The sequence below is a fragment of the Achroia grisella genome, unplaced genomic scaffold (assembly GCF_030625045.1).
Source record: "Achroia grisella isolate CSIRO2021 unplaced genomic scaffold, CSIRO_AGI_Agris_v1 utg146, whole genome shotgun sequence".
Taxonomy (NCBI): domain Eukaryota; kingdom Metazoa; phylum Arthropoda; class Insecta; order Lepidoptera; family Pyralidae; genus Achroia; species Achroia grisella.
The window spans coordinates 991,244-1,063,332 of record NW_026712636.1 but is presented as its reverse complement, the minus strand read 5'-3'; the positions used below and the strand labels follow the sequence as shown (position 1 = coordinate 1,063,332).

The window sequence follows — 72,089 nt, the reverse complement described above, 5'->3', positions numbered from 1 at the left end:
TTCTATATATATTACATTGAGAGCCAACGCACAGGCTAAACCGATAGGTCTGGAAAAATGTAACTTTGCGTATAAATCACCAGTTTCAGTACAATAGTTTGACTACAATACCTGTTACCTGTATACCTAACGTATATAGTTACTATAAAAAGTAGAAATAGAAATAATCTTTATTCAAATAAACTTAATATAAGCACTTTTGAATAGTCAAATTTTTTTATTCTACCGCTTATTCGGAATGCAGATTCATCACAAGAAGAATAAGCAAGAAACTTGTGTGTTGTTCTTTTAAATAAATATTGATTTACTAATATTTAATTCACAAGGATTAGGCATGCGACAATCAACATAGAAACCGCTACGCACTTAATCTCTGTTCAATCATATAACATTGTCAGCGCTATGAATTTTAAGTTAGATAATTTTTACAAAAAGGATATGGGTGATACTCATCAGAATGATAGGCAAGACATTTAAGTGAATACATATTGGTTTATTGTTATTATCAATACTTATATAATATTTACTTAATACATATATCCTTATAGTATAAATTATTTGGAGATTATATAATGATCATCTGACAATCTCATAATAGTTTTTATTTTGATTTTGAAGCTTTTTTAAGGAATGATTATTTACTCCAGATAAAACTCTTATCGCTAGTTGTTGTTGAAGAAAATTAGCAAATTATAATTATTATTTTAATAATATAATAATTACGGTTAGGCATAGTTTGGACAATGATCATTCACGAACACATAATTTGCTCTTTTGCATTTGAAAGCATTTAAAAAAACTGTTTATATAAAATTACTGTATAACGTTTGTAATTACTTTGCATGATGTGTTTACATTTAAGTAATAATATGTTTATACCATAAATATCTCATATGGAGATATGTATTAATTTAACTGGTGTCGATCATTATAAATAAATACAAATAAAATTTTAGCTAATTTGAGTCAACAGTCTCTGTTAAAGCAACATTCAGAAATATACAAAATATATCATGTTATTTGAAATTATTTATGGAATAATTTATTCATAGAAATAATTTCACATTTCAATATTGTCACGAACGAAAGCTTAATTCAGTGAAATCGACTGAAATATATAGATATCTAATAATAGACCTACAAGAGTTCTCATAATATAGAAATTAAATATTTACACGATCAGGACAAGGGTCTTTACTATAAAAAGATGACCCTCCTTCCGTGTTAGTCTAGTATTGTACTTCTAGATCAAGCTATATCCTTCCTTATTTCAGGTATATTAATTATATAGCGAATTTTAGGTGATATTAAAATTAAGATGTCTAACAGCCGCCTGGTATAAGTAATTGTTATTTGGGGAATTTCTCCATGAATTTTTCATATTAAAAATAATTTTATTACTCGATATAATTATAAAAAGCCTTTATAATTATACTTCTACTCCTTTAAACATTATTAGTTATATATTATAATAATGTGTACTTATTTATTATTTACTGACTGCGTCACATTAGAGAGAAAGTAAACATTTCATTGATGGTCAGCTCCTGTTGGTCCTAACGTAATATTATATACACAGACTATCTCGAAATGTGCTGTCTAACACTAAAATAATCTTTTAATTCGAAAAAAATATTTTCCGAGATTTATTCATTCAACAAAAAAAATCTTTATAATTTAATTACATTTTATCAGCTATCATGTATATAATATTACATATGACATAAATCTTTTCTAAATGTTAGCGTCCAGAACGTATAAAATATATGTGCTAGTTATCTCAATTAAAATAGTTTCTATTCGTGTGTTTTAGACGTAATGTCTAAAACATTTAACCAACTAATCTCCCGGTCAACTCTAAGCTATATTTATGATAGTAGTCCGCCCACATTAGTCACAAAACTGATGGAGGCTTGAGTAAATGTGTTTGAGGTACTTGCATAGACCCTACATCTGTTTGATGAATTAAGGCTCTCAAAAAGGGTTGGCGTAACTGTAAAATGTGCGACATGTCATAAAAAGGTTTTCACATGCATACAAAGTTAAGATGGCAGTAAAAAAATATATAAATATTTTTTTTTATATAACTGGAATGGTACGTTGACGGTGCACCTGATGGAAAGTGGTAACCATTACTTATAAGGTATATAAGACACGGACCCACGGACATCACATTATTATTTGACGCCCGTGATACCACTACCCTAAATATCCTGTAATTTCTCTGACTAATCTCAAACTCTAACCGAAACACACTTTACAAAGCAAGTTACATGGTAGCTGAAATAAATAAGACAAAGCTGCTAGCATACTAAAGTGTTGGCAGAGATATTAAAATGTAATTGAACAGTTAATAAAACTTTGCACTGTTTTTCTTTTGTTATTACTATTTTATTACGATATTGATAAGTTTTAAACAAAAGAATAGCTATTAAAATTTATAAAATTATTAGAAAATGAAAATAAATTAATATAATATAGAAGAAAGAAGAAGAATATAATCTAGATATTCAAACGAATAAACACTTATTAAAATTAATAGAGTATTAAAATATTTTCTATAAATTTAAATAAGTGTCAGTCACCTTAAGTTCTGACTGAATCATCTGTTAAAAAAAGCTGCGACAGCCAATACAATTTATCTAAAAAACGATGGTAGAGTATTTGCTATGTTGTATTATATATAAAAAAATCAATTTTATCATAAATTATATTTCGGGTCAATATACCCCTTACTACTAATACATGATTTAGTGCGTGATAACGTACTGGGAAAAGCTAATTAAAATTCAAACAAAATAATCCTTCAGGGAACCAAAATAAATTGTTCTAAATAATTGTTTATTGTACAATACAATATTATCCTATCTATACCTATGCATATATTTAAAAGTTACTTATCGCTCTAGCTGAGCGATAAGTAACTTTTTAATATAATATAATAGATAGTCTGTACATAAACGAGAGAAAATATTATTAGATAGCGTTTATAAACCCAAATTAATGATAGAATTTCTATTCGTTTTTCAGTGCGTTTATACGCGCTAATGTCAGAAATAGTTTCATCGATTTGTTGCTTATAGTGCTTAATATTTACTGCCTGTTATTTTTATTTTATTTTGGTTACAAACAGTTTTACAACGTAGTAAGTACTTAAGTACATAAATAGTAAATAAAATAATAAAAACCAATGCAGATATTTACGGATTAATACTTGTGTTATGTTACTCTTATTATTATATATATACATTAATATTTACTGGTTTCTAACTACTACGTCTAATAGGGTTTTCTTAAATTTAAAGTATGACTAAAAAATATAACTATATCAGGAAAATTTGGTGTTAAATACATCAACAATATGGTGAAGTGGCGCTCGTGCATTGGGGTACTTCCCATAGATCGGGGTAAAGAATAGACACGTACCCTCATTGAACGGTGCTCGCTAGTAGGCACTAGGTAGCACAAGCTGTGCTTATTAGTCTCAAAATCGGTACAATCGCATTTGCACAAAATTTATACAGGGTCTATGACCCTATTAAGCTTCGTCGACGTTCCAAACACTGCAATTTGTATTTATCTAATAGTTGTTATAAACTATTTTTATTGCGAATACCACGACGCACAGATACAATGGGGCTTTAGTTAGTCAATACATAAAACTATTATCATTATTACATGATGAAAGGTTTGTTACTAAAGAAAGCTAACAACGTTTTTACGACCAAACTGACGATTACGATGTTGTATAAACTACTAAACACTTTGGAACTCTCATAAACGTCTTCGTGTATCGATACAAGGAACCATCAACTAACATCAAGTTAACTATTTGATACAAATCTTTATTCGCAGTTACATAGTAACTCTGCGAATAAAACTTGTATGTTAAATATGTTTCGCGATGAGTTGTTGGCCGACTTCAAAATAGGGACCCGTCCAATGATTCGATCGTATTTTGTGTGTTATATAAGGTAGGTTTTAACATATCATAAGAGTCTGTAATAGACCTACATAATTAGATTTTTTAATTTTGATTCAGTATTTCACAATCCGTAAAAGATTTTAAACTTTTTAAAGTAACTTCGTAGAATAGAATTTGGCACGTGATCAGTAAGTCGATTGTACTACAAATCTATAGTGGTCTGGCATTATTAGGTAATCGAAAATTACTCCACCATCATATTGAATTAATTTAAATACTCCAGTTATACTTCATATTTTTTAATTGACTTTAACATTTTATTATTATCTCATTAAGATATTCTGTCGTTGCCAATGTTTCTTTCCTATTCAGTTACAGTCACCATTTATATACACAAAAAATAAATTATTCATTTAGATTTAAATATATAAAAAATTAGATTAAATTAAGAAACTGGTGGTAAATAAACTGTACCTAGAAAATCTAAAAATAAAGTGGCTACAAATAAAAATTGTATCTATCTATCTATCCATAGAATATACAAAAAATGGTATTACATATAACAGTTTGAAAAATGTTTCTATTTCCATAAAAGCATTAATTTTAGAGAGTATAAAAAGAAAATCTATTTGTACATTTGACTCATTCAGGTATGAATAGATAACAAAATCATGAGCGGGATTTAAAATTTCACCAGGAGTTACCACTCCGCCCGCCACAGATAACACACAAATCCTTTTGAACGCTGCTGAATTGAATCATTAGAGCATGAGTGAGATAAATATGTACCTAGGTGCGTCTCACTCGATTACACTACGCACTCAGCAATTTTCTAAGAAAATCAAATAAATTCTGAATATTCCACGCCTTTTCACATTTGTAAACTTTTATTCTATATATTTGATGTGATCACCTTTTTTATATTATTACTACAGTGAACTGCAACACTGCTCTTCTTTTGTTTATACTGAGTTAGTCCTAAAAGCAGATAATTATAAAAACATTATTGGCGTTTAGTTTGGTATACCTTAAGACTAAACCCAAATTGTCTTTCTATTACTCTACGGGTATTTTCTTCGATTACCGTACATAAAAAAAAATACTTTACCAAAGTTAGCGGTTTTAGCAGAGATATGCTTTGTACAGAGTTGTGTGTATGGTTATCTCTATCTTACCTATTTCGTCCGCAAATTACTTCTTTGGAAACAGTGTTTCCGTTGGAGGATGAGATATGGCAGTGAAATTACGTGGTATGGAGGCATAACATTTTATTGGTTCTGAATGAAATTTCTAGAGTAGTAGTACCACCGGTATAACATAATGACGTGATAGGTCTTATTAATGTATTTATATAGGCGTTTGTATTCTACCAATTAGTGGACCATTTTTTTATAATATAAAATGTATGTATAATCCATTATATTATCATACAGTAGTTTGTTTATGTGTTAGTATGTGTATGTCATTCCAGATACAAAAAGAACTTTATAAATCAGCTTACCTCAGCCACCGACGCTACTAAAATTCTTACTACCTACTTATTCGTTTATTTACGATTTTCATTCATGACTTTCGATGGCCCTATATACAACTGAAAATAAAATGACTAGTCTTATCATGTATGTACTTCTACATTTTACCCTAAAGCTAGAGGGGTATTGGAAGGTCACATAACATTACCGGAACCTGTCGCCATTTCCTTAATCCATGAATAATCGAAACATTTTACCTATCCCCATACCATACCCTCTCCGTGCACATTTACCTACGCCCAATAAGTAAAATGGTGTAAACTAATGAAATTTATTTCGATACAAATAAAATAAATAACTAAAATACATTATATAGGATTATCATAGGTAAGATAATATTGCAGTGATTAACACTGTTAGCTCATAGTGTTAACATCTTGCATACTGCCATGACGTGCTAGTCATCCTACTGCATCTGCGCACTGTGCAACATTTGTGCATCTGTGGCGCATTGCGTTTGCGCGGGAAAAACTACTACAAAATGGCTTCTTCTGCAGACATTCTTATAATTGCTAATTATTTTATACATTTCTACATAACTATATATGTCTGCAATTTACTTTTATTACAATAAAATACTTATTTACAACAAAACCTGCATATAAATACAGCCCCTATAATCATACGCTAACACATAGTATTACCACAGATAACATATTACTAACCGTAACAGTTATTACTACTATGATAAGGGTTAATGACACTGTTTCATTGAATCATAATAGAGTTTTATATCATAGACTATGAAGATCTAGGACGAGAAGTAATTTTTAATTTTGGTAGCGGAATGATTTAGGATTTTGGTAGAAAATATATACAACACCCCGACTTCGCGCAGATACATTATAAATTTGAATTTCTCATTCATCAGTGCTATAATATGCATGTATCTATACTTATAAATAAAATTTGGAGTGTCTATTGTTAATATTGATATGAACTATTCTATTATCATTAATAATGAAACCGTTTTTTACTATGTACATGCATATGAAAATATGAATATAAATACGGTACATGCTCCAAAATAATTTTTTTTACAATTTTTGTCTGTCTGTCTGTACGTTCCGGCTAATCTCTGAAATGGCTGGACCGATTTTGACGGGATTTTTATTGGCAGGTAGCTGATGTAATAAGGAGTAACTTAGACTACTTTTATTTCAGAAAAATTATCTAATTAACTTTTTTGTTAAATTGCACGCGGACGAAATCGCGGGTACAGCTAGTAATAAATAAACCTGAACAACTTTCACCATCATCAGCGTCATCTGGACTTTGGGTCCAGACTAAGCAAAGCTTGTACTACGGTCATTAGACAATAGACAAACATAGTTAAAGATACGCTCAGTAAATAAGAATGTATGGAGACCGAATCTACAACTATTAAAAAAGAAGGCATTATGCCAAACAGCTACACCACCGAATTCATAATACCAGTATTCGTAAACGATTCATATAAAAATAAATAGTTTTTTTAATTAAATAAAGATATAAACAAGAAATGGGTGTCTACTATTTCTCATTATTATTGCGCTTCTTGTTGATTCTACTTAGAAGCTTTTAATTCGTATACTATTTTGAGGCAAAGCTCCCAAACAACTCGGCGAGGAGCCTTAATTGAATTATTGTTCGCGTCTCGACACTCGACGATACTGGTGTTATTTTACTCTTATATTAATGTATTATCACTACCATCTCAGTATTTATAATTAAAACAATATAAGCTATTTCATTTTATTTTAGAATACTATATAATAGAATTATACAGAATACATAACAATGCATATATATGTATAACATATATTTATTATTTATACTTTAATACACAATTGCATACATAAATGTACATTTGGCAAAGTCAACACCAAAAGATCTGATCTATCAGCCAAAACTTAAGCAAAAAAAATTACTAACATAAAAAAATAATTGAAATGGAAACATAAACAAATAGAAAAAATAAACAACAGTTATAACTATGTAATGCTTGGCTTTGCTCCATTAAATATGTCTAGGGCAGTGTTTCCCAAAGTAGGGCCCAAGCCCCACAAAGGGGCAATTTAATTGTTAATAATTCAAAAATTGACTCTTTATTAGAATTATATGGGATGTGATTTAAAATTTTCTTTATAGGCTTTGAAACAGCTACATAACTGATGATTAGAATTCGGGGGAGCCCATCACACTCCTAACAACCATTGCAAATATTAGATTGTCCGCTCCAAAGGCACTGAATATAGTTGCACTGATGTGGACCGGGATGCGGAGTTTTTTTTTTTTTTTTATTTTCGGACTACTCTAATGCTGTTGGCCGTAGCTGGCCTTTACAGCTTCACCGGACGTTATGGGGCGAGTGCAGATGGCACTCCAAACCCGCGGAAGGACTTATGGAGCGGCTGAAGGCCAACTCCTGCCCGACGGATACGACTTTAGTCTGAGGGCACCACTAGGGGTTCGAACCTCGGCTCAGGCCGTCGTAATTTCGATCCCCGTTTGAATTGGACGGGGGATCGATCGGAGGGGCGCCCGGGGGCGCCGGTGTGGAGCGCCCGGGCGCGCGCAGGCGCCCGGTTGAATGCGCGATATTGTGTGTTTGAGGTCGTCGTCTTCGCCGGCGAGGACGGTGTCGTGTGTGTGTGTAAAAGTGTGGTCGGGGTGGAACGGGTGGGCCCGTGGGGAGGTTACCTGCCGTTATGGGGTCGTCGGGGTCAATGAGAACGTGCCTCGGGCGACGTTGTCGCGTATGTCGGATATTACTCCTCGGTGCGTAGTCGACCGCACTGACTATAAGCGGATTAGGGTGGGATTGGGCAGAGTCGAAGTAGCGTCGAGACGCTTCCTTCATAAACTGCTTGATGGAGGGCAGATTAAGATCGCGGTGGAGATCTACGCTGCGAACGAACCACGGCGCACCGGTGGCTCGACGCAGAAACCTATTCTGAATGACCTGTAGTCTGTTGATTAAACAGTAGGGTATGTGGGCGAATACGGGACTAGCGTAGGTCATGATGGGGGATGCGGAGTGCTTCTAGACAGATATATAAACTAAGAGCATATCTCTATATATTACTAGCTGTCCCGACAAACGTTGTTTTACCATATACATTAAAATCGCTATTAAAAAATAGGGGTTGATGCTAGAAGGGTGAAAATTTAGGGTTGTATGTATTTTTCAATCCTAAATAATAATAAAATAAAAATAAAACAATATGTCGAAAAAATAAAAACAAATATTTTTAGCCGTGGATATCCCTTACCACTTATGGGTATGAAAAATAGATAGTAGCCGATTCTCAGACCTACCAAATATGCATATAAAATTTCATAAAAATCGATCAAGCCGTTTGGGAGGAATATGGTAGTTACCATTATGACATGTGTATGTGTGACATACATTGTGACATGAGAATTTTATATATAAGATAATTTACTAACATAGTTTTAGGTGGTTTACTAAAACAATATGGATATAATCCGAATTAAATAAATAATAATTAAAAAAAAAAAAATTTTACTTACTGTGTTATTAGTAATTTCCATTTACATTTTATTTCCACCTAAAACTTATTATTTATGTTTCTTAAGTGAACTATTACATTTTTAAATGTTATAAATTATGTACGTTACATTATGTACGAGACATAAGAATTTTAGCAAGGCTGAGGTGGAGCATGGTTATCAACTATACTATTACATTTAGTACGATATTTAGCCTCTGTCTACCTTACCTGAGATAATAGTGGAGTAATTACACTATTGTCGTATTACCGTAATGCTCTGTTAACACTGATTCCTTGCCGCAAGCTATCCCCTCGTAGTTTTCAAATAGACATGAAATATGGGTCTAACTGGGATATACCTTATTTATGATTCCCATGAGCCTTGGTTGTCCAATTTCTTCGTATTTCATCCCATTTGGTAGCCGTAAAATTTAATCCCATGGTATAGCTATAAAGGTTGATATTGTGATCTTCTTTTATTAAATACAGTGTTATGTTTTTCTTGTATGTACTTAAATCTTTAGCATAATGTATGGACTAAACGGCATAATGATTAAAATTAAGTGATTAGCTTGGAACTAGATGGCGCTATTTGAATTGCCCTGTTAATACTGTTAGTGAGACTCCCGAAAACTATCAAAAATTTAACTTATGCTAATATTATAATACGTAATTGTGCTTACCTGTCTATTTGTTTGTTATATTTATACCCCTATGACTACCAAATTACTACTTAAAGATAGACTATTGAAATAGGATATGAATTTTTAAAGAAAGTCGCAGGAATTGGCTAATCAACTGTAATAAAAAGAAATATTAAAGACCCAGTGTATTTTTAACTTGGTCACGTTCATTTCTTATTATTTAATAGTCTACGAAAGAAGCACAAACAAATTTTATTTCAACCCCTTGAATAAATCAGAACTTGTGTCAACACTTCAGTAACACCCACTTCAAAAATATCTCGATAGATTTACATTCTGTTCCTTTTTGATGATAGAAAAATAGTTATATTAAAAAGGTAATCCATTCAATCAACTGATACAATATTGTGAGGGTTGTAGACTGTCGTGAGAATACTTACCTAAAGCCGTCGTAATTCAATTTGATCGCCGTTGATCCAAACGAAGAAGTTTTCTTAAAGGAATTGAGACATGATCCTCATAATATTGTTTTATAATTTATACTTATAATATCGCTTATACTGCTAGCAATACTCAGAAAAAATGGCTTAGTTCAAAATGCTATTTGAAATATATATTTTTTCAAGAATGATAATAGAATAGTGCCTCGTATTACATATATAACTGACGAGGCATCTGTGGATGATAAGATTCGAGCATAGCCAAACCATGAATTTCCAAAGGTTTGCATTGCATTGCAAGAATTGCATTAATTTGCGTAGCTTAAAAGATCTAAGCAAACAAACAGCAGAAACGACCTCATTTTATACTATGTAAACTATCCGCTAAGAAAAAGCTCGACGTAAACTTTCTTTTTCGTGAATAGAAAAACTGATTGTTAATAACAAATACGATGGAAGTTGAAGTTTTTAATTTCCGTGTATTTTTATTGTGTCTTGTATGTTGCAATATCTGTGCAGTATACACGCACGCAGGCATCACGTATAGTCATTCTTTTCTTAGTCCATTGCTTAAGACTGAGGTTCGTGACCACTTGTTATGCACCTGCCAAATAGTACTCTTCAGGAATCTCTGTTTTGTGCGGGGTTAAGTATGTTACTGATGGTACAGTCATGTGATTATTAATGATTACAAATAAAAGATTTAAAAGCATACGACCAAATATAGACATTGTCAACACCAACCAATTACATAAATGAAATACCTTTTACCTTTAATGTAAACAAGCCGACGGTCCACTTGATGGAAAGTGACTCCTATGATGCCTCTCATTCATTGCCATCCTGGAAGATAACATTTTACTCTCCTTGCGTTGTATTTTCAAGTCATAATACTGCTTATCAAGCAAACTGCTTGGCAATAGAAATACATGAATAAGGATACAACGACGATTTGGCAAAAAAACAATTCCGGACGAAGCTACGACATTAAATATAATTTCTAGTACAAAACATCCATACAAGCGGTAAGCGTACTGTAAAATAAGAATAGGTACATCTGATTTGTCATTTCATAGTAGACCCCAGTTTAGAATAGGAGTGATGAGCGGAAAGGGCAGTGAACTTTGGAGGGTATAATAGCGCTTCCTACAAGGCGCCTTGAAGGCGACCGCCCCGGGTGTTGAGTTCCGTTCAGTGCCTATATAGATATTTATACTATACAGGCTGATTTAAATAGTGATATTGACTATCCGTTTGAGTATTTTAAAAAGTTCTTTGCATAATTAAAAGAAATAATGAAACAAGCTACATGTTTTGGCATCCCCTATTGCAATCAAAAATACAGACACATAATTTTTGAAAATCGCTTTCTAAATTATATCAATATATTTATTCAAAATAAATATGTCTATTACTGGTGCAACGAATAAGAAACATATAAATAAAAGTTATAATGAACAACGATTTTTATTGTTTATATTAATCAAAATCTATCGAAACATGTAGTGAACCGCTACTACATATAGGATATTGAAAAGCATGTTTTTTTTTTTATTTTATATTCTTTTACACGTTTTTCTTATTAAACAAACGTATTGATTTATTATATTGAATTTTTAAATCGGTCATTTAAGAACACCCTGTGTACAAATATATTCAAGTGTGTATACTCAGAGGCTGATGCGTTTGAGACCGTCTCGTGATAAAAAGAAAACACCAATAGAGTTTCTTTTGTAGATTTAATTGTTTGCTGTGGAAATTGTTGGCAGAAATAGGATTCCGAGTTTATTTTCTGGAAGCATTATAAACCATTACTTTTTCCTTTATTACACTTGACTTTACGGGTTTGAACTTTAAATTTGAATAATATTAAAGTCTTATAAAGTCTGAGTGAAGTTGTTAAATCTAATTTTCAATGTTGATTTTTCATTCTTTTTTTCTTAATTATATTAGTACTGATTTTTCCTACATAAATTGTAATATAAAGTATGTAATCAATTACAAATGCGGAAAAAATATTAAAACAATGTATTAATAAACTAGCTGTTACTCGCGACTTCGCCTAAATTTAATATGTACCTCTAAAATAAAAGTAGCGTCATTTACTCCTTATAATATTAGCTATCTGCGAGTGAAAGTCTCGTCAAAATGGGACTAATCGTTTTAAAGATTATCAAGAAGAAACAGACAGACGACTAGATTAGAGACAGAAGAGAGACTAGATTAGAAACAAACAGTTAGACAGACAGATAGAGATTTTTTTACATAAATTTTCTAATTATGTGCTGTATATACATTCATACGAATTTTGTGAAAAGCTGTTAATTCCAAGTTATGCTTGTATTGACGCTTCAATTTTATTTATTTGTGTAAAAAAAATTAAAAGTATTTCGAGACTTTATATAGTTGTTTAAAATAGGTATAAACCAATCTATTTTAAAATAGTACTTCATTTATGCGACATGAGTTTATGTTATTTTATTACAATAATATATTTTATTCTTATGTATATTTCTATATCCTGTGTGTAAATGAACAAATAAACAGTACCTAAGCCTATCTCACCGCAGCTTACCGCGCGTACACGCGTTATCGTCAGGTCCCATGAAAATTTCAAGAAATCCTGTCGCAATGGATGCCGCCTCGTAACAAAAGGAATGTATATTCCAAATTTCAAGTGTCTATCCCCAAGTGGTTGGGTATAGAGACGTGAATTGAGATATCTTTACACACTTATAACGCTGCTTAGTGAGACATCGTTATTGTAGAGTTGATATTTGGTTACAGTAATAGAAACTTAATATTATAATAATTAATATAATTCATACTCTATACACAATGTATATAAAAATAAACACCTATTTCGATGAACAATTAACGTCATAACTTTAGAAGGATTGAAGCGATTTCATTCGTGTTTTAATAAAATATTATACTTTCTATGAGGTTCTTACAGAACGAAAAATTAAGATAATTGCAATATTTAGAATGTTAATTTTAAGAATATTTAATATTTTTATGCATAATTAACAAATCTTTCCATACACTATCTAAATGTAATGTGATGTGAAATGGGAATCTATCATCCGCATTTAGCCTCTCATCTGAGCCGTAGAATAGTAGTAGAATACGCCATCTATTACTTATTTATTTGTATGTATTTACAAACAAAAACTAAAAAAAAAATCATTTGTAAAGTTTTAGATGGTGTCATATAGTTGTATTTTTAGTATGTATTTCCAAAAAAAAACAAAATTTACTTATTTCTAAAGTTTTGGATAGTGTCATATAATTGTATTTTTATCGTTATCACTTGCTTATTATCAGTATATGGTACCTACAGATGTACACTTGCACAAAGTCATGGAACGGGTATATATATTGAATAATATGTAATTTGGTAAATAAATAACAGAAAAAAGTTTTCAACAAATGAAAACGTTAAGGAATATTTACGGAAACTTTCCCGATTTGATCATGATATATCGTTCCTATAATAGATATTTCATAGTATCCCAAATTTTAAGATTCCAAGCCGGTCCTGATGGCTATACTAGATAGAATAGACCAGTCAGTCAACAAGTAATCGAGGAAATGGTATAACGGACAAAATGTATCCTTTAATGTGTAATATTTTCTTTTTCGCTTACAAATACAACCCTTCCTGCCTGTGAAACGTGTCTTATAAAAGAAAACTTGTGTATCGCGTGGAAGTTAATAAGTAATAACTATAATAATATATAAATAAATATAGCATAATTTTATTAAATTTTATAATAATAGATATTATATATAACAAAGAATGAATGATTGAATGAATTTTTCCCTTGGTCACGGAGCATCATGCGTGAACCGCTGACCGATTTCGCAAATTCTTTTTTGTTGTATTTTTTAGAAAAATTAAGAAATCTACGAGGAAATCTGTTTTTTTTTAAATAATTATATCAATTCAATATTCATAGTTCAGACAGGCAACATATGTCGGGTCAGCTAATTCTTAATAAAACCCTTAACATACGCTGTCTGTACTTAACTACATATAATACATAATACTGTAATAAATTAATACATATATACATAATTATATTTAATATATCAAGCAGTTGTATCATTTATAAAAGCAGTCGTAATTCGTTGCTACCACAGCACTCTGCCTTAAGTGATTACTCCGCAGTACGTAACAAGCCCTAATTATGCCATATATTGTTTACCATCGTCTACATTGACGTTTATTACCTATTAACCTAGTGAGATGGTGACAGGGTCTATTTGGTCCAGTATCAAGACGAGCTCGAACGTCAGAACTGTAATCGTTGTCTCGCATACTATAATGTTACAGGACATAACGTCTCCATCCGTTAACATAATCACGTACTGGAATTGTCAGATTAAGTTAATTATATAAGTCATTGGCCACACATTAATTTATCTCTAATTAATATTTTGTTAAGTATTATTAAAAATGTTAAATTAATTATAATGATTTAAACTTAGTATTCAACTCAAGGTGCTGCAAGTAAAGTATAAATCTAATTTAAAACAATCGGAAGAATTACGTTGAAGCACTTATTTAAGAATTGGCCTATCATTAAAATAAATTGTTATTAATTGATACTAATTGTGAATATGCAGATTCTGAATAGGACATTTTTTAAATTAAATCATTTAATTAATTTAAACTACAGTAGGGAGTTCCTTAAGTACTCAGATAACTCTGAGTGCGGCCGTCCACGTAAGACATTTTTGACACTTAAGAACGTCAGATTTTTACTATACTTTATTTAAAAGTGTTTATAGAACTTAATACTATCTGTTATGCTATAATTTCAAATTTAAGTTGATAAGTAACAGTTAATGTCAATTAACATTAAGTATTAGCCTTAATGCTAAACTAAGCACCTAATGATAGATTTTGATATTTGAATTGCTAATTAATGATTAAATATTGACTTTGTAAGTAACCGCTCATTAACAGATTTAATGATACTTAACTAAATATTTATTAACGATAATTTAAGGAAGGTCTCTGAGTACGGCCGCAAGTGTTACATTGTTTGACCAGGAAACCCTTATAATAGTATTGCAAACTTTGCAAAGTTTAAATTATTGTGTTGGCGTGTTTATACTCAGTAAAATTATTGTTGTGCAAAATTATATGGTATTCGTGTGACTTATTTTATAAATATGATAACAAAAACTGGTGGATATACACGAGTTTTTATTATTATATTTGATAAAACTACTACTTACTTTTAAATTTTATCCTAACATCTTCCGTTTTTTTTATTTATTACAGAAGAAAATATTATAATTATTGATTATTATTAGTTATATCAATAAATATAAAATTAGGAACAGAACTTGGTCTCGCTCAACTGCTAGGTGTCTACATAAGAACTAAAAATGATTCAACTGCAAAAAAAATTGTCCTAAACTAGTAATGAATTACATGCATTTAATTTAATTTTATATTAACAACAAATTTGAAATATTAATAATTAGGAATTAAAGAATTGTATATAGCTCTTAAACTGCAGTTAATTCAAGAATCTGCCATAAAACAGTAATAAACAATTTTCATCATAGTATAATCATTCATACTGTTGTATTGTTGTTTTTTTTGTGGTTTTGGTTTGCGGTATTGTGTTCTTCGTGTTATTATTTTTAAGTTACTCATGCTCGCACTTTGTCAGCTGTGATTTGTCACAAATAGACAGGACACAAGTCTCCAAATAAGGAAGCGGTGGTAACATAAATAAAAAAAATCGTTAAGGTCAGAAGCTATAACTGTTAAATAAGTCTTTTTGAATATATTCTTTTTTGTACTTTCTTAAATACATTACAAATACATGTCAGAAATTATTTTCACAAAGGAGAACTTTTCTCTAAAAGAGATCTCTTCCAGTCAACCCAAAACAGCGTGACACAGGAAGTGGTGTGTGTCACAGAAGTGCAGAAAAAGTAAGATTAGTAAAATAAAATAAATAATAAAAACTAAAACTATAGAATTAAAGTCTAAAGTTTTTAATTACAATTATAATTTATAAGTTCTAATTTATGAGTGTATTATTCTACTCTTCTTAAATATCTACGTAATAAAGACTAGTCATTCTCATAGCAACTACCATTCATAATTTTGAACTCCAAGAATGTTGACATATTATTATATAAACTACTACAGCAACGCGCCCTGAATTCACACGAACGCAAAGTAGATACTATACCTATATATAAACAGTCATCTTGCATTACTGACAACTGCATTAAAAACTGTTGCTCATTTAAAAAGACCAAAGCATGTTTTTATATTATAAATATATTAACAATTGCAAAGATATTTCCTAAAATAATTTCATGTTTTTAATATTTGAAATAATTTGGACCACTCACGATACATAATATATTTCAAAATAAAATAAAATATCGTTTATAAAATAAGTAAAAATATATGTACAGTGAATTAATAAATAAACAATCTTATTTCAAATCACAATCCATCATTAATGTAATTGAAACCAAACAACATTCATTATAAGAGTGACATCGCAAGAAACGGTCTTCAGCATTCAGCAACCGCCTACTTCTTTCTCCTTCCATATTTGCTAATCAATCAATCAACGTCACCAAAACCTCATTCAAGCTAGTAATACTCCAACACCTTGACCATCTATTTTTAACCGTAATCAATCAAACACCCGATGAACATTTAACAGTTTTGTCTAAATTAAAATGGCCAATCAAAACTAGCTTCCATTAATATTAAATTAGCTTATAGACGTACTGACATTAATAAAATTGCATTTTCATTCCAATAATGTAATAGCAGGAAAATGTGAATGCTCTGTGTAATTGCGTAACAGATTAATAAAATTGTTACCAAACAAAATTAAATAACCGAGTTACAAGTACGTTAGTAAACATGCAATTATTACGGAAATGATTTTAATTAAACCTCATATTTAACTTGATTATAGGACAAAATATAAAACAACGTATTTTTGGCTCATCATACATATTAGCTATAATAAGGAACTTTCTTATCTTTTAGTATTTGTAACTCGTCAAAAGATGAACATATTTTCTAATTTATTGGTTCAGAGTTATCTACCTATTCTAATAATTATGTTTTTTAAACACTAGAACATTTCTACATCCACCTTTATTTTTAATATAAAAATATCTGATAATAAAAATATAATTATCCATATTGTTTGAACACCTTCCTTTTGACATTGCACGTTGAGCGATTGAGAGGACACCCTACATAGGGTAGACATTTAATACTCACAATTAATTTTAATGCCTAAGGCATGCGACAACTGTTAATTATGAAATTAAAAGCAATAAGATTCAGACAACACCTTGATCTCGATTCTTCTCCAATTCAAATTATCGAATTTATCAAAGACAGATAAATCTGAAAATATGAAAAATCCCGGACACTATAAAAACCGGTGGATTCGGGAAAAATGTATTCAATATTGGACTAGCAAATGTGAATATTATTCAGCAAACAATTTGAGAAGGGATACAAATGTATACGTGCAGGGACAGTGGTGAATATTGCGTATGTTATATGAGTATGTGACCTGATTTCTGAAGGTGGACGCAACGGTTTCAACCGTTAATTCGCCATGATTATGTGTTTACATGATCCCAAGAACTGTAAACATACAACAATAGACATCCATATAATTAAAGAACTATACATACTCTACCTTTGCAAATGTATCTATAGTATAGCCATTTGACCATCAATTTTATTAAAAAATATTTAAAAATTTCCGTCGCATATTGAATACGGTCTGCTCTGTAATAGTAAATAACTATCACTAGTTTAATTCATTACTCAAGTAACTATTTATTTACTTATGTATGTCAATTTTGCTATTTGGCAGTTTGTTTTCATACAAAATCTTAAAAAAATAATGCTGGACAGCTTGAAACGAAAAATAACTTTTTAAAAAATACCATGACAGTTTCTTGCTCCCTTTTCTTAGGAAATTGGCGTTTGGAATAAGTCGTAATGTGACTATTCGAAAGTGCTCATATTAATATTTTATAAAATATAAATTAAACGTCGTTTGACTAGTCTTCAACCAATCTGATACATTTAAAACGATAATATCTAATAAATAAAAACTATATAAGCAATTAATTGCATGATAGGATTAAAATTATACAATCGATTTTTTTATGGGTAATTAAATAAAAATTATATTTAATATACTGAGTTTTTAATTATTTATTTTCTATTAATAAATAAATTATTTTTCCCGTTATTTTTTATTTATTAAAACATCAATGCATATATAGACAAATAAATGTGCACCTGGCGGACTTAACACCTACAGGTATTTTCTAACAGAGATTCATATAACCGATGCATTATCAAAATAAACTATGTAAAAATTGATACTTTCAAGCTGATTATATGTATACATGCGACCATACTTATATAGATATAATATATATACTAATAAATACACATATAATTAAATATATGATCATATTACAGTTATAAATATTATATTGTTCATATCTTTAATTATAATTGTAATGGGTTTTTTTGTGCAATAGAAAGTTAAATAAAGTTTCCTTAAATTTTCGCTTTAATGAATACAGATATCTGAAATGTGTAATAATTACCTGCAATGTAATTCCCATAGTGAATCACTGGTATACGAAATAACCTACAAACAATTCCGAGTATATTTAGGTGTTTGTATACATACAAAATAAATAGATTATTTCTGAGAGTGCGGACGTATGAATTTGTTAGCTGTTGGATCCAATGACGTCAACATCGGCTAACAAACGATCTCATCTTTTATATAGGGATGTGTCCAATAATCGGTGTAAATAATCGATTATTATTCAGTCAAAAACCGACATATCTAATCGATTTTAATATTAATGTAATAATACAGGATTTTTAATTATAAAAAATCCATTAATATAAATTCGATTTTGGACGATTATATTAATCCGTATTTTTTATCCATTGACCTAAATCAGATAAAACCGAGTAGTAACCTAAGCAAAAATAAAAACATCCACATGTCAAAAGGACTAAAACTAATTTTGTGCAATAATCTATTTTTTCACAATTTATCCACAATCGTATTTTAGGCTGACAATATTAATCGATTTTTTGTACAGTATTAAACAGCCCTACTTTTACAACCTAATAAAGTAGGCATTCGAATGGTAAACAATATTTCATTAACAGCCGAGCTCACGACCCAAAAAGGTGGATTCGGGTCGCCGGACAACCCTGCGAGTTGAAGCAACACAGCGAGCGATTTACCCCATGTAATTTACGGACTGTCAGAACTTTTCTCATATTTGATTCCAATCTGTCTATTCACATTTCTTACTTTATCTAACTATGGTAATAGTACCTTAGCAGTGGTAATACCAATTATCGTATATAGGATAACAGTGTACTTTTATTGTGTAGCTGATGGTGCACCCGACGGTAAGTGGCAACAGTCACAACAGTACATGCTTAAAAATCCTACAAACAGCACGTTATAATGTGAAGGACTGAAAGATTCTTTCTCCATATCTTTAATTTCTAGAAAGATGTGTAAATTGCAGGAAATAAAATACACTTTTAAGAAAGAAGCTTTTTTTTTTAATCTAGATTTATTTTGGGGTTTGTTTTAAAGTTAAATTATAAGTTATAATTATATATTAATAAAATAACTATTAATAAAATTGGTGATTTTAGAAAATCACCAATTTTATTACTAGGTTACTGTTTTGATAATTTACGTTTATTAATGAGATTTTCTCGAAAAATTAGTCCATTAATCATTTTACGCGATTAGATTATAATATCAAATAAAATTATTTATAATTTAATAATATTTTTTTATCATGATCATCATATTTATTAATATAATATTAAATCAAAGTTTAAGTAAACAGTTACATTCATTTATTAAAAAAAAGCATATTATAGAAGCACAAATCTTTATTGGTTTCAAGTGAACCATATTTTAACTATTCTACCCCTTCTACAATCCAAACAATTATGATTAGTCCGATAATTTATACAAAGTCATATGAAATTCGATTTGAGTTTCAACATCCGGATCCGTATTGTCAAAGTAATCCCCAATTTTCCGCCAAATTAGCTATATTAATCATATGAACTCAAAACCAAACTCATTTAATCGTGAGGAATATTCGGCCTATAATAGTAATAAAAAATAAGACGTGTAGACGTCTTATTTTTTATTACTATTCCTACATGCCAGTTCGACTAGATACTTCAGTTCTAAAGAATGTGATGTATATGAGAACATACTCATATTATAAAGCGATATAGAGCGGATTTTAATATGAGGAGAGTAAACTTCGGAACGTCTGCACCGAGTTGGAAATTCTTTTACTCTCTGAAACGTACATTATTTCAGAGTGATATAAGTTATATACCAAGTTATTATACAAATCTCTCTAAGTTTTCAGGATTAGGGTAAAGCTATCACGGGCCACTAGTATTAACAAAACAATAACATATGAAAGACAGCTTATTTTTTTTATACCATGTACCCAATTTGATACCTAAATCCTTAATTTGCTTGACGCTTCCTTAATTCACAAATCGCTAATATTATAGCCGTAGCAACTTGTCTTAGAAATAAGCGTAGGTAGTTTTTATTTACTTAGCACCCCTGACACCGATTTCATTCAGTGTTAATTAAAAACGTTAGATAAATGTTATGGATGCCATGTTCCATTTCTGTGATTATCACGTTCATTTTTATTTTTATGCTTTTTGATGCATGCTAATAGGTACTACAAAGAATTATTTGCATCTAATAATTCGTTGTTGTGACCTATAAAGCTATGTACTACGTATGGCATTCATACATCTACAATTAATGCACTCCTACATATTTACACATCTAAATCTTATCGAATATAACAAAATATTTATATCTGCATAGCTTTGGCCTCATCTCGCAATATTATACCAGTTTATCGAGTGTTTATAAATTTGTCTAATAATTTATGTCGTTACTCGCTAAGACCGTGATTTTGTTTGTAATCCGTTTGAAATAAAACAAACATTAAATATTAAGTGAAGTTTTATCTTACCATACTATATTAATGAAACCGTAAACATATGTAATATGTACAGAAACAGACGATTCCGTTTTTACTATATGTTTTACATATATGTACATAGATATTTTACTGGGTTACATTTTGTACAAAATTGTCTGCGTGAGCTTCTGTGTATCACCTATTTCTGCAGTCAAGTAGCATGCTTTGTCAGCTATGTTTGAGGTCCATCCACAAGTAGCAGTAAATAAAGCAGTAAAATTACAGAGTAACCAGTCATTAGACGGGATTAGTCTCGCACGAGGTACCTTGAACATTATGCGATGAAGTGATACCTATTTTTTTAATGTCAATGAGTGACGATTGTCACTTTACATAAAATCGATAACTTATTTCCGTTCTATTTGCAAATCATCAATCGAATGGAATTAAAATATTTACTCCATTTAAGCGAATTGCTAACATTACCTATTAATTAATGGATATTATTTGAAGATTAAAATATTCTATTCTATAAGTTGAAATTCGCCAAACGACTACATATCACATTTCACAGCAATAAGCGGTTAATTAATGGAACTAGTATTGACAATACGATCACATTAGCCGAAACCATTTGGTCATTCACTCATTCAAAATAACAGTGCGTTTCAAACTCTTGCTGTGGATATTTTGAATTTTCTAATCCTTTTGTAATATCTACTTTTTTATAGTATACAATTATGATTGTAACTGTTCGACTGCACGAATTATCGTTATCGATATCATCATCATATATCATCATTACCGATACCATTTCTTGTCTGTTGTTACGTCCCATACATAGTACACGCATCTTGGCTCATATTAATAGTTTGGAACGTTTGTTTGGTATGTTGGACTTCAAAATTCATAGCAGTAGTAGAGTTTGGACAACTCAAAATTGTAATCACCACAAAGTTAACAATTAATGATGACAATTAATAATGGGGCTACAACCATATCTACAGTTGTAAGAATAATATTTAATACAGAACAAAATATCTTACCAGTATTTGTCTTAACAAGTACTGGGGAATCGAGTTAGGTACGTGAATTAACGCCAATATTTGAGATCTCACGAATCTTGGGGACAAACGCGGCGGAGGATGTGTGTATAACTAATATTATGTTACTATTTACTCTCTAAATCGATTAACCGATCTCCCATATTCATTTCTCTTGTAGATATATATGTGTAGACTTTTGTATACATATACATACATAAAGAAATATGACATATAGATACATTAACAACTAATGTGTGATGCGGATTGTTAGCAATGCGGACCAGTAGCCTCATTGCTAACAATACATCATGTCCACATAGTCCCTCTGAAAACCAGTTCAATTCCTGATGTATTTGCCAAGATGAACTAACTGACCTGGAAGAGAAAGGGATTGTTAGATGTGGATGTAACCCTTGATCCCATTCTAGCAATGTACCATGTCAGGTAATCAGGTTGACCTCCACTTGGTTCCATCTGACGTTCTTATTTAATTATTCTCTAATTAGTACCCCGCTATCGTAACTGTATAGTTACTGCAGGTGAGTGTACTATTCTATTAACATGATACGGTAATTTAGTTCAGATATAACCTCCTGAATACAGACCTCAAATCTTGACTATTTGAAAATTAATTCGTGCTTTTATTTATATGACAAATTATTAGCTACTGAATCAAAATCCACATATGAATATTTCAATGCGACTAAAATCGATTACCTACTTACAATATTAATATTATCAACAAAGAAACCTCACTTTTCTCGATGTATAACAAAATATTTGATGCTTTACGTCTTACGACCTCTATAACCCGGAGAGGGTTCAATCCTTTATAGATCAAATTATTGAAATTTCTTGAGAGGTTGGGCTTATTATTCAGAACAAATTCTCATTAAGGTCATGGAAATATTAACGTTAAGATTTTTTATCTAAATGTTTATTTGCCAAGCGTGTCTAATGCGGAAACTCCGCTTGTCGTCTTAATGCAAAAACAGTAACAAAAAGCATGTTGCTATATGTTCTTTCTACTTTTTTTTATTAAAACGATTAATCTTACTAATATTATAAACGCGAAAGTTTTTTAGTATGGATGGATAGATGTTAGTAGCTCTTTTAAGCAAACACTACTGAATAGATTTTAATAAAACTTTACGATTATATAGTTTATACATCAGAATAACACATAGCTATAATTGACGCGGGTGAAACCGTGGGCACAGCTAGTAATCACTCACAAAGGATACAGGTCAGCTTGTGTAAACGAATAAATTTAGTAATTGTAAGAAAAACGCTAAATTTTTAACAAATTAAAAACATAAATCTTTTTATTTTATCATTTTCCGTTTAGTCTGATAGTCACTTAGAATATTTATTATTAACGCGTCCTTTAAGCAATCAACTACCTAACCCTGTAAATCCCAAATCATTTCTTAAATTCATTTCTGCACAACAAAGGTAAAGGAAATTGTGTGAAAATTAAATTTTATAAACCTCGTTAACGCCAGTCTCAAATTGTGTTCATTAAATCCTCAAAGAGCAATAATAACCCAGTAGTTATCACGTCGAATCTACATTTTTAATATACATACATATATATATAGGTACTGAACATGAATAAACAATAATGTTCATTAGTATACTGATGGCCCACCCCGGCTTCGCCCGAGTACACATGATTTTGTGCCTGTCATGCTGTCACTATGGAGGTTCAAGTGTTGAAAGAAATTTTCAAATCGGTCTAGTGATTGGAGCTGCAATGAAAAATGTAATAAATTAGTAGCGAGGATCGCTTATTACAATATGTAGTAACTGTATCCTTAACCTTCTTTCTGTTTTTGATGGTAGACATATAGTTAGTTCTTAAATTTTTATATTTTTTAATTCTAATCGACAATATCAAACAAACATATCAAAAATCCATTCAGTTTTAACTGAACACAGCTGGACATTACTTTCCGCGAAACTTTTCAGAGCATCAATCATTCACCCCACCATCTTCTGTCACGGGGAGGTGGGAAGTTGTTTTATAATATGAGCAACTTTTATAACTAGGTTACCCTTATTTTTCCTTCATCTACATTTGTGGATTGAATAATATCACGTCTATGGTAACTCTATATATATGTGCACATATCGTTTGCCGCTTTTAGCGCGAGTTGTAAAGGATTATGTATTTATTCTGGATTTCTGTTGTCACATTAATATTTAATTATTTGGTTAAAATAGTATAATATATTATATATATATATATATATATATATATGAATACATAGATATCAATATCTGTAAGTGTTCACAAAATTATAATAATTTTATGTATCTGAAAGTAAGTCTATCTATTTTTATTAATCATGACTAAACGATTAAACGGACATTAATAAAATTTGAGATGAAGATACATTGATAGATATAGAACTACCTAATAATTAATACGTATTCATAAAAATTACAGTATAGGAGGCAAAACATCTTAACTATTCGCAATGGCACGATTGGTATTGCTGATGTCACGTGATAATGTCCGTAGTGCCACTTACCACCAGGCGAGCCTTATAGGCCCTTACAATAACATAAAAAAAATACAATATAAACATAATTGGTGTTAAAACTCGGTATCGTTTTCAATGTACCGGCTTCATTCCCTTTTTCATTACCATACTTATTTTCTGAAAACGTATTGTTTTTTTAATCGTAATTAATAATTAATCAATATTATAACACTTTCATAGATAATCATTTCGGTACAAGAAAATCAATCAGTTCAGTAAATTCTGTTCAAATGATGCGGACCGACCGCCGAAGGGTGGGTTCCAAATTGAATCTGACGCTCGCCCGGAATTCCGCCTGACCCTACCGTTTAGGACCAGAGACCTCTAGACAGAGGCCAGTATTATTGACTTATCGTCGCCTCTTGATGTACTATGTAGCCAGTCCAGTTCTACATACTTGGGTACAATGTAGGAAATTAATTCCAACCTTATTTTTCCGGTCTAAAATTCTAACATTAGAATATCTATGACAGGTAACATTACAATATATAGGAGATCTCTGACATGAGATAGGAAAGAGGTTATGAGACTCTTATGTAAGGCTAGTGTTTGATGATAAAGTTCAAAAGTAGGTGATTTTTTTTAAAACGATTTTTTTATATTAAAAGTCGTTTTAAAAAAAATCACCTATTTACATTAGATAATTTTTTTGTTGGCGGAAGGGGGTTGTTAGTAATGTGGACTGTTAACTCCATTTCTAGTAATGTACCATGTCAGGTTGACATCCATGTGATTCCCCCATCATTACCTGACCTCATGTTCGTCTCATTCTCCCCTAGTACGACACCAGTGTAAACTGTTGGTGAAGGCGGGATAATTCGATTATGATCTATAAAAAATAAATATAGCTTGATGCAGAATGCCAATGTTGGCGTTAAAAAATCAAATTTGACAAGACTCAAGGATATTAAGTTGATTTTCGAGTTTGGAAATATCACGTACCTATATGTAAAGTCACATTGGGATTTTCACAGTTGGGATTTACACAGCGCTCTATAGATTTACGCTAAGCGGAGCTTGTGTTGGGGTACTAGACAACTAACATGTATATATATTTTGTAAATACATACGTAACATACATAGAATATACCCTGACCAATACAGACGATTATACTCATGAATACAAATATTTGTAACCTGCGAGGAAACGAACCCTCGGAAGTAAAGCGGTGAACAAAACCGCTAAACCACCGGTGCCGTCATAATAATAGTATAGAGGATAGTATATAGAATTATGACATCTCTTTTCACCATTAGTTAAAACAACGTCACGGTGTGTTTACATACTGTTACCGTAGTTTGCGGTAGGTAGCGCGTGGGTGATGTTGAATGGACACAGGCCTCGGGTCAACTCATTAATAACTGTCACTGACCTTAGGGGAGATTCGCAAAGTGCCCTTTTACTGCGTTCCCTAATTGAGCGCGCCCTAGTGGCCTAAAGAGTTTGAAATACTGTTAAATGTAACAGGTATTAAGAACGGGCACGTAAGACAAATACGGACTTTTAAAACATTGCTTCCACACCTGATATTTAATATTATAGCTTTACGATGTCCTTATGGAAACTGATGTCATTCTTCTCCTATTTAAATCTTCGACGTAGCTGATCACAGTTTAATAAACCAATCATAGATAAATCACAAACTTTTAATCTTATATCTTATAGATTTAATGGAAAGAATACAAATACTACTGTCTCAGCCTTCTCTATTAATGAGGAAGAAGATTTTAAAGAAAGGGACATAGTCATGCGATTGCTAGCAATGCACCGTATCGGTGTGCTTCCAACCGGTGTCCTCCTGGAAATAATCGTGATTAATTTTTGTTGAATTCACCACGATGGGATAACTGACCTGACCGCTACCGTACACCGTTAGTACAGGTGGATGCACCATTCCATTATCATCTATCAAAAAATATTATCTCTAATGGAATGGAAACTTGGACCCTAGAAAGTATATAATAGTTTTCAATTCAACGCCAAAGTTCAAAACCAATGTTGAATCTGAATCCAAATGTTTGCACTATACGAGGGATCGAAACTGCGACCATCGGAAGTAAAGCGGTATGCTAAACCGCTACGCCACTCAAATATCAATAGATATTTATAATTAAAATACAAACGATAAATATAACTATACTTACCCAACATTTCTCTCAAAGTTTGGCTTAGACTCTTAAGAAGTCGTAGAAACTCTAGTATGATTGAACCACAAGCGAATTATTAAGCCACTTGCCTGAACTGTCGAATATACGACAGACCGACAGTCGGAACTGACAATCAATTAGTCAATGTCAGCACAACCGCGGCTTTCAGATTACCTTCAGAGTGGTCGGCCCTTCAACCCAAATTACTTCTATCTGTCATCCATTTGCATTAAGACGTGACTGGAGCAAACATTTCAAACTTCTGAAACACTCATATGAGTAATAGTGTAGCTCTTACTATAAAGAGAGGTCATATTAGATAGATATGACTGTAATATATCTCATAATATTACGTATACTTTCAACGTATTATGACGGCCGCGAATGTTTAGTAATATATCACACCGCCGTAATTCTAATAATCGCGGGTTCGAAACTCACACACTACTAAGATTTGTATTCATATCTACGATTGCTTGTATTAGTCAGTAAATCCAGATTTTCCATATTCTGTTAGATACCTATTACCCTTAAATTATTACAAGAAAATACCCCTGACTACGATAGCATTATTAGTTCAGATTGAAGTAAATTAGCTCATCTAATCCTTCCGTGTTATGATTACATTGTGCAACTGCTCTTTACATTAAAACTAACGATCTCCGTTTATCTCAACAGATATCAACAACGAGAGCAACATGACGGAGATACGGACACTTCCTGAGCAGTTGGAAATGATAACCTCGTACATCGAAATAGCTTATCAAGGAACACACACTGTCATACTCGTGGTCGGACCCAAGTATCAGTCGCGAACGAAAGCGGACCGCGCGGCCACTTAAATGGGCCATATCCGTACATTCTGTTCAAATGATGTGCAATAAAGATTTAAAATGGGTGACTTGCTACCTAGTATACCTAAAAGCACGTTTGCTAGTGAACTAGACGTCCATAATTGGAGTGTTGTGGGCCTGGATGAATATACCACAGACCAGGCACTGGCAGATGTGGAGTTGTTCAAAGACTACCCTGAGGCTCTGTTGAGATTTGCCTCTGTGTGCTGCGTGCTGTTCATGTTGGTTGGTATTCCAGGGAATTTGATCACCATCGTCGCACTAGCACGCTGTAAAAAGGTAATATAGTCTTATTTTTGAATCGTTTGTTACTATTTAATAAAACAAAACTGTAGATATATTTTTATATACTTTCTAATATTATACTTTTATTTATTCTGTTTATTTTATATGCTATTTTCTCTCTTTCTTTTAACGTACCAAAAGATAAAATAATAGCATACTATTGGATAATGTATGTAAAGCAAACATGTTTATATCGCTGTCTTACTGCTAACGATAATAATTAAAATATTATAGCAAATGAATATGACTTATTATAGTAATAATCAAACATTATCATGTTAACAATATTAATAACAAGGACAATCGTAAATATAGTTAAAGGTACAGTCACATTCTAAATACTTTAAAAGAATCTTTTATGACTGAAATATAAAGAATCACGATTTGCACTTTTCGCGAATAGGACCATCCCTTTGAGAAGCAATTTTGGTTAAATTATACATTACTTTTTGCCCAGCGAGGCACGTCGCCGCCTAAACAGACGCAACCACAAATTTCTGCCAAGGAACACTAAGTTTATTTACATAAATTCAGAGCAATAGATCATTACTTCTTATCTCTTTTCCATTCGTAGAAATATCATGAGATTTATTTTTAATATAAGATATTTAGGATAAATTAGGATTATTTAGCATAAATTGTAGGATATGCTATTAAAATAAAACTTTTTAAGTAAATCAGATACAATTTCTAATAATCAACACGACTCTTGTCTTAGATGAGGTAGAGAAAGATATTTTCAACTGTTGTAGTCATGATAGTGAAAGGGACATTTGACAAGTCCACATTTACCAAGATAAAATTGCAATATTTTAAATACAAAAGATCTTATAAATAAATAAACCGAAATTGGAACGTGATCTAGAAATCTAAATCACACAATTCTAAACGTTTGCAACAATAATTCAAGTTCTACGGGCAGAATGGTGGGCAACAAATTGTAAAAGATATTTCAAAGGTTCAGTAAACAGTAACAAAGGCGAGTGGTACTTTGCTAACAACAGAAATCGCTGCTTGTCGCTGTAATGCTGAATACAGTCAATACAGTCATGCGCCAATTCACAAAGCTACGGATATTGATATTTATCACAATCGTAGCATTAATTTTGTAAGTATCTGTGATCATTGGCTGACTTTTATAAAATATACAGTACATGCAATATCTTCTTTACAGTATAAAAAATCTTATAATAGTGATGACTCACAGTTTGTTAGTATCATATGATTTTACTTTATAAAAGAAACTAGAGGAATTATTATTAATTTTTTAAAAGAATATCTTGTTAAATGTCAACACTATGCATTTAAATATGTAATCACAAAATATAAATAAAGCTATTACGTATATTTAATTCCTCAGATTACGTTTATAATGCAGTCACTACTATTTAAAGAAAGCATATTTCAAAATACTTCAGAAATTTTTAAGTTTACTCGAAACTTTATATAATAGAAATTATTAATACCTAGATAAGGTAGTAATGATTTCTAATGAAATAAATAATGAAATGCAATGACAGGACAATTGTAATTATTATGTTTTATAGAGTAATAAGTACATAGAATACTCGTTGCTACCAGCAACTTCGCTTGCAAAATCTTTCAACCCCGATTTCCCCAGCACCCAAATTTTTTGAGATAAAAGATAGCCTGTGTCCGTTCTCGTAATATGATCTATCTTCATTTTAAATTTCATTAAGATCTGTTCAGTCGTTGAGCCTTGAAAAGGTCAAAGGACACACTTTCGCTATTTAATATTGTATGTATAAAATATCAATACATATTGCTCGATAAAGACCCTTTATTCTTATGTTTCTTACTTTTAATGAGAATAATTTGTTTGAAAAATAAGTTTATTGTATTTTAAATAAGTATAACAACCTATTATTTGTTATTGTTTGTTTTAACATTTTTAAATTATCAAACAAAACTGTATGTATATGAGTTTGTTTGATAATTTAAAAATTGTATACAATAACAAATACTTCTAAGAGCATGAAAATAAACGTTATAGAATAACAAATGACCAATTTATGTTTTATCCCTTTTTTGCTTGTTATATGCAATATTGCAAAACAATCATGTCTAAAACAAAATACGAAGAGAGCTTATCGTTGAAAAATTTCGTTTAGCTTTTCATTCTTTTCAAAGGTATCTAAATAAATATTTATGAATTGAGAATTTCGTCATAGATTTTATTGAAAAACAGTAATCTTTGTCTGCGCAGTTTGAATTCTACATGTCATCTAGCAAAGTTTTGTTGTAGTCACTAGAATCTAATTTCCAAACGTTCACGTATGATAGGGTGAAAGGAATTCCTAGTAATGGGATTTGGTGACCCCATTTCGAGCAATATACGACGTCATGTCCCCTGGAAACATCGTGATTAATTCCTCGTGAATTCATCACGATGGGCGAACCGACCTGATGGCGTGGTCGTCCTGTCATCTTTTACTAATATTTGGTATTAGTAAAAGATGACAGGACGACCACGCCACGACAACATTTCTATTGTATCGTTTGCGAAGACAGGTACACCCTCTGTAATACATTCACTAAACTCTACAAAGCAATTGTTTTTGATAAAATATCCATTATAATTATTATATTAGTTTGATTCAATTTTCTCACTCCATTTGATAAGTATAATTGGTAAATAAACAATGCAGCTCACCATATTATTCTATAACATTGCTTTGGAGGTCAAATACATTCTTGCTTACAGTTTATATAGGGTTGGCATTATTGACTAAACGGATATTGTCTAATACTTTAAAAACCCTGAATATTTGAGCGTTAACTAGATTTTTCCCGCTCCAGTTGAAAAGAAAAGAAGAAAAATTAAAACCAACAATTTTATATGCTTGCCGAATTTGTAATATTTGCTATTCGGAGATTTAAACCCCATATAAATTTGATTGTAATTTATTAGAAATCGTTTCATTTTTAAAGTGCTTCTTCCGATTTACTTCTAATTGAAAAAAGGCCAGGTTGATGGCAACCCTAACTTCATAATTATGACCGTGTAGATTATATTATATGATAAAGTACGTTCGTAGAGATGTATAACATATCACAGATAAAAAGGATTAGCTGTAGGACAATTATTTTTATAGTGAATTAACTATATAAACAATATTTTCTGGCAAAACACAACGGCGTAAGATAATAACGTCAATCACAGTTGTATGTGTAGTAAAAAGATAATATACGGAAAATAATTATAGTTTGTGTAGCCTATTAAAGAAATATAAAGTACAATATAAATAATTTGAAATATTTAGTAAGTTAAGAAAATTTAACGTGTCTGACAAAAGATATAACAGATTTTTGTTTCTTTAATTAAAAAAATATAAATAATAGAGTATTGAGGGCACGAAAACCTCGCGTTCAATATTATTATTAAGAATAACTTAAAAACTACACGTTCAATACCAATCAAATTTCTAAAAAACGAACAATCTAAGAGGTTTTTTCGAGGATCAGCTTTCAAAAGAAACATTTTCAGTAATTAAGAAACTGGCCGACTTGAGAACTGTTTTTCATTAAAGTACGAGTAGGTTGAGAATAAACCAATTTAATATCGGTGTAAATCAATACTCTACTCATATGAAGTGAATGAACAAACACAGAAATTCTCGTTTCAACTTGTAATAGAATTATCTAATTCCTAACAAACGAATTTTGCCTTTAAGTTTATTAATTTATGCACATAACTATACAGACAAACATTAAATTTATGCATAAAATGAAAAGGCAAAGTTAACTTGAAATCATATAATCGCGCATACACCCGCCAGATAATTTAATTGGACTTGTTTCATATTCGGTTTATGATGTTCCACTCTTTAAACATAGGTGCAATATTTCGTCTTTTCGTCCCAAATTATATTCTTAACTAACACATTATATTATACGTTTATTCTTACTTTTCCTATACTACGTAAATTAACATAAAAAAGCATCTTACGTATCATTCTTGATATTATGTCATATTATTAAAGTATGTTCGACCATTTAATAATTATTGTGCAACAAACATTAAAACATGCAATTTTTAGGCTCACCTCCTACCACGTTGGATTTCCCATATGACTCTTTTTCGCATGAGTAAAGTTAGTTTTCAAGGCAAAAAGCAAAAGGTTATTCTTTCATACTATACACTGTACAATTTTTCGTGATAACTTGATTTTTTAACCATATCAGCAGGGAGAATTGCAATTACATAAAAACAATAAAGTCCAAAATTTTTTTTTATATAATTATTAATATTTCAACAGACGCACTAAACATGTGCATGTTATATATTCACTATAATAACGTTAATAGACCAGGCCGCTGAGTAAAATGTCAATAAAGATGGTAATAATTCAAAATCTTTAGTTAGATGTTAATTCATCTTCAACTAGAGGTATAAAAATGTTCAGAGATTAAAAAACAGTAAAAAATTAAGTATTTTGTATCTGATTCTGAAAGAATAATTGACTTGAAAATAAATGTAGGATATAAATGTTTGGGCGAAACTGATATTAAGAAACTGTAATAATGTTTGGGTACGTACGTAAACGTACAAATAATGAAAGAAAATAAATGAGAAGAGCAAAGATCAAACAAAGTAAATGCCATTCAAACATATAGTAGGTACATACTTTTAATTAATCAACTTTATAACTAGTTAAGTTTGCTGCGTCTCTTATCTACAATAGCCGGAAATCCGTTCAATTTTTATACGACCCAAAGGTCACTACTATCATATGTTAGAGGTTTCCAACTAAACACAGATAGGTCATCTGCAACTGATAACATAGTATTATTTATATTTAATGGACTATTACCCGTAATAATAATAATAATCATATTTATTTATATTAATATAAACTATTACAATTGCTGCTTATAACAAAGAAATCGAGACAAAACGGTCTATAACTCAGAGTAGTGTAGGGTAGTGATATACTCTCTGCTATTTTGTTATAGCCTTTATTAGTAAATGAATACAATAAAAAAACAACAACGATGATATCTCTTTCACATAATGAAACAATACTCAATTCATCCTAATATTTCCCTAATTCCTTAGTGTCGAAACTGTAACGAGACTTTATACAACGTCATTTGCGTGAATACCTCTTTATCGCCAATACTAATGAAATTGAAAAAAAAAAATGTGTACTCATCCTTAAGAGCTAGTTTAACGTACGAGTAGTTTTAGGATATAGATTGTAGTTCGATTTATCAATAACGGGATAGGAAACTTCTAGATAATTGTCCCAACTTGAAATGAGAAAACTTAGTTATTGTTTGTTAGTGATCGTTCAATCGCTATTCGGTACTCCGACAAACCTTTTGAAAGCAATACAACTCCAACAGCAATTTAGTAATTAATAAACTGACAAGGTATACTTGTAGACACTTCAAATCTATTAATTGTTAAGAGTTTCAATTTGTACACAAATTTTTAATCATACCTATTAACTAGAACTTACTACAACTTATAATCAAATATTGAAATTTAATTTCAAGTAATATTATGTATTATGTAGTTTAATACAACTATTGAAATCGTAACGGAAAATTTAGTAGTAATGTTATGTAGAGAATAATAATAATAAATAACATTGGAGAAATCACACAGCGCTATCTGATCCCAAGCTAAGCAGAGCATGTGTGATGAGTAACTAGACAACTGATAGAAATACTTAAATACTTTTTTTATATAATATACACAGAGAACATCCAATGCAAACAACAATCATACTTATGAATACTAATGCTTGCATTGTGCGAGGTATCGAATCCGCGTCCATCGGGAGTAGAGCGGTGTGCTAAACAATAGAACACAGAGGCCGGCAAAACTAGTACCAGTTTCGGAGTTTAATTGTTTTCTTTACTAATAATACTAATCATCATTACATTACATAGTATAAAACAAAGTCGCTGTTGCTGTCTGTCCGTCCTTATGTATGCTTAAATCTTTAAAACTACGCAACGGATTTTGAAGCGGTTTTTTTAATAGATAGAGTCATTCTAGAGGAAGGTTTATATATTTAGTACATGTACACCCGGACGAAGCCAGGGCGAGTAGCTAGTGATGTATAATTAGATTGTAATGATGTATACAAACATACAATAATTATTTATGACAATGAACAACAATAAGAACTTATTACTGCTCAAAAAGAGGTAATGGATTGACGGTCTGGGTAGCTTAGCTGTTTAGCACACCACCTTACTTCCAATAACAGCTTCAATTCTCGAATGATACATACATTTATATTCATGAGTATGATTTTGTTTTTGGTTAATCAATATTGTATGGTGTACCCGCCAACATACCGCTTTATTTCCAACAACCGCGGATTCGACTCTCTTATATTACAAATTCACGAGTATTACTTTGTTTTTGGTGGATGAATTTTGTATAAAACACCCGCCTCTGCTAACATTATACGCTGGTGGGGCACCAATGTGGGATAATAGGACGCCCCCTGGAAACCATCGTGATAAATTTATAGTGAATTTACCATGACGAGCTAAATGACCTGATCTCATGCTCATCTTATCAACCTCCACTGGTGCCCCGCCAAGGTAAAAAACAACTGTTAGCTCATACGGGTGGTGCACCATTCCATTATCATTCCCTAAAAAAATATATGATTGTTTGTATTGCTCTATTAAATGTATTGTGTCTGTTTAAAAAAAAACATTTATTTACTACAAGCTCTGCATAGTTTGGTACTAGATCATTCTATATAAATAGTCCTGGATTATTACTATTATTAAATGTAATGATATGTGTTAGAAAGTAAACACAATAGTCGATCTTATCAAAAAGCAATCTCTCTCAGAGAATCTAATTTGATTATTATACAAATAATAGTACACATTAAGTGGGAATAATATGTGCATAATATACCATTACAGCATGTACTATATGATAACTAATATACCTTGATGATGGTATTAATAATTTAAGTAACATCATAATATTCAACAAATTCGTAGAAATACATAACTACTTTAGTTTAACAAAAATGGATAGTGTTACTGTCAAATAATATTAATTTTAAATATTGTTTTGCTATATTATAAAAAACTGTTTACGTTAGTAAAATAAATAATGGTTTCTGTTAATATGATGTTATAACAGAAATCCAACGTTAATATCTCTAGGAAGAGCGGTCTCATCCTAATACAGGTTTATATAAACTTAAAAGGATACGGCTTACGCACTTTATGTAATCTTGTGTAGTAAAAAAACTGTTGTGTATTTTCTTTAAATAATTAGCAGGGAATATATATATTGAACATATAACACATTCGTCCTCTTTAGATCAATGATAAATTATAACAATTTCCATATATGTAGAATATCCATATCGCATAAAGTCTGGACCTGTCCCCACATTTTTCTTTTTGTGATTTATCAAAGTGCTTGTCATAAACACATGCATAATTTTTTTTTATTCGTGTCTATTACTAAAAATAATCTCTCTATGTTCTTTGTATAGTACACAACAAAGTAATCAAAAATGAGAATGTCAAAAATCACTTATTTTACATGTTAAGTGAATACAAAAACCACAGACCACCTTGCACTAGTGGTTTATTACTACAATTGGGACCTCGCTAGTAGCGAGTTCAAACCGTACCGACACTAAAGAAGCTTCGTGTGTTAATTCACATTTCTGACTTAGTTAGTCAGAAATGTGAAATATGACTGTTTCTAATGAAAACAAAGATAATAAACAGAATTACTCAGACAAACGGCAGTACATTCAAATATATATAAAATGTGGATATGTCAAGTGTCACGCTTACTACAAGACCACGTCATCTACAGCTGGCTGTAACTCTGAATAGAGCCTATGCGATAACAGTCGTGAAGTTATAATATAATTTTGTGTTCTTCAACAAAAAGTTCATTTCATATGTTTATCCTTATTTCATTTATGTTCATGTATTTGTCCTTATTATTATAATATCATAAAAAATGGCCTGATATGTGGAATATCCAATAACTATTGATCAACTTCTGTGTACCCTATTTGTTGCAAATAAATGTTAATGTTATTAAATGTATTGACAGAAGATTGTTTTTGCTATTTTAGAGTGACCGCCAGCGTACAATAACGATATGATGTTTTACAGGTCCGGAACGCAACCGCAGTGTTTATCATGAACTTGTCATGTTCTGACCTCCTCTTCTGCTGCTTTAACCTTCCACTGGCAGCGTCTACTTTCTGGAGGCGGTCTTGGGCCCACGGAAGGACTCTCTGTAGGATGTTTCCACTAGCCCGATACGCGCTAGTTGCAGTATCATTATTCACTGTCCTTGCCATCACAATAAATAGATACGTGATGATTTCACATCCAAGAATTTATCCAAAGTAGGTATAATATAACATTTTTGTATAACTGAAATAATATAATAATATCTCAGGACCTGTGGGTGGTCCTGAGATATTATTATATTATTTAGCGCCATATAGTCACAAGCTATGCAGAGCTGTGCAGAGCAGTGTTATGGGTACTAGACAACTGATAGAAATACATGGATACTTTTTTTTTAAATATACACATAATAATATACGTAGAAAACACCCAGATCGATAAAAACATTTATACTCATGAATATAAGTGTTTGGGCAGTGCAAGGAATCGAACCCGCGACCATAGGAAGTAAGTCGGTGTGCTCAAACCACCGAGGTCGTGAAATGATAAACAAGCTGTCAGTCAACTTGAAGGAAAAAGCAACCATCGTCTATATAAATGACTACCATTGACATCGGTATGTGACAACCTTTCATGCATTTTAGGTGTTATATCCCCGTACCTTGTAATTTCACTGCTATATCTCATGCTATAAACCGAAACATAGCTTACGAGTACGCTCTATGGCGGCGGAAATTAAGGCGTTGAGGTCTTAGTATAGTATATACAAAGTTTGCTTTATTAGCAGTAGAGAACTTTGTATATACTTTACCTCCGGAAATATATACGTCACTTTAAATTTTCAAATGTGACTATATATTTTATTTAAATCAAGAATTTATATTTCAATCTGTGTTAAAATTCAGAATCTTTAATGAAAGATTTGTTGAATTAAATCTAACTCTATGTAACAGTTAACAAACCGTATCTTTTGTTTAACTGGCCAAGAACAAGTAACTCATGTACAATATTCCAATATTGTAATTAAGTATTAAACTTAATCAAATATTAAACACATCATATATTATGTATATCTAATAAAAAAAACAATTGTATTGAATAAAGGGATTTTTAAATGTACCTAATGCGATGAACAAAAAGTAATCTATACCTTACAGCCTATTTATTTATTTTAATTTAGTTATTAAATTACTACAATATAGTTAATTGCCCACACGGTTATATCTCAAAAATATGTACGTAAAGTATTATTAACATAAAGTTTTTTTTAAAATATTTTGTTTTTCAGGTTATATAAAAGACACTATCTTGCAGTAATGGTTGCTAGTACGTGGATCTTCTCATTTGGTGCACTAATAGCAACATGGCTAGAGAAATGGGGTCGATTCGGATTAGATCCCACTATCGGATCTTGCTCTATACTCCCGGACCAAAATAAAAGATCACCGAAAGAATTTCTCTTCGTCGGCGCCTTCATGCTTCCCTGCTTAGCTATAGTGATATGTTACGCTCGAATATTTTGTATAGTGCGAGAGGCAGCTAGAAAATCTCGAGCTCCAGCTCGCGGGCGACCTCGAGGAATATTAGAAGACTCGGCAGTCGGATCAGCGTCAACCGCTTTAGAAAGATCACCTTGTCCTGAAAATGGAGTAAACCATGTGGCTCCTCCTAAAAGAGCTTTACTTGCACCACCTGTATTACATTGTCCACCAACACCAGCACCTGAACGGTCATCATCTTCTGGTGTAGACACATTGGACGGGCATGATGAAGAATGTGCCCTAGATGCAAAACCTCGAACGCCAAGCGGCGGCGAGACAACGAAGCGACTTCGACAAGCCGCAGTAGCATTGAAACGATCCCCAGCATCGGTTAGACCACCTCGTCTCACTCACAAAGATAGAAAGCTACTGAAAATGATAATGGCCATTATGCTTTCGTTTTGGGTGTGCTACCTGCCTATCACTCTGACGAAGATTTTTCGGGAGTTCACCTCTCACCCCGCGGCGAACATCGCCGGGTACATCTTAATATATTTGACTACGTGTATAAACCCCATAATATATGTAGTGATGTCGAGCGAATACCGGCAGGCCTACAAGAACCTGCTGATGTGCAGGCGATGGGCGTGACGTTCGTCCGGCGATGGCGCATCAGAGAAGCGCCCGCCGTGACTAGTCATTACCGACCGCACCACTTCAGAACATGGTGACAACAAACACGCATTCGTCAGATTGTAGACTGTAGAACTTTAAAGTTGCATCGAGTGCTGCGTGTATCGAACTCTGTAGTTAAAGAAAGTGAGCCGTCCGAGACTGTGCTAATAGAGGGTGTTTAAAAAGTTTCAGATATATATTACTGATTAGTTTATAAGTATAGACGATACATCGATACCTAATGTTTAAGCCATCAAGATATACCATGTAAACTTATAAGTGTTTTAGTTATCGTAATTTATTTATTATAGGTACGGTATGATTATATATAAATGTTAAATGAGATAGATGTACTAAATGCATTAATTTATCAGCCTGTATATTTTTGTTTGTAAAAATAGTATTTACCAGAGACTAGCAATAAATTGTGGCAAAGGCCAAAGAGAATGGTACAATAATGTTGGAAAGCAATAATGTTATGTATTTAAAAAAAATAAAGTGAGCTCGGCAGACGTAAGTCTGAGCGCTTATCAACCGCAGGCGCGTCCATGTCGGTCCACCTCACTTGACTCATAACCAGTTAGGGAAAAATCGTGTAAACAATAATCATCGTAATGCCAGAAGCGAACGTTTTGTGTAAATTGTAATCCACTCATAGTGCGATGTTTGTGGACATGTGACGCGCGATTGATGAGCGTTTATTGAGTTATAATGGCTGCAGTAATGAGCTTTGCAAACGGTTCGATAGTGAATTCCACCAACTGTAGCAGTGTACTTGGTCTTGACGAGTATGGCTCTGATGAAGAGCTAGCGGCTGTGGAACTGTTCAAGAACTATCCTGAGGGCTTGCTGAAGTTTGCTACGGTGTGCTGCGCGTTGTTCATGTTGATCGGAATACCTGGGAATATAATCACCATCATTGCATTGGCTCGTTGTAAAAAGGTAAATTTTAAAATATAATAACTCTTTACACGCTTCTAAATAAGCTTTATTTTAAGCGCTATGCAATAGTTTTTTTTTGTTCTACCGCTCAGTTGCCATACAAATTCAACCTAAACGATTGAGCAAAAACTTATCCTACAATAGGAAATTAATTGACACAGCATTAAGGCTGCGTTCCGGACATTATCCATTAAATTCATTTGCCTTTTTAATGCATAAATCGAATTCCCCCAACTGCGAAACATGCAATACTATAGAAGATCTGCATCACATATTAATGGAGTGTGTCCGAGACGCTGTTAAAAGGGAATTGTTTTTGAAAAAATTTGGACTGAATCGGCTTGATGTTGGTATGTACCACGGTATACTATCTGATCCTGTATCATCGCCAGCAAAATTTTTATTTTCATTGTGCAGTAGAAGATAAGATTAGTAATAAGATACGATGGGACTGGCATTATCATATTATGATAAAAGTCCCTAAATAAATGTAAGAATAAAAAATAAAAAAAACTTATCCGTTGCTTTTAAAATTATATTTTTGAGTTAAAATGAACGTGAAACTAAGCTTATTGATTAAAATTTAAACAATATAAAAAAAATTAATTAGATTAATATTTTCTATTTATTTCTACAATTGAAATGTAATAATATTAACCTGTGTTAAATATTGTCTGTGGTATAGCGCAATATATCTAAAAACGTTGAACTTCATCAAAAGCCCTCAATAAGGGTCATCGATCTTTGTGCAATAATTGCTTTGATTATAATTATACTGATGCAAATTGAACATAAATGAGCTTTGAATCTACTTTTTCAGAAATTTTAAATTTATATATCTTTTTCATTTAAAATGTTCACCACATAATAGTATATATACTTATTATATTGTAGTAGAATATCGTCAGAATTGACTATAGTTCTCCTATGTCTACGCAATGGTTACAAATTTATCGAATGAGCACTGGACGAAAAGTTTTCACTCTGTGTATTGTTCAGATGTTTTCGCGACGGTGACGATATATGCCAATAATATATGTCATATTGTTCCACTCTAATAATTTGATTGGCTTTACCTTAGGGGTTTACAGGACAAAGTTCATAGAATACACAGCAAAAGAAGGGCATCTGTCAGAATAACGCTCTGAACGAATATATACCAACTGTTTTTATCGTAACGCTCATTTTCGTTTGATTTGAAATATTTGTTTATAATATTAAAATTGAATGTGTAGTTACATTTTATCTACATAATAATGTGTCTACATGAATTCATATAACATTTTAATATGTTTTTCGCAAGAAAACCACAACAATGTTCATTTTTTACAAGTAGTTATCTTATTTAGAAGATACAACAAATATCGTAAACTACGCATAGATTAATAAATAGATTTAATTAAACAAATCGCCTTGTAATTCCAAACTAAATGGTGCTTCTTATATATTTTCTTAATATACAAAGAAATATACCAAGTTTATATAAATACAGTTTTTGGCTTGGATTGTAGGTACTATGGTTATAAGTCTTATTTATATATATATATATATTATTTTTATTAAACATAAACGTGTTGAGAGACATGTTTGTTTGCTTAATATCACAACAAATGTTTCTACTGAAATATATTTCGGTGCAAACGTGTAAATATCAATGTACACATTAAATTCTCTGACGTAAATTTTTGCACGAATGTATATATATTTACAGATTGATTTCAAAAGGGTTTACTGTTACTCTAACGGTCATTGATAGGACTAGTGCGAACCGACCGGCATGATGAACACAAAAATGTGTTTTTATCTTTGATTGGGAGTAATTGTAACTTACTATTTGTTGTCAGCAAATTACAGCTTATTACAGTACAGTTTTTACAGTATTGACAAATTTTCAGTACGACGATTAAAGTTATCTGAATATAATAAATAATCATGAAGTTACTTACTCAAATAAGTCATATAGCACCATTGATTTCCATACTAAGTAGAGCTTATGCAATGAGTACTAAACCAGTGATAAACATACATTTGTTCAAATATATATACATAATATACATAAACAAACACTCAGACGAACAGAAGCAAATATACTCATGAATACAAATGTTTGTATTGTCCGGTAACACAGACACTATCATAAAGTAAGACAGTACTAAATCACCAAGCCACTTTTTTTTTTAAATTGAGGTATTACATATGTTATTACATATACTTGAAGTTTATCCACGTCAACATATTATTGTGAACACTATATTTACCGTTTAGATTTCTCGTAAGGTTGTTTATTTATTTATTTATTTATTTTTAAGGATTACCAACATAAGATACAGCAATAAAAAAATTGTTATCATTCTATACAATTCTAATGTTCTTAAACTAACTGTTCTACTCATAATTATAGGTAACCACAGCATGCTTTACGTTACAAGATTATATCACTACTATTACAATGTCAATAAAATTAATTAATAAATTAAATTTAAACTTGAATGCTACTAACAATAATACAATAAAACATATGTGACAAGGAACGTCAACTTTTGAGCTTAGTTATGAACTCGGAGTGATTGTCAAAAAGAATATCAATTTCAGGTTTTTCCTCTGCAAGATCGTTGTTGGTTAACTATCAGCGATATTCTACTATAGTGGCAGAATTTGAGAAACATATTTACTTTTTTATTTATGTTTTGTAATGGTTGCCTTTAATACAGAATCGTCAATTGTAAACCTTATATCACTAAATTCGGAAGCTAATCAATCATTGTAAACTATCGATAAATTATGAACGCTCTTACATATCTACTAGATTCACAATCTAACAATTGTATTACTTATAAAATTGTAAACCATGACAGGCAAGTCTTAATAGTTATATATCTATAGCCAGTATACAATTTAACGGTTTCGCATGAATAGATAAAGTATCCAAAATTAACATGTTGTATTTAAGCTATTTAGTTCAATTTCTTGACAATTTACAATTTTTCGAGTCAGATTATAAACTAACAGTGTATCATACAAAGTGACGTCAATATAGAATAATACAAAACTAATAAACCTTTACCTAATAAAATCGTATGAATACAATAAAACATGACAATTTACAATAGGTTTTCCTAGATGACCATTTACTTGCGTACATCAGAAAAAGGAGAATGACGTAAATGAATGTTTTTTCCCTTATTACAGGTGCGCAACGCGACCGCTCTGTTCATTATAAATTTGTCTATTTCCGATCTACTGTTCTGCTGTTTCAATCTACCACTGGCTGGATCTACTTTCTGGATAGAATATTGGATACATGGAAGAACATTATGCCGCCTGTTTCCGATGGTGAGATATGCGCTCGTTGCCGTATCACTGTTCACCATTTTGGCCATCACAATTAATAGATATATAATGATTTCTCATCCTCTACTTTATCCTAGGTAAGATTATAATTAAATTTTTCGTAATTTATAATTAAAATTTTATTTTATTTATATATAAGTGCCAGAGAGATCCCTTTTGATAGAGTACGAGTACCATTGGCTTCTACCCTTTCTATGAACTTTTGCTTGATTGACATTCATAATTAAAAATCATTATCATAATAATTTTTATATCTGTACTAGGTCATTACTAATATATTAAAAAATATTTTATCACTTTTTTTTAATCCGCTCTTTGAACGACTAATTTTTCTATAGAACCTACATACACTACTAAAAGTAACAAAGTTCTAACGTAAACATATCTCGGTTCCCATTAACACAATAGAGTACACTACTGATTGTGTAGTATCTAATGTTCTTTGTCTTGTGTTTATTAGCAAATATTATATTGGTATATGAATACAGTAATATACTAATATTTTCTAATTAAACTGTATATTGTAACTGTTTTGGCATCAAACGTTTAAATATTCAGTAAACTTTAAATATTCAATTGTTGTGTTTTTCTCTCATACTGTTTTCTTTATTTGAAGTTAGACAGCCAAAATGATTAAGTGGGAATGTGAAATTAGGATACTACATAACGAAAGAAGCAATAGTCCAATAGATACTCTATTGTAACATTTCTTTATGCTATTTATCAGTCCAAGTTATCCCTACCAAAAAAAATACATCTATGCAATAGCTTCTCTCTCTCTTGCTTATGATCAAATTTTATCGAATGTCATTTCTTTCTTCACTTTTTTTAATATTTATTATTGTCAGTTTTTATTCATTATGGCAATACCACTACCACCACCAGGCCACTGCTTGAAATCTTGTATATTTAATTATACTAATCGCAAAAGCCGCAGAATAATAGTATTACCTACGGGGAGTTACTGATCTGACGGAAATTCCTTCAAGTAGGTTAATGTATAATTGAAGTTAGGCCTTAGACGGCGCTGAATATTAATAATAATAGAGACTTGAGGAAAGCAAGAAGTTCGCGAAATTATACCTGCGAATCAAGTTGCTAATTTACAAGATTTGAAATTTGTGAAATTAAATTGTTAAATGGCTTTGATTAAACGTTAGAACAACGTTTAAATATTCAACTTTAAGGTTCTTACGTTTTATATATAATTTAACACTAATCTATATTATTTGTTTCAACAGGCTATACACAAAACGGAATTTGATACTGATGGTGGCAGTAATATGGATATTTTCATTCGGTGCATTAGTAGCAACGTGGTTTGAAGCTTGGGGCCGCTTCAGTTTGGAGCCAAGCATCGGATCGTGTACCATAGTACCCGACCAGCATGGCAGATCCCCAAAGAAAATTCTATTCATCGGCGCCTTTTTACTTCCCGGTTTGGCCATTATCATATGCTACGCTCGCATATTTTGGATAGTCAAAAAGGTAGGCAAAAGATCACGTCCATCTTTGCGCTTACGCCCCAGACCCACGACGGAAATTATATCATCAGACTCAAAATCAAGAGATTCCGTATTAGACAATAGGCCTACAAGTATAAACGCTTCACAGAGGATATATTCTCAACGTATGAACTGCCTGTGCTCTCCAACATTGGAGAATTCTTCGTGTTCTGGTGCAGAAAGTTGCACACAAGACGACGATGATAGAAAAATGCCTGCAGGCCAACGATCAGTAAGTAGTAATGAAACAATTAGAAAGATTAAGTTTGCATTTACAAACACGACACGAACAGAACCAAAGCCGCTTTTACCAACTAGAAAAGACAAAAAACTGCGTACAATGATAATGGCTATTATGCTTGCGTTTTGTATATGCCATTTACCAATATCTGTTACAAAGATCTTCCTCGAGTTCACACCACATCCAGTATTAAAAATTATTAGTTATATTTTATTGTATCTAACGACGTGCATCAATCCTATAATTTACGTGGTAATGTCTAATGAATATAGGCAGGCATATAAAAATTTAGTCACCTGTAGTCCACAGGTTAGAGAAATGACAGAGGTTACAGGAATGAGGATAAAGAACAGTTTTAATAAATCATTTAGGAGATCTGAAAAAAAAGTGAAATGGAAAAATACTCAAGAAGATGTATGAATACTCGATAGTGTTTTGTTGTATGTGAAATGGATTTTGTAGTATTTGAAATTAGAGAAAAAGAAAGTGAGAGCCGTCCGCTATTTGTGCTAAATTGGAAAAGAAAGAGTAAGATAAAATGTGGAACTAGACTTGTAGCATAATGACGAAGAAGTATTATCTTCATAAGATGTATCTTCAAATGTATATAGACTTGTATATAGACATAGTATTATAATAATAAGGAAAAAGATACTTTGTAGGCATATTATTGGAAAGATATTAAATTTCGCCATTTAATAAGATACTCGTATACATTTAGATAATGTCTCAATAGGATTCGCACATAAAGGGTATTAAAACCGGGTAAATGTGTTTTGTAATATAAGGAGGTTATAAAGGAAAAAGTACTCAAATATTTAACTGTATTAAAATAATATAATCAAAATTAATGATAAATAACATTACGACATTCGACCAATGACAAGCAGCAATCAACAAACAAAAACAATGCATTTGTCTTCCGGAGAAATTAGTAAGTTAGTGCAATTTCTATTTATTTTCGTGACTTTTGATATTGATAGTTTCTTTATTATTTTTAGTAGTTAATTTGTATTTTTAAAAATTTTTACTTACAATATGTGTTATATATATAATGTGCTTCCCTTTTGTGATCTAATAACATATTCATATTAATTACTTTAAAAAAAACTATCGTCATTTGTTTAGCCGCAATTATTTTGGAAATTTACTGTTATATACTACGTTTATGTGATTCAATAATGGAAAATTTCTCTATTTGGTCGCATTCAAAATTGAGATTAATACTTTATGAGAATAATAATTGGAAATTTATGAGATCCTTATATATTTAAGTTATATGTTCAAATTATAACCGCCATGTAATATGAATTATTCAGTGACGTAATAATACTACGGCTACTGTACACTTGTATTAATTCTACGAATTGTATTTTAAATGAACTGATTTTGAGAAGCTTTATTATTAATTACCTCTTTATGACATACTCATAGTTATATTATATTAAGATATTACCTAGTACGTAATTAAATATATGGTAACTAATTAATAATAGATGCAGTCATAAAAGTATCTGTAAATAATTTTACGGAAATTTAAAGACGTTAGAATTTCATTTAAAAAATAAAATAATTTTTTTTAATATATTAATAGTTTTTTTTTTGTTCATTCGATATTATGAAATTATTTTTGTAATAAGTAATAAATGTATTTAAGCAATATTCGGCGATTAGGATTTTTTCGCTATGCACTACAATAACTCAATTGTTTTATTTATATATTGAGCGGTTATGACGAATTTTACGGGTAAGATTTGTGAATGATTTTCTTCTTTTATCAGTTCTTTTTTTAATTATTGCAAAGTACCTGACTTTAATGAAGCACTGTGAATAACATAGACGACGCTTCATGAACTTATTATTGCTAAAAACATAGTAAAGTAGTCAACAGATAATTTAAGGAACCAGTTTTGTCTATTTCGTTAATGGGTCATGCGTATGATTGGTTCTCATTGCATTTCAAAATTATTCTTATGTTTTTTTTAAACAATGTTGGCTTATCCTAATATGTGTTTTTATTGATTTCAAAGAACAATCTTATCGACATTTCGATATGGATGTACGATCGATAATTTGTTACCATTACTTCTATTGTATTCAAATCAACCTTTAACCATTTATTAATTACGAATGTGTAGCCTTTACAATATTAATTGGGAATATTATTATACATTATTTATCTGTTTAGTTAGAAGTTCCAAAAAATTAATAAAATATTTGTCGTATACCAAAAATAAGTCACCAACTCACCATCTGACAATAATTTTAATTTTGTGAGATGACAATGCTTTTAGTCAACAAAATTATAAGAAAATACAACACAATATTCGCACTCATATTACCAACTACAAAGTGACATACTACATACAAAGGAATTACTTAGATAACGTTTTCCCTATGAACTCGTTATGTACTTGACACATTATTTTATTAACGTCAGTAGATTTCCGTAAATCTGTTGTTTTCTAACTTGCTCGCATACTCGATGTTTCCGCGCAATCTTTCCGCAACTAAGAAAGTGTATTGACTTATACTTCGGAAAAAATAAGAAGTTTGCGGAAAAAAATATGTTGCAATGCGTATTAACAGTAAGACAGATGTTTGGTACAATATGTACAATATCAATGTGTGATATTATTGTAAATAAGATGGATGTCAAAGACATAGTGTTTCGATATGATATTATTGAATCGAAGAAGGTGCTGATAAACGCGTTAATATAGAAAATAAATACAATGATAAATGATCACGTTTTCAGGAAATAGAATTAATGGAACGAATTCAATTTATATTTTTTTATTGGTGTAATAAAGTAAACACAGGAAGTCGTAAGTGCTGATATCTACTATTGAAAATCAAATTTTATCAAGAGATTGGAAAAAAGAGGTTATTTTTTGTATTACGCGATACCTTTGCCGATTCTTTAACGATATTGATATTTCATTTTGCAATTGAGTGGGTTTACTTCCGTATTAGTTTAATCCTTATTTTGTAATAATAGCAGTTTGTTTTTTATCGACTTTAATTAATATTTTTTGTATTTTGCAATAATATTTTATATCGTTAAAATAGGTTTGTAAATTAAAATCAAAAGGACATCTGGATATTTCTTAATTTTAGGCAGTCTTACTATATAAAATTGAAATCTAAGGACGACGTTAAGCACGAGTAAAATAGGAGTTACTTTGTATAATCGTCCGATTCCGATCTACAAGTAAGTTCTTTAAGAGCGAGAGGTCCATTAAATTTGGCGGATTTTATTACAAAGTAAATACCTACATTATTTATATATAGTGACATTATTAGACTCCCTTATCTTACTGAGTAACTTTATGTGTAAAGGAATAATAACATAAATTGTGATTTTCTATATACGAAATAGATCATTGCGAAATAGTTTTACTTATTGTTATATCTAAGGGAATGTTAACTTTAAAATTTCGAATAACATAAGTCTAATAATGTAGCAATCATTCCAGAATACATTTTGGATATATTATAGTTTACGGCTATTAGCAATTAACTTATTATATAATAGATATGATAGGTATGTTGAAATAAATGTTTTGTACGTAATGTAATATTGTATAGTAATAAACGTGTTACTAATGTTCCCAAAGATATTTATATGTAAAAATCAGAATATTTTCCATGGATATTTTGATTTTAATAGTTGTTATTATAAGTAAGTATACATTTGGGCATGCAATACAAATTAGTTTACTATTTTTACAAACCATATGGACGATATTTTTATCCTATCTTATGGTAAAGTTATTTTTGGTTATAGCGTATGTATTTTTTTATATTATTTCATATCAGTGTATATGATTTCCTGTAGTAAACGTTTCAGAACCTCATCAGGCTGTATGAAATTTCGGTTAAAGCATATTTTCATAATATATTTTTATTAATTAGCCATTTGTTACATATATTGTGAATGTGAATTGATGTATATCGACATCGTTCTTCAAGTATAATTTGGATCACAATTCGAAATATTAAATTAATAATCTAATCTACCATGTGGCAGTCAAAAAATATATTATTATTACTATTGTTAGAAATGTTTACTCAAAAAAGTAATTTATGTAAACTCATTTGATTCATGTTATATTATCATTTATGTTGAAATATTATTACTAAAAAAAACATACCAATTTAGAAACACCAATGTACTTATATATTATATGAGTACTTTATTAAATAGTGATAATAAAATATCTAGGAATTGCACGTAATGCGTCATATTTTTTGTAGAACTCAATATGACTCGATCTTGGTCATTGAAGTATTTATTTATTACATATTTATACCTACTAGAGTATAGAGGAGACAATGATTTATTTCTCCTTAAATGAGGGTTTTTGGAGATCTCGAAACTAACGATACTATACGGTAAACTTACTTTTTATTAATTGTACCTTTACAACACAAAACTAGTGTTTTGCGAGTAGCTGAACAAATTGCAGTGCTGATGCCGCATTCAATCGAGGCAGCATCAAGTACGGTGTTTACTATAATATATAATATTTCAATGATTATGGTATAATTGCAATAGTTATATGTAATTCTAATTCTATCAAGGAACGAAATGTTTACTTTTTATTATGTTTGTATTATTTATCAATGGTACTCGATGATTTGAAATACTTGTTCTGATAAATAAAAAATTGATAGGAACTTACTTTTATAACATGGTGAGATGTGGTAAAATTAATTATCAGGCGCTCTTTTTATTTATAAAAATCAAAACGAAGTTGTAACTATAAAAATTTCAATCAAGTGGAAATACTATGAACCTTTTTGTGTTTAAGTATATATTTTTTTATCTTCCATATTCTTATTTATTTCTTAATTTCACAGTTTCGAGTAATTATTTTGAGAAGAATTATAATATTCATACATAAATCACATGTAAGTAATGATTTTTCAAAAGTGTAGTTTGTTTTACACCTATGTATTGGAATTTCCCTTATTTAATATGTAAGTTCTATAAATGCATACTACCAATGCTATTCAATACACGAACAATTGTATTATTAATCGTATACTTAATTATATGTGTAAAATATTGACACATGTCGTTGATATTGTAAGCTGAACACCAAGAAGTAGGTACCAAAGAACCAAACGCCGGGGCCACGGAAACCCTTAAGCCATTGTACTTACCAAAGATGTAATTGTAATAAAATGAAATGTTTAAATTTTACATGTTTTTCATTTGATATAAGTATACGGAACTGTATGAATTCAAAGGAGATCAAGAACAAAAATACAAAAGATACAGTGATAGACACCGATAGTCGCAAAATTGTTACTAACTGAATGTCAAATGTGATAAGTACATATTATACAAAAAGCTTAGACAAAAAACCAATATAAAACAGTTTGTAACAATTACTGATCCCTAATTCTACTATGAAATTCATCAGTTTCTCAATAATCATTATAGTATAAGTGTACGTAGAAGAGAATTTCTCCATACCATCCGTTGGGCCATCTGCTTGTTTGCCATTCTAAGTAAGTATATAAAAAATAATAAATAAGAATGACAGTGTATTGCAGAATTATTTTTTTATAGCAAAAATAATTTTTAGTAAAACAATTAGAAGCATACCTAGATATTATTAAAGTGAAACTCACACAGTCTTAAGGGAAATACAGTCGCTAAACTTTCAACAAATTTAATCAGAGAAAGTAATAGTTAGTTAGTTAGAGTACCTACCAAAGTTTAAGTGATTGCATTATAAATGTATCTACATATATTTGTATAAATATGTAGTTTATTTATACCTATAGAGAAAAAGTTTTATCGTGACATTCTACAAGTTCTTTAATATTGGATAAACAATTTGCAAAGGGAAAACTTAACTACTACCTTGTCACTATCAGGAAATACCTTTCTCGGAAAAAGGAAATTAGTAATGGAGGCTATTGACTCTATGTAGCTTGTCAAATCTAACTTTTATAGCATAGGGGACAAACGAGGTTGAGGCTCACCTGATGATAAGAAATTACCGCCGCCCATGAGCACCAGGGAAATTACAAGTACGTTGCCGACCTTCTAAGTATGAATAAGCTCTCTTGAAGGTTTCAAAATCGTAACGGTTCAGAAACACCATTGCTAGATCTCTTCATCTTTCATAAAAAGCATGATATTCTTTTACTGGTGCCTGTTCAGGATTACATTGTTAATGAAGACGAACTGCTTCTTTCCTTGAGAACATTATTTATAATAAAATAAATTAGTTATTGTAAATAATGTTTAGTTATTAGTTTTTTAATAATGTATGTTTGTTAATAGTATGTTTAATAATTAGTTATTAGTTGACGACTTCGGTGGTCTAGCGGTCTGGCACACCGCTTTACGACCGATGGTCGCGGGTTCGATTCCTCGCACGGCACAAACATTTATATTCATGAGTATGATTGTTTGTATCGGTCTGGGTGTTTTATAGGTGTAATATTTATGTATTTATAAAATAAAAAATATCTATGTATTTGTATCAGTTATCTAGTACCCATTACACAAGCTTTAGCTAACTTAACTTGGGTCTAGATGGCTCTATGTGAATTGTCCTGAGATTATTATTATTATTATTATTAGTAAAGTCCCAAATAATGGGTAAGAAACTGTTAAGATTTATGGATATAGATTATACTTTTATATTACAACCAGTATTCATAATTTGACTCATGATCTGACGGCGTATTTCATTTTAGGTTATAACCGTCTGCTATAAACATGACTAATACTAATTACCTCTGTACTTGGTCATTCCTTCATTCCTCCAAATTAAGATAATAGTGCAATAATTATGACATCCTTCGAAAATTCACACAGCTCCTTCTAGACTACTGGTAGGAATACCTTATATTTTTTCGCAAATATTTACTTAACATACATAGAAAACACTCAGACCTATACAAACAATCGTAATCACGAATACAAATAACACCCGGAACGGGTGAGGAACCGAACCCGCGAACATCGAAACTGAAGTTGTGTGGTAAACCGCTCGACCATCGAGACTCTCGATGCTATACCACTATACCCAGTACGAAAAGTGTTCTCTAAAATGCATGAATGAAGCTACAGGAAATAGTTCCTTGTATGGTTCCAAATCCTAAACGATAATTCTTGGCGCCGGTCTTATCTGATTAAATCAGTTTTTAATAGACATAGTAATTAGTGGCTATTTAGTTATCACACAATTAAATAATAAATACTATATTATTACTGTTTCGTCATTTCTTTTATTAATTACTTAACGTAGGTATGTGTCCTACACTCTTCTAAAAGAAGAGAATAGTTAGTTAGAAATAGTTAATTTGAACCAAAATAGCAATGGTTGTAAGACAAAATTTGACAAATTATTATTTTGACACCACAAAGACTCATTAGAATATTATACAATTATTATGTTTTGTAGTTTGTGCGCAAAATCTAATATTACTAATAATACATAATAATAAAATTAATATAATTACCGTCATAATTTACGACATTTAGGAAATAAATATAAAGCATATTTAAACTGAAATTACAGTACAAAATGTTTTAGCTTAAATTGATTCATTCTCTGAGTGATTTCTTAATTACTTACTTTTTATTACTACAACATTATTAACACAGTCTATTTGGAATCTATCTTAAAAATCTATCGTAAAATACGCATATCCACAAAATACAGATTACATATCAATTAAAAAATAGAAAAATGACTGATGAGAAAATGATAATGAAACCAATGCAAAAGAAAACTTTTCGCTACGGTATCATTTATTTTACACATAATATACTAAATTACAGTAATCCAATGATTACATAGTTAACTTTTTTAACCAGAGCCCCAGTCTATATTCTGATTACTTTTTACTGCGATTAAAAACTTTACTTTTTATTACCTAACGTGTAACCTATTTGCACCATATACTATTATTTGTTGTGACAGTTTATATCCCGAGAAGACATTAAACCTTCCTAAACTATTAAATACTTAGTATAAAAATTGTATCACAATATTCGACAGACGGCGGCAATAACAAAGTCAAGCCGTATTTCCCAGTATTATTTGCATTACCAAGTTTTACTTCTTGGCTTTTTGACTCAGCAACATAAGCGCTGAGCCCAAATTAAGTACAAACCTAATATCATTAAAGAAAATTAAACAAGTTTCTTTTTGATATTAAAAGAGGCTTGTACAATTTCTTTGCATTGACAAATAAAATTTAGAAGAAACAAGTGGGCATTAAAGAAGATCCACAATCCACAAAGTAGATACTTGTAGGAACCAAGTTGAGTTATTTTTAATTACTTACTAAAGGTCACCCGCGACTTGCGTCCATGTAGAATTATTTTTTTATTATTATATTAAACTAGCTAGCCCTTGGCTTCGCACGGGTGTACATGTTTATATATATAGGGTTGATGATTAAGAAAAGGGGTCGAGTTGTAACAAAATTTAAAAAGAATTGTTAAAAAATATTTATATTGTATATTTCAAAATTCATATTGTTTTAGTATAATTTTAACTCGTAATCTGCGTATATGTTATATAGAATAACCCATATGCAGAAAACGCGAAAGTACACTCTACCGTAAAATCAATAAATAGAATATTAACTTTAAAACACCCTTTTCAATACTATCTAATGGTAAGTAATATAACAGTATCGATCAAGTAGCGGTACATTAAAAAAAAAGTATAACTATTCATAAGTATTTAAAGTTAAGTTTATTTGAATAAAGAATTTTCTATCTAGCAATAGGTACAATAGGAATCTGGTACGAAATTAGTAGTAAGAACAATAGTTTGATGTTATTAAAGAGGAATTAGCCTTTACTAGTTACACCTATAAATATCTTATTTAAACTATTATTGTAGTATGTAATCGCATTACTAGGATACTAAGAATGGATTAAAGGCTCAGTCTACTGAAGTGTGAATTTGGGATTATACCAAATTGATATACTCTAGCGTATATTGGACACTTCCGCGAAAGGTTTCTTAATTTGTATGAAACTACAGTTTCTAAGAAAATAAGAGACCACAGATTACTACATTTCTTAACTAATCCGTTACTTAGTATACAATGGTAGATAGCTTTTTATACAATCACATTTTGAGCTTAAAATAAATTGAGATTAATGTGGATTTATATACATTTGAAGAGTAAAGGTTTCAAATCTCTGTAGTTTAGTCTAGACTTTTATTCAATTGCTCGTATGTATGTATTAATACTGTTACTGTTAAATTAGAGACAATGTAAATGACAATGACAAATCCATCCTATAGGAGTATTTTATAAAGAGAGATAGCGACTTTTGAAAGAAAGGTACCCCTTATTCTAAAATACAGCGATCATATTATATAGATATAATGAAATTATACTTCGGAAACAATGTACCGTTTTTTTATTACCTTTTTCACTATTTTAAAGGTAAATTATTGCTCATATAATGTATTAATAAATACAAAACTTATAAAACTAGTTATAATTACAGAAATTTATCGTTTATTTCTTAATTTAACTTAACGAGACAGCTGTTATTAAACGCCATATAGACGTCATAATAAAGAATACTTTAAATGAAAGTTGAGTTATGAAGATGGCACAAACGATATACATTTATCATAAGCCGTAACTTGTAATTACAGCAAAAGTTAGATGTAATTAACCCCAAAGTCAGTACAAAAACGCGTCGTTAGTGACTGTAGTCAACGTCCCTTGCCTTCCACAGTCCCTTCCATGATGATATCGGTCTTCAAAGTTACTGAACATTTTTGAATATTTGTCTGTTATCTAACAGATAAATATTTGTATCTATCTAGATACAATTTTTATTTACGTTAAAGACACACACACTAGGCATAGTAATATTAAGGACAAGAATAAAAAAGTAGATACACAATTACATTGGTCAGTCAATAAAATACAATACAGATATATAGATAAAGTATAATCCAGGTACAATAAAAAGTGTGAGTAACGTAGTGTTTGTGCATACCTCATACGCAAAAAGGCAGCACCTCAGTGTATTGTTTGCAGCATACAAGCGGCAAACCACTGTTCATGACTTTTAGTCTTAACAGGGTAGTCATAGTAGTAATGTATGTCATTACAGAATACACTTCGCGTGTAAATGTTTTACCCTTAATTAGGCATTAAACCTTTACCAAAGGGATCTGTAGGAAGTCGTCTACGTGGGTACCTTTGTTTTAACTCTGCCGCTAACAGTTTACTGTACGAACTATATTTCTGTTTAAAGGGCAGTCAAAGTACATGGTGTAGAGTATAAGTTTAAATGAGATTAACACAAAGCCTGATTTCTGTAGTTACGAGTTCAATTCCTCACATTATATAAATATTTGTATTCATGAGTATGATGGTCTGTATCTGATATCTGATGGTCTTCGGTCTTTCGACATGAAAAGAACTGACAAGAAACTCAGCTCGTATTCTTTTCAAATATGGTTGTACATGTTTACAATAATACAGATTCATTTTTTGTAGTAGTAGGTATCAATTGTCTAGTACGCATAACACAAAACGTAAACATACAACACATACAAACAATAAAATCGTTTAATCCTTGTTATTCTTGTTATTGTTTCTCCTTGATTTCATCGTAACAATTTCAAATATATTTCATCGTTTCCTTTGCAGTTCTCATTTTATTTGCTCTTTCTGTTCCGATAAGTAGATCCGTTATCTATCCGTTATTGGAACGTCCCGTTTTTTTAGAAGTAATTCTGTTTTATATAGCATCAGAATATTCTTTTGTATTCAAATTAAATATTTGTAACTAATTCACCTACATGTTATGTCTATTTAAAGTAAAGATTTATAGTTTTGAATTAAAGTACTTATAAGTCACTTTACTTTTAATAAAGGTAGGTAAATTTGGTAGTTTATTTTCACATGAAATGTAATATATTCGTTTAAAAAACACATCAGTCTTTTCGGTAAGAACCAGGCCATCTTAGTTAAAACTACAGTTGGAATATAGCAGAACATTCCTATTTCTAAGGGTGGATGCCCGTAAGTTTATTTGAATTTATTTGAATAAAGATTATTTGAAAGCTAAGCTGTCACCATTTGTGCACATTATATAAACGACATATTTGCCATGATAACATTGTTAATAAGTAGTGTACGCACTAAAATACTAAGAAAGTAGATAGATCGATTTGTCTGCTCGTAATAATCTTTTACATACACCGCCATCTTCAGTAGACCCCTGACCAAGATGTTTATACAGGGTAGAAATATCGGGAGCTTATAATAATAATAATAATGTCTTTGACCGATTCACACAGCGTCATCTAGTTTCTCTATTTAAGGAGCTCATTATTATAATAAAATCCTTGGACAATTCACACAATTAACACAGTCAATTAATCTAGTCCCAAGTTAAGTTGAGCTTGTGTTTCTTTTTTTGTATACATATACGTAATATACATAGAAAACACCGAGATCAATATAAACAATCATACTCATAAACCACAAAGGTTTATACTATGCGAGAATCGAACCCGCGATCATCGGACGTAAAGCACTGTGCTAAACAACTAGACCACCGAGGCCGTCAGTTATGATCAATATTATCATGGAAAATATCTCGTTTATATTATTTGTGCAAATGTAAATAACCGCGAAATATGTTAAGAACAGTATCTATCACCAGTTTTGTATCAGGTTATTCACAGTGCGAAGCAAAACACAATAAGACCGATTACCCGAACAATATTTACAAGCCAAGCCATTTTATTTTCATATATCACAATAGAGACAGACAAAGTAAAGCTGAACAATACCGCTTCCTTCGATACGATCGCTCAACCGATTTGTAAATTGCTCTATTAATTTGCAGTCCCTAAAGATGATATCGCTATAAAATATCCCCCAAGCTGACGCCACCTACCGCACGATCTAATCTATTTATTTATAACCCTTTATCTTAACTCTATTAATAGTCTCACTATTATAATCTATTCCACGTAGTCAGTATAGAACGGACTCGTATAAACTTAATGCAATTCCTCACAAAACCTTAACTAGGAAATTGTTTAAGGTCATTGTATTAATTTTGTGTTATCTATAACATCATACAAATATATTTGTATGATTTTGTTTATTTAAATATATAATTTTCTATTCTTTACGAAAAGACTTTATTGTAGTTATGTTGAATTTATGTTAAAACCTTTTTAACTTATTGCCTGAAAAAATATTAACTACATTTTGTTTCCCAAAATGTAATCGTTTCTACATCGAAAAAAAACCAACCCACAAATACTGTAAGTAACGCTGTACTCTCAGTAACATTGTAAATGAGAGTTTACAGTGTTTCTGGTACGTAATAAGGTACTAAGCGGTCATTAAACCATTCATATGATCAGAAATTACTGTTTTCATAAATCACGTAAAAAACTGTATACAAAAACAAACTGAATTTTAAAGCTCTTTCTTCATGAAGTCGGTTGAATACTAGGAAAGCTTCTATTATTAAATAATACACTAGAATGCGATTACGACAACTTACATCAAACTGTCACATAATACTGATTCACGTTCGCACTAACCTTAATATCAAAAGATTAAAGAGCATATAAAAAAAGAATTATTACAAGCAACATGTTTCCTTTATATAACCTCTAACATTCCCGAATTAATATTTGCAAAGGGTAGGTGGAACTTTTTAAAATCGATTATTAAACAAGTATTACATACAAATTCAGCTGATATTGATGATAAAAGATTGTCTTAAAAAATATTCATAAATGATAATAACAGATACTTTTATATATTTTGTTACTCAACATTTTTATATATTTTTAAATTAGTATACTGAACAAACTGACGGCAACCGAAAAATAAACAGCACAAGATTACGTCGTTATAAGGCATCCGTATTTTCCCTTATTAATTACTATTCTTGAGGACTATCATCATATCTACCACGTAATTGCACTTTCATATTCAAACAGAGACACAATTTACAAAGCAAGCAACTTAGCGGCTGAAATAGGTGTGACAGAGTAACCCCAACTTTGAGCAAAGTCTACTTTGGTAATGCAAATATTATTGAACTTTATTTTTACCAAATATTGAATATTTTCAAAGAAATATTTAAGTAAAAAAAATTACCACGTCATTCAAATTTGCGCCCAAAAACGAGTTTTCTGAACAAAAATTTATTGAAGAATTATACAAAACTCTCTTCGGAAAAATACTAATCCAAATTTATTTTTGCCACTTCATCAGTTTCCCGCTCTTTTAATTTACGCTAAAAAGGAAATGGAATGAATAAAATATTTGATCAAATATTTGTGTACATAATAAATTGAGTTCAATTGTAATAATAAGATTTACTTTCCAAATAACTTCCAAAAAGAGATTCTCAATTCGACTATATAATATATACCTGTACTTCTTTTTATATAGTATTTTATTTGACGAGTATGTGGTTATATTTATAAATGGTAACATGTTGCAAATATATATTATATTTCACTCACTGTTATGCGCCTAAATTTATGTATTATTATAATTATATATATTTATGTTAATATGTACAAAAATATTCGTAGAACACCAGCGTCGTGGCACCCGTCATAGCATATGCAGAGCGGAGACTTATTGGTACCACAATGATAATGTTATGTCAATGGTAATTCAAACTGTATTTAATAAATAAATTGTGTCATTTTGTTGTATACTATATGTGTATCAAATAAACTATTTTCCTTCTTTCTTTATTATTCATTAATGTATGCATTATTTATTATTGGGTACAATATTTATTTATATGTAATCTGATTCACAATGTTTTTTAAATTGTTTTTTTTTTTAAAGAACTTTTCACACACTGAAAAGAAGAAGAAAGTCTCTGTTTGCACTTTGGTTGATTGGAAGAAAATGCCTCGAGGCTATAATATAAATATTAAGAAAACATTTTTTTAGATCTAGTGGATATAAAAATAATATTCCTTGCTATCTAAAAAAAATAATTTTTCCCTACCTGCGTGACCTATTAACACAAATAAAAAATAAATTATGTACTCTACAACAGATATATATATATATATATATATATATATATATATATATTTATCCCAAATTTGATAATGATTAGTTAAAAACACATTTATAAACCTTACGTTTACATTTATAAAATTAATTATAATAGAAAATGTTTGTCCCTCTGCCCTATTGTTATAGAGTCGTCATGACCTAGTGGTTTACTACCCTTATACTAACTTATAAGAGCTCATAGATCGTCAGTTTGAATGACACAATAAATTACTGTCCTCAGTGATAATACAGAAACCACAACTAAAAACAATCCGACAGAGAGCGAAATAGAATATTTTTCCAATAAAACCCTTTATGAAACGAACATGAATTGAACATATAAGGAGAGGAATATGACATACGATACAGAGACATAATATCGTAGTCCAACAGAGTGACACCTATAAGTATATATAGGCGACTACTCATGCATATAGAGTACTGCTTACCATCAAGAGGCCTAACAGCTTGTTTCCCATTCTAAATTTAAAAAAAATCTATAAGAAAAAATGTTCAAATGGAATACTAAAACCATTACCTATTTATATTTTTACTATACATGATATTAATAATAATAAGTATGTTAGTCTATGACTATAACATGTATATATAATATGGGTCATTGTTATCCTGAAATAAATAAAAAAATATGCCTGCATACCCTACAAGATTACAGAATACACAGTCATAGCTCACGCTTCTGAAATCACGCTAACTGAAACACAGCTTCCAAAATGTTCACCAAATTACTCTTTGAAACAATACCTAATTTAAAGCTAATAATGCCCTGTCATTCACTGTTTAAAATATTTTGTGATTAGTGTGAACAGAGGACCAAGTTACGAGAAATGTCACATGAAATAGGGTTGTCGAATTTATGTATCGATAAAACATTAATAATGAAATAGTATCACAGAACTATCTCTGATCAAGTACTATAATCAATACACTGGTTTTCAATGTACAATATTTTATAAAAAAACGTAACATAAATATTTATATTTGGTAACAGTGCAAATTCATCTTACGTATAAAATCTCGTGTCAATGTTAGTTACCATACTTCTCCGAAACGGCTTGACTGATTTTTTTACAATTTTATATGCATATTCAGTAGATCTGAGAATTGACTACCATCTATTTTTCATACTTTTAAGTGATTTAAGTTATATAAGTGATAAGTTTTTCCACCCCTAACATTTTTTTTAATATTTGGTAAAATTTTCTAATATAAATTTTCACCCTTCTATCCCCCAATCCCTATTTTTTTATTGCGACCTTATTTTATACGGCAAAACAACGTTTACGGGGTCAGCTAGTATTTTTATATACTGTATGTAAACATATACGATATTACTACCTATACTGCAATAACAAAATAACATTAGAAAACACTGAAAAATGGTAGGAATAAATATAACAACTAATTTTCAGGAATATGGAGAATTGGTTTATTTTTTTATTTGTTTATTACTAATATTATATTTATATTATTACATTTTTTATATTAAATCGATATCCTGGCTATATATTATTGCTATTATGTACCTATATGTTATAAACGGTCTGTGTGGAGTCCTCTCACACTCTACTGCTACACCATTCTCAGCCACAGGACTGTTTTGTGGTCTTACCTATCTAAATTGCCAAGCAGCTTGATTTATAAGCTGTGTTTCAGTTGTTTCATGAACAAATACGGAGAAATTACAATAAAAGAGGGATGATATCTGAGTCAGCTGGAATGCCAACACAGTAACATGATGAGGTGATGCTTCATGTATGTAAACGACGCCTACCACATACCATCAGGTGTGTGCTTGTTTGCCATTTCATTTATATAAATAATAAAATATGTATGTATAGTAGACAATAGATTAAGAATCTATTACGTGAAGCTAAGGAAAAGTTTTGATGTGTTTAACGCTAGGCCATACAAGCATAATACCAGGCTTGTATTTATTTCGCTCTCTTTAACATACTGCAGTATTGATAAAAATCACACGAAATAAGGTTCGATCCCAATGGCCTAAATCCACAAATATATTTTTACATTCCGAAACTGGAACATAAATAATTTGCCAATTCTAAAAACAGACAAAGTATGTTCAAGTATAAAGGTCGTGTGATCTCAACCCTTAAAATCAAAAAAGCCGCGTTCACGCCGAGCCTTTTGTTATTTCAAATGTCCATAAAGTACTTCAAAAGAGGGGGTGTTTGATACGTTTGTTTCTGATGCGAGTGCCTTTGATCGTTCTCTCTCGGCCTACTGAATTGGTGTAAAGGTGGATAACTTAATATTATCTTTATATTACAAACCCGAATGTTTACGTAAAAACATTGCTTTGATAAAATGTGTCAATAACAAACGCAAAGAAATAATTTTGCACTAGCTGTAATCTACAGATTTGCCTGCGCGAATTAAATTCGGATTATTGAGAGGCAGGATTATTAGTATAGTAATGGGAACTATTGACCCCCCATTGCTACTAAATATTATATCAGGTTCCCACGCTTAGTATGTAAGCCACCGCCAGCATATATTGTTAGAACAAGTTAAAGCAACATTCTATTTTCATCCATTAAAAAAATAAAGAGTCTTACATATTAATGGAAGTTTATGGTCCACTAGTTCATATGTTAATGTGATTAAGTAGCTATTAAATCCATTAAAGGTCTGTACAACCACAGATAAGATAATATTACATACTGTCAGATTAAGTAGGTAACAAATATCTAAAAAATCCTATTAATATTTGGTACCTACTGTCCATATTCACATATTAGTTTTATAAAAAAGTATATTATGACGGCCTCGATGGTCAACCGCTTTTCTTCCTATGGTCACAAGTTCGATTCCTCACACAGTGTAAACATTTGTATACATCAATATGATTGTTTGTATCGGTCTGGAGGTTCTATATGTATTATATGGTATAGTATTAAAGTTCAAATTGACTTTAAATCATTCATTAAGAATAGTTTGTATGGGATTACAGAAAAGTATTGTTATAAGTTCTCATTAAGAACCATCCTCGTACTTCAAGGAATATTCTAAAAAAAGAATTAGCGAAATCGGTTCAGTAGCTCTCGAGATTTGCGCTTAGCACATTCTGTGATTCATTTTTGTTATATTATAGAAGATGTATTTACAAATAAAATCTAAGTATTTATATCAGTTGTCTAGTACTCATAGTATAAGCTCTGCTTACCGTGGGATACCTAGATAGCTGTGTTAATTGTCCAGGGTTAATTATTTTTATTTATTTATTATATGTAAACAGGGTGGCAACCCTGATGAATGTCATGTACATAGGCACTGTAATTCTGCGCGTCATGCCGGGTTCATTGCCTTCAGCAGCGATTTATCAAAGTCCATATTTTAGTCGCTGTGACTTAATAACAATGTTGAATAAGGATTGTTTTAATTTCTGCTAAGCCTGTTACGTCATACCTAATTAATGACCACGTTGTCAAGAAATCACATCACTAATAAATTAATTACACATATGCACTAGGGCTGCCACGTACTTTTCTTAATGATAATAATTAATACAAGGAAATATAGAAAATATTTATAGAAAAATAATATAACTATGATTGATTCCATATTAATTTATTCAGTTTTAATAGACCACTACCGCATGAGAAAGAACAAGATGGCGAAAGTTGCTCTATCTTTCTGACTATTGCGTAAATTTGTTTTCTACACCTATCTAGATCCATCATTATGGAGCTTGAAACACAACATTTTTAATCATAGAATGCCCATGTTGCATTAAACGTATCTATTTTTATCTTTATTCTCTGATCTCAGCTGCTTTATTTTCTCTATATAGTTTTCCACCCCTTATGTTGAACAAGTTATCGCAGAATGCAACGCAATATGCTTTCACTGTAGTTCGTGTCGACTAGTTTAATGAATACAATTTAATATTGTTTAGCTGAGGAAACCAGAGAGTTACAACTTATTTTACTTCTTGATGGGAAAGTTTGCATCACTCAAGTTACACTGTATAGGAACTTGTTGACACACGACTTGGTCCGGATTATATATTTGTTTTTATTAATGGATGATGTATGAATCACTAGCCTGCGGTATTAGTTTACGCTGGCAGGGCACCATTTGAGGATAATGCCATGAGCATGAGATCAGGTCAGTTAGCCCATCGTGGTGAATTCGCCAGGAGTTCATCACAATGGTTTCCAGGGGGAACAGCGTGGTGGTCAATCTGACATGATACGTTGCTAGCAATAGGGTCAGCAGTCCACATACTAACAATATCCTTCCCCCATGTATATTTGGTTATTTCAGATAGACAAGTACTTAAAACAGATGCCAACTACAGATAAGAAAATGCCTACAAACTTTGAACGTGTGGTTTGAACTTAATATGGGTGAAACTAAACATGTACGAAAAACTAAACACGGGTAAACTTCCCTGAACAAACATTTCCACTGTAGGTCCTATCTATCTTACTTTACCAGTTTTTAAGCACATATCAAAGCGTTCTAAACTTAAATTAGCGTACTTGCGCTATATACTATGAATGCACATTTTTGAAAAGCACATCATATGATTTTTGTGTATGCTGAAATAAGTTCTAATGTAAGGCTATATAGGGTCTTCAAATATATGTAGGTGTATATATCCAAGTTCAGTGTTACGGTTTCAGAGCCAACCCACTAAAAAAATCTAATTCATATTGTAGCGAACTCCTTGATAGGTTTTTATACTATTTTTAAATTTTATAATAATATTCTTTGACATATTCTTTATTGTTCACTTTCTATTATATATCGCTGTCATACTAGTCACATTTTATTTAATCTCCGTATTTTCCTCATTAAAACCCTCAGCACCTCTCACTCATCAGACACATTTGATACCTCCGCTTCACATATTATTACCATACTCATGAGAATATAATATAGTGACTATTTATTTTTCATTTAAGTAAGCTTGTGACATTGAATTCGCACACAATAACATTTATTTAAAAGAGCAACACACAAGCTTTAATCCGAATGAGTGATAGAATAAAAAAATATGAATATCTAACTATGCTTATGTTATGTTGTTATTTGAATAAAGATTATTACCATTTCTATTTCTATATACGTACAAATTCATCTTTTTTACGTATATTTGAAAAAATTATGCTCAATAAAATGCTTCAACACTTTAAAACAAATAGACTGCTTCACAGTCGGCAATTTGGTTTCACGGCCGGTAAATCAACTACTGACGCTGGTGTAGCTTTAATGAAACACATTTTTGACTGTTGGGAGAGGTCTCAGGATGCTATCGGTGTATTCTGTGACCTCTCAAAAGCGTTTGATTGCGTTGATCACGAAATACTCTTACTCAAACTAGAACATTACGGTATTAAAAATGTCTGTTCTGTTTACAGTTTCACGTACGTAATGAGTTGATAATATGTAAAGATGACCTTAATTCACATGAAAAAGGTAAAAGTGTAATACATATAAACAATATTTATAAATCTATTAATTAGTCAAACAGTCACCGCGAGCCCATATTACGGAACCCTGACAATATTTAATATAATTCTGATGTACGTACAATTGGTGCCCTTAATTAGATGTCCCTTCATTCATGACTCATCCCTTATGCTCTGCTCTAATCAGGCCATACAGAATCGGCTGTGCATTACAATTCTAACAAAGACCGTAAAAAGTAATTTCATTTTTATTTATGGATATTTGACGCAGTGATTTATGTAGTTATCTGTGTTTATTGCTGATATATTCTCATAAATATATAAATATTTATTACAGCTACAAACAAACAAATTGTTTCACGTTGCATAAATAATAACCGACCACATTGTGAAATAATGCCCGTATAAATCTCTGTACGGTAGCAATCTATTGTTAGCATAAAGAATGTTATTTTTTGTCATATAGTACCTAATAATTTCTATTGTGATAACCTGTATGGGTTATGGTATGAAATTACTACAGTATACGATGATTGCAGATTCAATTCTTGCACAAAACAAACCAAAAAAAATATATTGTTACTAATTGTATTATAACATCATTACCATGATTATTTGTACTACAAGTTTACGAAAAAAAGTAAAATTATGGATTATAGACATTCAATAGAATAGAATAGAACTTTATTAAGTTCTTAGTCTTAGTTTAATCAGTATTTATTAATACTGATTCAGCTAAGAATAACAGGTGAGAACGTTGCTGCTCTTCAGGACAATAGCTGTAAAAGTTTTCCAGAATAGATTTTGTAGAAGTCCGCTACGATTTTTTGATGAATTATAATGGAATCCCGCCTGCGTTGACTGTTAACGCTTGCAGTGCATCGATGAAGGATGACAAGATGTGCATAAGATCAGGTCAGTCAGCCCATCGTGGCAATTTTAAAAGGAATTAATCACGATGGTTTCTAGGAGGAACAGAGTATATTGTGACTGATAGGATATATTGTTGGAATGGGATCATTAGTTCACATTACTAGTAGTAAAAGTATAAGTAGTAAAATTACTAGATTCGGCGGCCATGTCACAGGCCAGGTGGTTGTTGCCATTCTGTAGAACTAAGATTTTAATCTTAGTTCTACAAAATGGCAACAACCACCTGGCATTTAATCTTAGTTCTACAGAATGGCAACAACCACCTGGCATAACATGAAGACGTGAGAATCTTTGACGCTGTTCATGTATACGCGAAGGTTGCCATTGTCAGGAGCCGTCAACATTAATGTTACAAAAAAAATTACAGATACATTTGGGACTTTTTAAACCAACCAATATTTCTCGGTCACTTATTATTAGTGCCTAAAAGAAGAATACTATTATTAGTATTCTTATTCACATATATGAAGTTGACCGTGCCATGACAATATACATAAATATTACCTGAATTCATGTTTCTAAGTCAAACGTGACTTTGGTAAGCATTCGGAGATCTCGATAATAGATATTGAGGTCGCAATAGTAAACAGCCCACGGGTCATTGCTCTTGAAATGTATGCGATTTTTTTGGAATTGTATATAAGGATACAGACGGTATTATTATCAAGGTTTACAAGTCCTGTTCAGGAAATTATTTTTTGTCTCTGGGCTGTGATCTATCTGGGTCTTTTTGGATTTACTTTAGTATATGGTCCACGGTCCAGCAACCCTGGATTATTCCCACCATATATTAATAATCCCAATGGATTATTATAAGTAGAGTAGTATAAAACTTATAAGTAAAATCGAAACACAGATTTTATTTTGATCTATTATTAAGTGAATAATAGAATGGTGCATTTTTTTTTTGAGAACTATTAGATGTTTTAGAATTATTTATATATTTATCATAAATCAAATTAAATTTCTAAACTAAAAGTAATCTAAGTTACTCCATATAACAATTGCTATCTCCGAATGAAAGGTTAAATTCGGTCCAAAATTTTAGAAATTAACAAGAACAAACACACAGATAGACAGAAAACTTCAATGTCATTTTTTGGTGTAAGTACCCTATACGCATTCATACATAAAGTACATATATACCATTCATATGCAATTGTGAGATGCTGTTCATTTGGAATTACAAACAAACACTTCATTTTATTTATTTCTATAGATAAATATTAGTATGGATTGTATTCCAATACTTTTATAAGAAAGTATGTCAAAGAAATGGTGTCAAAGTTTTTATTGGTAAGTACCTATTGGTCTTCAAGGAATCCAATCAAAAACAAAGTATTGAGGACCATTAGCTTCACTGAATCGAATTCGGCGTGACCTTTGATCTTACAACATTCTTTTAGCGATGTAAAATTTTATATATATTCACGAAATAGAATTTATTATGGATACAATATAATATTGATTTTGTATTACGTAATTTCCACTTCTTGTTACTGTACAACATTGTCACGCAATTGTATGTATTCGTATTTTGATATCGAAGGAAGTACCCAATCAGATAAAGACGATTGGAGTTTCCTGGATTATTCTACTGAGTACCACGCATGGAAAATGCGTGCATTTATAACTAACTAGACTTTCCTGGCTTGGAGTAGTGGTATGTATGTATACTTTTAAAAGAAGCATATTAAGATGTAAAGTTTATTTATAATTTTTTCTTCAATATATATGACTTAGACTACTAACGAGACAACGGAATGTTTAAAAAACTGAAATAAATTTTATTTGACTATTACATATATTAAAAAACCATGCCGTTTTATTACTGCTACATACTATCGGAAAACTAGTGAAATATGATGGGAGAAGCATGTTATGTCAGGTCAGTTTACCCATCATAAAGAATTCATCAAGAATTGACTACAATGTATTCCTAAATATACATGAAAGTAAATAACTAAATGTTAAAAAAAAGTCTGCCTTTTTTCTTCCTAATCTCTGAAATGATTTTACAGATTTTGAAGGGACTTTCACTTGCAATATTTTTAATTTCACGAAGACGAAGTCGCTAGTAAAAGCTAGTTGCTAATAATTCTAAACTCTAAGGTGGTCGTTTCCATAATCGTAGAGTCGGCCAGAAAAATAAATTGACACACATAATTTCATAATGTCAAATTGGAACTCAAGACCTTTTGGTCTAAAAGCTGGAGTAGTAAATAAATAGGCTACGAGGTTTTCACTGTTTTAATTAAGTTGTATTATATTGCATTCATTTGTTTACGCCAAGCGATCTGAGTAATTGAAATAAATGGCTGTGTTTATGAAAACAACTGCAATAGTCTGAATGGAAGTCCGATAGCGCGATTTATAATCATTGTGTTATTGTTCTCCGCCACGGAGAGTGGTTTTTTTTATGATGATAATGGAATGGTGCACCCGCCTGCGCTAACGGTTTACGCCGGGAAACCAGTGGAGGATAATAAGATGACCATGAGGGGTGGTTAGATGCGGTGGTTTGCATGAAAGCGGCTCTTAATCTGTATTTCACCCAACTACCCTTACTAATTGAACTATCAATTAGTAAGGGTAGTTGGGTGAAATATATAAAACATAATCCTCGAAACTCATCTGTTATTATTCCTTTGCTGCTGCGAGTGTTCTTGAATCAGGAGTGCAAGAATCTTGTATGCCTCCTATTCTTAAAAAAATATCGAACCGTTGCGAAACGCTATAATATTGATATAGTAATTTAGTAAGTAAAGTTTTACTTAATAAAAATATATGCGTAACCGATTGAAAATATAGAATATTTTTTTTACCTTTTGTATTTACAATAACAATTCTTTTACTTGATTTTTATGTCCTTGCGTGTATCTAAAATAAAAAATAATTAATTCTATATATTTATCTGTCTTCAGTATTGCCTTTTGATAATAATTATTATAATTCCATAAAATACTTTAGCTGCTTCGTGTTGGCTAGTAGCTTCTACGATAAATTCAATTATATATTTTATATTACACCTTGACAAATACATGTCATCAATTATTCACAGCATTTCCAATGACTGCGACCTGTCCATTAAACCCTTTTATATGTCTATTTAATAATTCACTACTAATAACAAGTATGTGGGTACATTGAAAATTATGTTATTAAACTAAATTATTAGTGTCTGTTTTTACTAGATTGCCAAAGAATGAATATTTGTTTCAGATGTGTTACTTAAATATACTTATGTGTTAATATAAGTATATACAATAAAATGTTTAGCTCAACGCATTTTAATTCATAGTCTATTTAAAATACTATTTAAAATAAATAGGAAATGGTTAGCTCATCTTAGTCTTATCACAGATAAGATAGTTGATTGTTGGTTTAAACTTTCAACCACATAAATTTAATATTCAGTAATATTCAGCTCAAAGTGTAATAAATTAAAAAATATAACATGCTTATATCGACTTCGAATCTATCTTGTTATATAAATATATTTGTTTATTTATTTGTATAGTTGTAAATGTTAATAAGGTAACAGACAAACGCAGTTTCGTAATTATAATATGAATTCTTACTATATTTTAATCCAAATTCACTACTAAGCTATTCAATACTCTCTTTCTTTATCAAGGAAGTATCTTATTCGAAATACTTTGAAATAACCTGATTAACAAATAGACACAACATTGAAGAATGACCAATAAACGACGGCTACGGCTCGCGTACGACTCAATATCACGTTGATAGCAGACGAGCCATTCATCTGATTCCCGAGCCGGGGTCCTTACACTTTCATCTCACGTAAGGGTCCAAGATCAAATTTCCCTGTAATAAATGTGGGCATTCATTCGTACTGAATATTTGTGGGCCAACCCCTAGCTGACCGCCGATTTGTTTTCACTAAATTGGCGGCCTGTCTTGCTGTAATTATTATTGCCTTTCCATAGCAGAGAGCTGAATTATTCATACAATCTTATACAATTATATCTTTACTAGGAAGCCGGCCTTGCTTCGCACAAGTATATGATGTATTCTTTATGACCAAATTCGTACTAATATTACTGCATATTATTATACTCTATATATGTACATATAAACCTAATGAATATAAAAAAAAATTTTAAGAAACCTTTTGACGGAAGTTTTCAAAATAATAGTTAAAGTCGTTATAAAATCCAATGCGTTGTTTAGAAGTAGGAAATATAAATAAAACAAAAACTAAGTTTAGGGTGACCACTATACGTTTGTGAAAATAGTATTAAAGTATAGTACATTTTTTTCCTATATTTTCAAGTATAGACAATAAATGTTGTCTATACTTACTTATATGTATAGATTACTAGCGATTGATAGTTGATGAATGCTTATGGCTCAGAAAACCTAAAGCGTATACTTTCTGTCACAATATGGAAAAGACCTGTATCCTATAGAAGACGTTAGATTGGAATGATAATGAAGCAATATTTTTAGAGATTTAAAAAATATTACGCCATAAAAAGAACTCCATAAAAATACCCAACTTATCTGACAAATAAGCCAATAAATAGACCCTGAGATTACGCCAACTTGTGATTTACAGCTTCTTTTTATAAAATTGGAATAGCAAGCAAAGTTGACGATCTGCTTAACAGTTGCCTAGCCCGATGCAAAAAAAAGAGATGTTGTAAGTTTAACGTATGTATCTTTAGTATTTTAGGTCCTAATGGATCGACTGATTACGATGCGAGTTTTCTATTGGAATCTTTGAACGTAATCGAGATGAATCTTAGTTACAATTTATTAGATTATAGAGATTTTTGATTAGAGAGCCGATCAATAAATATATTTCATATTATATAATTAATATGGTTTTTCATTTGCATATATAATGTTGATTTTTTATCTATGGCCGTAATCTGCCATCTGCGTTGCCATTCCTACAGACTGAAGTGTTTTTTTTCTACAACTTTAATATCCAAAAAAGTATTCTGATGGTCAACTATCACCTCTATTCAAGAAGAGTGCAAAAGACATGAACATAAAGAAGTTGCTTCGCAGCTAGCTGACATGTGTGAGACAGGTACTTACGTGGAATGCTCTCCCTCAGTAGAGCCTTGAATTATCAAGTATAGGTAAGTTAGTAAACTTACCTATACTTGATAATTCAAGGCTTTTTTTAACTATTCTAACACTGTTGACCGTAGTTGGCACTTATATCTTCACCGGGTGAAAATACGAATAGAGAGGGCACTCCAAACCCGCGGAAGAAATTATGAAGCTGCTGAAAACCTGCCTGACCGATATAACTCCAGTCTGAGGAAACCGCTAAGATTCGTATCTCAGTTCAAGCCGCCGTAATTTCAATCCCTATTTTAATAGAAAAGGGAATCAATTGAAAGGGGTTTAGAAAGGGCGTTGTTGCTATTATTAAATTAAACTAGTGAAGTTAATAACTCCTGTAAAGTGTACCTACGCGTGTACATTTGTTTAACTTTACCACGAGGCACGAAGCCACGAACTATGTGGAGTTGATTTAATTCTACTTTGAAGTTAGTACTAATTTAATTGTTATATAAATTGTATTTACCTTAATAGTTGGCTCCTGAAATAAAGTTTTGGTAGTTCTTGGTAAAAACATTAAAGCACGTACATACATGTTCAGGAATATTTGAATGATGGTAAGAGTATAATTTAATTACAATAATAAGTAATAAATATGTACTTACCCCGTATTCATAATTACGTGAAATATTTAATATACACTATTTTAATTATTAAACCAAACATATAATAACGTATAATTTCTAACCCCGTGAGTAAAATATAATATAATATAAATTGAATAGAAATGAATATCCAACAAAACTTGTGTAGTAAAATGTCATTTATAAGTAGGTATTACAATTATTACATTTCAATTTAGACTAACACAGTTCTTTACAGTAAGAAATGGTAAAAGACTAGTAGACTCGCCCCTATTTTGTTTTGCTATACGTACCTGAATTATATTTAGGCTTCAATGAGATATTTTGAACAAGTAAATTAAAAATAAGAAATGATATTTTACATAGTTCATTAATAAGGAATTATTAAACTACGAGTCGTGTTTGATACAGACTCCTTCGATAAGGAATCTAGTAAAGTACATCATTTTAAGGATAAGAACATAAAATACCTCAGCCATATTTACCAAACATACAAATCATTGAATCACAAATCATAATTGTACCTACTAACCCGATAATGAGGTCAATAAGTGTCATAATCTTTACACGTCCCTCTAAATACTTATTAAAAAGATATAATCATTAACTTAACAGCGGCAACCGCGAAAATGTCTTCAGCCATCTGAGGACCTTCACCTGAAATTCACGATCCATTTAACAGGGGCTCGTTATGGTAAGAGGCCATAAAGATATCCCGCCTGTTTCGCGTTAGTCCTTTGTTACCTACCCGATCGTTACACACTCCCGTAAATATAGACCAAATGAGATTTTTATTAATGCACTGTAAAAGATATGTGGTACTGTGGATGCGATGGATAACAGTTGACACTTACGCCTTTCTGATAGGGATGAGAATGTAATGAGCAGTAATATTCTCATTGCTAGCTACTTAAGAAAAAATTCTAAAAAGTCGCCTACGTAGTTACCTTAGTCTCACCTATTTCAGCCGCCAAACAGATTGCTTTGTAAGCTGTTTCGGTTGTAAATCCAAAGTATTAGATGACATGATAAAATTACAGGATGTATAGTCATAATGTCTTCGCCCTCCGGAATGCAACGCATGATAATGTGTTGTTCATGGTGCTATTTAAGTATACACGCGTCGGTTACCACTTACCAACAGGTAGACCATCAGCTTCTTTGTAATTCCAAATACACAAAAAATATATCCTGTCTGTGCTCCGACTGGAAATATTTGTAGTCACCGATAGTGAATTTATCCGCAGACAAATCCGTTCTGACTTTAACAGGATATTTTTCAATGGTGTGAAGTGATTATCCATTAATAAAACTTTGTCACGAATTGACTAACTTTTGCGCTTTACGATTCCAACATAATAATCACCAAAAGTTATAAGAATGAATGAATTTAACAAAACTTTATAAATTTTAGATTTGACTAACTCTCTAATGTAAACATCGACAACATGCAATATGCACAATATGCAAATAATGTCAGTGAACAATGTGTAGTTATGTAAAGAGGAAGTATAATTTTAACGATTTAAAAAAATATGTAACCCCTAAAAATCCCGTAAACTTACTCA

At 31.0% G+C, this 72,089-nt stretch overlaps 2 protein-coding genes across 2 annotated transcripts; both read left to right on the top strand.

The window, feature by feature from the left end:
- Positions 1-27,599: 27,599 nt before the first annotated feature.
- On the top strand, positions 27,600-38,302 carry LOC131855570 (G-protein coupled receptor moody). Its single transcript, XM_059206845.1, has 3 exons — positions 27,600-27,975; positions 36,133-36,371; positions 37,445-38,302. The coding sequence occupies exons 1-3, from the start codon at positions 27,736-27,738 to the stop codon at positions 38,286-38,288; spliced, it is 1,323 nt and encodes a 440-aa protein (XP_059062828.1). The 5' UTR covers positions 27,600-27,735; the 3' UTR covers positions 38,289-38,302.
- Positions 38,303-38,325: 23 nt separating this feature from the next.
- Positions 38,326-45,388, top strand: LOC131855569 (G-protein coupled receptor moody-like). Its single transcript, XM_059206844.1, has 3 exons — positions 38,326-39,254; positions 42,444-42,682; positions 43,847-45,388. Exons 1-3 carry the CDS (start codon positions 39,024-39,026, stop codon positions 44,769-44,771), a joined length of 1,395 nt encoding a protein of 464 aa, XP_059062827.1. The 5' UTR covers positions 38,326-39,023; the 3' UTR covers positions 44,772-45,388.
- Positions 45,389-72,089: the final 26,701 nt, after the last annotated feature.

Coding starts and splice junctions, on each gene's coding strand:
- LOC131855570 (XM_059206845.1), top strand. CDS start 27,736: ATGGGTGACTTGCTACCTAGTATACCTAAAAGCACGTTTGCTAGTGAA. Junction 27,976..36,132: donor CACTAGCACGCTGTAAAAAG/GTAATATAGTCT, acceptor GATGTTTTACAG/GTCCGGAACGCAACCGCAGT. Junction 36,372..37,444: donor CATCCAAGAATTTATCCAAA/GTAGGTATAATA, acceptor TTTGTTTTTCAG/GTTATATAAAAGACACTATC.
- LOC131855569 (XM_059206844.1), top strand. CDS start 39,024: ATGGCTGCAGTAATGAGCTTTGCAAACGGTTCGATAGTGAATTCCACC. Junction 39,255..42,443: donor CATTGGCTCGTTGTAAAAAG/GTAAATTTTAAA, acceptor CCCTTATTACAG/GTGCGCAACGCGACCGCTCT. Junction 42,683..43,846: donor CATCCTCTACTTTATCCTAG/GTAAGATTATAA, acceptor TTGTTTCAACAG/GCTATACACAAAACGGAATT.